At 43.1% G+C, this 65,219-nt stretch overlaps 1 protein-coding gene and 2 long non-coding RNA genes across 8 annotated transcripts; 2 read left to right on the top strand and 1 right to left on the bottom strand.

Annotated features, from left to right (window-relative positions):
* The first annotated feature begins 25,009 nt into the window (after window positions 1-25,009).
* Window positions 25,010-28,842, top strand: LOC140696483 (uncharacterized). The gene is made up of 3 exons (XR_012072913.1): window positions 25,010-25,432; window positions 26,354-26,469; window positions 28,705-28,842. It is a non-coding gene; the product is annotated as an uncharacterized lncRNA (long non-coding RNA).
* Window positions 28,482-31,056, bottom strand: LOC116280544 (uncharacterized). 3 transcript variants are annotated; one of them, XR_012072912.1, is made up of 4 exons: window positions 30,965-31,056; window positions 29,715-30,751; window positions 29,040-29,327; window positions 28,482-28,786 (listed from the first exon to the last, which is right to left on the bottom strand). It is a non-coding gene; the product is annotated as an uncharacterized lncRNA (long non-coding RNA). The 3 variants fall into 3 exon arrangements; XR_012072911.1 differs by lacking the exon at window positions 30,965-31,056 and having other exon boundaries at window positions 29,715-30,213; window positions 30,576-30,794; XR_012072910.1 differs by lacking the exon at window positions 30,965-31,056 and having other exon boundaries at window positions 29,040-29,274; window positions 29,715-30,349.
* On the top strand, window positions 30,498-48,653 carry FAM124B (family with sequence similarity 124 member B). Of its 4 annotated transcripts, none has more exons than XR_012072908.1 (3): window positions 30,498-30,585; window positions 31,002-31,164; window positions 31,810-31,942. XR_012072908.1 is itself a non-coding variant. In XM_006207938.4 (2 exons), the coding sequence occupies exons 1-2, from the start codon at window positions 33,990-33,992 to the stop codon at window positions 48,556-48,558; spliced, it is 1,386 nt and encodes a 461-aa protein (XP_006208000.2). In that variant the 5' UTR covers window positions 33,337-33,989; the 3' UTR covers window positions 48,559-48,653. The 4 variants fall into 4 exon arrangements, 1 of the variants encoding a protein (XP_006208000.2); XR_012072907.1 differs by lacking the exon at window positions 30,498-30,585 and adding an exon at window positions 47,905-47,989 and having other exon boundaries at window positions 31,012-31,164; window positions 31,810-31,899; XR_012072909.1 differs by lacking the exon at window positions 30,498-30,585 and having other exon boundaries at window positions 31,012-31,164; window positions 31,819-31,942.
* The last annotated feature ends 16,566 nt before the right edge of the window (window positions 48,654-65,219 follow it).

The following is a 65,219-nucleotide window of genomic DNA, read 5'->3' as shown; positions in this document are numbered from 1 at the left end:
GATCAGCAAGAGAAGAAATAGTGGATAAAACTAAGAGTTTGCCCTTTGGTGGGAGTGAGGGGATTAATGATAGATGCATTTTTAGCGAAACAAATTGGTTCTCAAATTTATCTGAAAGAATAAATGGAGACCACGTGTTAAAGATGACAGGTTGAGCACATACGTTTAACCTCCACTCTCTCCTGAAATCCTATAAAAATGAGAATAAAGGTGATTTTCTTTGCTTGATTTTTGCATAAATCAAGGCCAGAGAGGGCAGCAGGAAGCAATAACCAACGTTAAAATCACAAGGCAGATGGATCATGGCCACTGACTTAGCAGTTCCTAGAAAGCTGAATCCTAAACCTGGAGCAGAGAGAAATCAAGAAGCAAGCTGACTTACACGACAGACCTTTCAAAGTCGTAGGAATTGGATGTATCAAGAACCTTTGAAAGTGGATGAAGAGGTGAAGCCAAAAACTGGACAGAAAGGGTTCCCAATCTGTTTAAGAAGTTAGAATTTCAATATGCCCTCTACCATCTCCACCAAATCTTTTCACTGGCTCTCTCCCACCCCTAGAACTGGACTGGGGTTGTTTGTTTTCCTGGAGAGAGCAATGCAGAATGTACCAAAACAAGGTGAGGATGAGGATACTTTGCTGAAAATAGGAGCGGTCCATGAAGATTGACACACTGAACATGAAACTTGCAACCTTCTTCCCCGACAGAGCTCTCAGAATGCTGGTGGCCAGGCAGACACACCCCAAGCAAGATGGACTGGATTCCTCCAGGAAGGAAGATGTGCAGACTGAAGGGAGAGATGCAAAGATACTGATGTCAGGGGTGACCTAAAGAAATAGCAAGACTCTGGCTTGGCATTTGGAGCTTCCAATCTGCTTTTCAGTTTCATATTGCAACAGCAAAAGAAGAAATCATTTAATATGAGAAACCAAGACAGACAGGGAAAAGTTACTTGGAAGTCACAGAGAGACCTTCCAGGGAGAAGACAATTTCAAAAGAACTATCAACATCTTCAGGGAGCTAAAAGAGGATATGGTAGAAACAGAGTATGAACAGGATGCTCTAAGAAAAAGAGTATTGAGAGAGCAGGGAAGGACTCTTAGAAGTTAAAAATATCACAGAACTGACAGGTTCAGTAGAAGGATTGAAGGATACAGTTGAGGAGATCTGCTGGAAACCAGGGAGAAAATAGGAGAGAAAAGATGATTGTGTTAGGTAGTTAGAAAGGTGGGGGCACCGGGCAGATAAGGTGGAGGGGAAGGAGGATGGTCCGGAAGATGATGGTACGCCCGCCTTCTGCATACATGGGCTTTACTTTCTCTAAATGCTTGCCAGCAAGAAACCGGTTAGAACCTGCCAGCCAAGACTGCATGGTAGCAAAAAGGGCCTACCTGCACATGACCCAGTGCTCACTGTAATATAATTAGCATTAGGGCTTAGGCACCCCCATGAGTTTTTCTATGTGCATCACGGGTAAAGACATGCGCAAAAGGGGACGAACATGATTAAGCACTCCAGGGGCAAGAGCCGTCAATCAATCAAGAGACCACCTCTAAGCCAGGGTGTAACAGAAGGAAGCCAACGAAGACCATTGCCATCCTCCTTTGGATCAGCCCATTCTTGGAGGTGTACATTCCCTTTGCTAACAAAACCTTTACAACCTTTCGCTACACAGCACTTCCATCTCCTACCTGAATTCTTACCATTCAGATAAGACGAGAACTGGAGTCTTTTTCTTTTCCCGCTTTAGGGTAACAGTTGGAGGAATGGTCCAGGAGGTGGGGTATCTCAAATAAGAGGATCTCCAGAGTGGAAGAGCAGACACAAATACCGTCAGAGAAAACATTCCAAGACACTTTCCTAGGACCAAATGATGCAACTTTTCAGATGGAACAGGCTTACCCACTGCTCAGCGTAGATCCAACCCAAACTATATCATCATGAAATGAAACTGCAGAATGTTAGGAACAAAGAAAAGAGCCCACAAGTTTCCAGAGAGAGAAAAGGAGGAATGTTTCACACAAACATCAGAATGCATTCCGTTTCTTCACAGCAAATTGGAAGCTAGAACACAATAAGGAAGTGCATTCCAGATTCACAGATGAAAGACAATTCTCCAATAACCATGAGAAAAGCTACTCAATATAAGTAGTTAAAAGAAAAAGGAAAATTAAAACAGCAATGCCTATTTTCCATTTTTATAAAGGAAAAGTTAAAAGTATATTGATACTGTTCAGCGTTGGTAAAGATATAGGTGTCGGGAGCCACGCCACCAGACCCTGAGGCTGTACGCACAGCGAGGCCTATGAGGGGGCCACTGCACAGCAGTGGTAAGAAAAGTTGTGGCAGGGTTCTCTGCATCTTCTTAGGATTTTGCTTGATATTTGCTTTGCTGTGTGGATATATTAGGAATCATGATTCTAGGGAGTCCCCGCAGGGACGAGATGGGGAAATTCAGGGGAAGACTGGAACAAGTATGACTAAGGGGCAATTCCATATAAATGTGTCCCAAGAAATCTGTGCAGAGCTGTCTCTTTTATTAGGAGCCAGAGTAAGGGCAAAAAAGATACCTAGAGGAAATTGGGCTTGGATTGGAGGACCATCTAATGTTCCGTGGTGCTGCCATAGTTATTGTTGCGTATCTTGAAGGGAGGATTCTAACTGAATAGGTTAAGTAAAGTTTAAATCAGGCTTCAAAGAATTCTGATGTCAACCTGTTAATCAGCTATTTGAGAATGGTCTGTCTAGGTCAATATAATCTTAAAAATTCTCGGAGCCAAAAAGAATAAAGGGAAATTGGTCGGTCTGAACGTTCTGGTACAACAGAGTTAATGGAAAGAGAACACGATTAAATCAAGATTCTCATGAGCAGCAAAGCGGCCCAATGGAACAAGTAAAAGGACAACGAGGGCGCAGATTATTTGAACTGTCCCGGAAGAGCTAACCGCGGAGGCGTAACAAGGACTGAAATTGTTAGAAATGTACTTCCCCCTCTGCACTTTGAAACCGCAAGTGCTTGTAAGCATAAGTATGAATACCACAACATGAGTAAAACTGGCGGAGAACCTGCTGCCACCGAGCTGCAGAAGTGTGTCTTGTCTTTCTTCGTGCCGACGCTACTCCTCCCTCAGGTTCCTGAACCCGCTGGGGCTGGACCCCGGCATATAGGAAAACAGCTCGGGGTGTAGTTGTTTGAAATAACTAGAATACACCAGATCCACGCTCATCTACCGAAAGCACCAAAGGTCATTCTGGTGTCACCTTGTCTTATTCTGGGTCTGGTATGGGATGGGGAAATCTAAAAAACCCAGTGATCATTTAATTCATTCGTTATTCATCCATTTGATACTTTTATTATATTAGAAGCAGCATAATATAAAAAATAAGCAAACGTTTTTGGAAGGAGTGTGCACAGGCTTGTGATGACGAATGAGAGTCAATCTCACCCTCGAGGAGGTCTTGAGGTTCCTGCGAGTCTGGGCTTCACTCACTCAATCTGTAAAATGAAGGCATTGGACTTGGATGACTCAGTTTTGAAAGTGTCTTACGGCCCTATAATGTTATATTTTTCAACAGCTAAAGTATGTTAATAGACGCTATATACCCATCAAACTTTTGCATCACGACAGCATAAAGAAACCACGTTTATATTAGTCTTGCTCATAGTCAGTCGGGCTCTGTGGGGTACAGTGGAGTCCAAGTGATTCACAGCATCTCACTTCTCTACTTTTCCAGTAGAAAGTTGGCCTCGCTCAGCCCTCTGTGATTAGATGTTCTGTGAAAAGGTAAGGTTACACAGAAACTCTGACATCCATTGTTTGAGGGAAAAAGACAGTTTTCTTCCCCCCGAGGAATTCCCCTAAAGTCCATATGATACTGATCTCCTCAAGATAATGGAGCATGTCCAACTGAAATCCCAGAATCAAGGCAATTTCAGCATTTGATTATCTATTCTAAGTCCAGTAGAAATATACCAAGTTAAAAAATAGCAAACTTTTTTTTAAAACAAGTTCAGATGTATTCCTTGTTGGCATACTTTCAAAAGGTATTCTAACAGGAAACGAAAATATTTCTAAAAATTGGTTAATGGGGGAAGAAAACCTCCTAGGTATTTTAATAAATGACAAAGCTGTGCCGTAAATGAAAATTCATTTAAGAGAATTTCAAGGAGCATGTAAAATAAAATTTAAAAAAAGCAAACATTATATTTTAAATAATCCCCAAATTGGCAAGACTGAAGATTTTGAAATTTACATTTTGTATGTTCACAATTTTGGTTATAGAATAACCACGTCTTTCATAAGTACAGAAACAGGAAAGATGTTGCCTTATTTGTGACACTGGCTAAAAAAGGCCCTGCTGTTGGAACTTCCCCCTATATGACCGAATCGGAATCTCTGATGGGCAGGCCTGGGAATTTTCAAATTTAACAATACCCACAAAGTTTTCTACACACACTACCACTTGAAAATCTGGTCTTAGAAAGCGATTAAAGTTTGTTTGTAACTGTCATGGGTAGCTGGCATTTGTGCGTGTTAGAATTTGTACGTACATGTCATTTTTTAAATGGAAGAGACTTTTGAGTCATGGTCCTGTATAAAAAATTGTGGATTTTATTTTACATCTAATAATTCCTCTTTGACAATTATTTCAAGCCGTCAAAAACGTGTGTATATGTATGTGTGCATGTACTTATGTGTGTATATATGTGTGTATATTTAAGTATACACACACACACACACACACACTAACTATTCATCAAGTTTCTTCTGCTGCCATGAAGTTGTCAGGAGCTTGAGTGGCTACGAGTCAGCCTGTCTAGTAGAGAACAGGCATATTAAGGCAAGAGAGTGTGAGGGAAGGACTGGAACCAAGACCAGCATCCTGGCAGCTGTAGAAGACTGAACTGGAGATTTGCCTCGGGGATGCCACACTCTATTTTTTTCACATTCATATGAAACATGGCGAAGCCCTTCACAAGAGAGAAGCAGGTAGATTTTCTTGAATGCCAGAAATATGGTGGTTGAAACAGAGGGAACAATAGGGGCACTGGTAGTCTGAAAATAAGAAGCCACTGAAGTTTCATTTTTTTACATTGAAGTATAATCAGTTTACAATGCGTCAATTTCTGGAGTACAGCATAATGCTTCAGTCATACATATACGTACATATGTTCTTTTTCATTACAGGTTACTACAAGATATTGAATATAGTTCCCTACGCTATACAGTAGAAACTTGTTTATCTATTTTGTATATAGTCGTATCCACAAATCTCAAACTCCCAATTTATCCTTTCCCATCCCCTGTCTCCTCAGTAACCATAAGTGTGTTTTCTATGTCTGTGAGTCTGTTTCTGTTACGTAGATAAGTTCATTTGTGTCATTTTTCTTTTTTTAGATTCCACATATGAGTCATATCATATGGTATTTTTCTTTCTTCTTTCTAGTTTACTTCACTTAGAATGACAATCTCCAGGTCCATCCATGTTGCTGCAAAAGAAGCCACTGAAGTTGCAGAGTGAAACATCAGACACATCCTGGAAGAAAAATTGGATTAGTAAGTTTACATTAATTAAGGAAAAAAAAAAAGACCCTTTAACAACTGCAATTAAAATTAATCAAAATATCCTTTGCAGAAGTGATATTTGGATATTTCCAAAGCACGTGGTTCTAGTTAATCACAGCTCTTTCCACTCTTACGTGATTGACCCCTCTCCTCTCTACTTACACTCTCCAGGTAAAACTATAGCCTATTGGGACTAGTTTCTGATTTTAAACTCTTAAACTTCAAGTTACCTGCATAAAAAAAAACGTAAAAATTTAAATTTGTGTAAGTTTGAATGCTTTAAAGTAATGAATTTCTCTGTACGATGTCTCAATATATAGCATAAATGGGTTTTTTGCTTAAAGCAGAGAGATAATACATGAATTTCCTTGAAGATTAATATTTTTCTCCATTGACTCTTGTCAACAAATGTTTAATTTTAATTAACCAAAATCACTCCCTATAGCATTGTTGAGTTTTTGCTACATTTTTGGAAAATAAGAGTGAATTATGGAAAGAGCATTTGTTGTTAATTTACCAACCACGTGTTAGTGTGACCTCAAGACAGACAGAGGATTAAGCTCTCCGTTAAGCCTTGTGGATGGAAGGTTGGGCCAAACCGATGGGTCCAATCTGGCTCCCACACTGGGCCTCATCTGTGTGTCTGTTTTGTCAACTCTGAGTTCACCCTTTGGTGGAGACTGTACGCTTCAGTTCTACCAGACGTGGCATCATGACCTATTGTCACATACAGGGTCACTTGACGCATTACATAACCCATCTGGCATTTGACTCTGCAACTCCAGGAATACGATCTATTCCAACTCCAAAAACTGTAATAAACAGGCACTTGCTGAATCCACCAGGGGTCAGCACACCGAGCATCATCGCTCTAGTATCAGCATGAGTTGAACCAAGAAAAAAATGATAAAGATTAGAAAAGCCAAGTGACTCTTGAAATATGCATATATTCATAATTATTTTCCTGTCCCTTTCAGATAAGTTGCCATACTTGCTTGCTTTGTATTGTATTGATCCTCCCCTCAGAGGACCAAGAACTCAATAGCCAATAACTCTGATTTATGATCAAGATGACTGTGTAGGTTATCCTTTCAAATCGTCCCCCTTGCTCCAAACCCACAGCACTGACAGACAGGTCATAAAAAGGGAAAACAATTAAAACAGACTCTGGATCCAAAACAAAATTTATGATCAAAAGTGGATCAGAAATGCAAAGCTATGAAGAGAGCCAATGCCACGCAAAGACCGTCATTAAAATAATTATCAAAGGATATACTTCACTGAAAGAAAAACCAGCCAAGAGGAAAGATATGGAATAATTAAAAAAAAAAAAAAAGACGGGGGTAGCACAGACATTGGTAAAGTGTAAGCAAATGTTTATAAACTATTAACTTAAAAAAAAAACAACTTTGTTTTGTTTCAGAAGTGCAAAACTAAAACACCACATAACAATAAATTGAAGAGGTAATGTCAATGGGCAGATAAAATGTGCTAAAGGCTTTCTTGCTATCGTTCAGGACAAAAATAAAATTACTGAGCATTTTCAATTATTTAGAAAAATGTATGATCTAATATGCCTGTTTAAAATCTAAAGGCAAACAGTCCAAAAATAAAAACACTATCAACAGGTTCCTAACCATAAAGGAGGGAAATATAGAAATTTACAGTTCGATAGAATTCAGGAAAGGGGGAAGAAAAGAAACAAAGACAAATGAAGGTAAACAGGAAAATCAAACTAAGAGAGTAGAAATAATTTTTATATTGATCAATAATACAAAAAAGTGAAAATGGAGCAAACTCATTAAAAAAAGAGGAGATTATATGATTAAATTAAAATTTAAAAACTAGGTACAGTATTCTTATAAGAGATACACATAAAATGAAACCACTCAGATAAGTGGAAACTAAAGGGATAAAAAAATTTGTCCTATACAAATAATAAAAAGAATAACCCTAAGAACAGCAGTATCAATTTCAGATAAAATACAATTTATGACAAAAACATTATATGGATAAAGAAAGAAAGAACTTAGTACTAAGAGGACTACATAGTACTCATGAACTTGTATGCACCAAAAAAAAAAAAAGCCTTAAAATCTAGAAGACAAAAATTAAGCTATATAAAGAAAATAGACAACCCTATAATCATACTGGGAGATTTTAACACATCTCTATGAGAAACTGATTGGTTACATAATTTTACAAAGGGCGAGGATATGGAAATAAAAATAAAATTAAAATTTACAAGTTTGATGTAATGGATAATTTTCAAAAATATCTTGAAAACCTGACAACACAGTAATAAAGTCTAAACAAATTTAAAAATATACAGGACACGGATCACATTCATTCTCTGGCTATACTGTAATTAGATGAGAACTCAAGAATGAAAAATAGCAAAATAAATAAATAATAAAAGTACTAAGGAAATAATAAATAATATACACACTTTTGGAAATTCTTCAATGCATTCCTGAATAATTTGTGAATAAATTTAAAGATAGATCACCAATGGAAACTGCAGCATATTTAAGACTAGGATGATAATAAATTTGTTACATTCCAAAATTTGTGAGATGCAGCAAAAATAATTAGAATCACATTTTGTAGACTTAAACTAACATTTTGAAAAAATTTTGAAAACAAATGAATAAAGCATTTAAAAACTATCAAAAGAACAAAGTAAATATAATGAGAGTAGAAGGAAGAAATTTTAACGAATAGGAGCAGAAAGTAAAGTATAAAAAGAAACTGTGACTATCAACAAAGTCAAAAGCTAGTTTTTTTGGCTAAAATAAGAAAATAGAAAACAATTAGAGTAAAAGCAAATACACACAAACAATATTAGGAATAAAAAAGAAACATCTGTAGAACTAGTGGAAAAATTTTTAATTACATGAAGATTAAAAACTTTGATAAACTAAAAAAATACAAACTTTGATAAAATAATTATTTTTCTACAAATGTATACGATTTTCAGAAACTGACCATGAAGACAAAGACGTTCTGAATAAACCAACAGCCATGACAGAAATTTAATTTGTAATCAAAACGTTCTCTTGGCGTTGTCCTCCACACCCCTTCAAACACCACCAGGCCAGCTGATTTTACCCAGGAAGGGGGGTTGGTCTTACCAACTTTCAAGGAGCGTTTATTCTATCTTAAACGATTTCTAACAAAGAGAAGGAAATTATCCAGCTAATTTTATGAGGCTAATATAACCTTGGCACTAAGGCAGGACAAGAACAGAGCAAGAAAAGAAAGGCACTGGCAAATTACACGTGTGATTTAAATGCAAAAATTCTATTTAAAATATCAGCAAATTGAATCCAGAATTAGATATATCTTAGAGGCCAAAGTGGAAACTTAACGATGCCTTTTTTGACCTGGCCTCAGAAGTCACACCCCAGTTTTCTCCTGGTCATGCTCACCTGCCCTGATTCTACCCTACACCACGGGCATTATAGCAGGAGGCAAGGGCTGCTGGGGGCCCCCTCGGGGCTGGCTACCACAACCAAGTGCCCCGTTAGAAATTAGAGAACTGCATTACCGTATTAGTTTCTCTAAGAAGTAAAGTGTAAAGTGCTTGTTTTTTTTTTTAGTCCGGTATTTGTTTAAGCAGTATATGCTTGACATGGTATGCTTTTATCCACCTGTAAGACCTACAGATTCCTACACAGGGCACTTCAGAAAATTCTTTCAGCTGTTTAGTTGAAGGGAGTCTTAAACAATCCAGAAATCGTACAAGCTTTTGCAAAATATCTTCCTTTTGAACTTTTCGAGTGTTTGGTATGCAATAGAACATCTGATTCGTTTCTTGAGGCTCAGCAGTGACAGCCCGATCTTAAGGGGTCCGGCTTCCCTTTCTGTTCAGGTGTTGGTGGCTCATCTCTTTAAAGTCAAGGTTGGATAAGGTTCTCTAGCCTCCAAGTCTAAGCACAGGTCTGGAGGGAGCGCTGGGGGAAGACCTCCCGGGGGCTTCTGGGACTCGGTGGAAGGTAAAGTCAGAAACTCTGAAGTCCCTTTCAACTCCTAAGATTCCATGTTCCAACTTCGGTTGAAGACTTTGGCTTCTCCCTTCCCACTCCCGGCCTCCTGCACCATCTTCAAAATCTATCAGCACTTTGAAAGACTCGCTGGGTGGTCCTTCCTTTACCGCATGATGTCACTCTAAGAAAATTAGTAACCCCCACTGAGCCAGGCCGCCGGTTTTACATGTGGACGAGTCCCAAGACTTATCCTCATGAAACAGGTTGTTTTAAAGCAGAGGAAGGTCACAGCCAAAGTGGCATGAGAAGGGGAAGGGGTGCTGTGTGCGGGTCAGTCAGAAAATAATCATCACTAAAAGGGGAAAGGCGGGCCAAGACTAAGCTCCCTCTAAAGGGAGGAAGGGCCTCATCCTTCCGCCTCGCGCCGCCAGGAAGCCTTCCGGAATAGTGCAGCCTCCCCGCAGCCCCACCTGGGCCCGGATGGAACAAGTCCCCGCCGGCCTCCGCGCGGTGTGGCCTGGCTCTCGGTTTCACTTTGAGCAAGGGCGCAGGCCGAGGAGGCTTGGTGCCCGCGGCCGGGCTTGGGGTCCCGAGAGCCGCAGGCACCTGGGCGCAGCGGGCGGCACCAGTTCCAGTCCGGAGGGGACCGCGCGAAAGCTCCGCGAGGACCCAGGAAAGCGCAGAGCGCCGCGGGGGCTACCCCAGCGCATCCGGCCCAGGGGCGCATCCCGCCAGCCCTTTTGTCCCCGGGGTTCAGGGGCGGCTCCACGTGGCCCGCGCGGGCGGGGCGGGGCCTTGGAGGGGCGGGGCCTGTGCCCGGCGGGAAGCCGAAGTCCTTGTTCCGTCTGCAGTGAGACTCGCCCGGGCACCGATGGGACACCAATCCCGGACTCGGCCCGCGGGAGAGGCGGGCTGAAGTGCAGTTGGCGGATCCTGGCCTGACTTCGCCTTGGACCGCGTCCTGCGAGACGCCCGGGGCGTCAGTTCCTTTTCCCTTCCTCTCTGTGGTTGGCTGTGGGTCTGGGGTCCCTGGCTTTGTCTCATCACCCAGTTATTATGGTTCCTGAATCCTGACTTAGTGCCCTTTCTTTGGCTTCCCATTTTGAATCCTCCATATCCCCCGAACTCAGCCCCCATCCCCACCCGCAACCCATCTTTAACAGCACGGAGTGGTCGCGTTGTGCCTGACACAGACCCAAAGTCCCACTCAGGACCCCCCACCCCACCCCGCCCTCCCACGTCCATCATGAACAGATCCAGAAGCAGGGTTAGGTCAGGTCCTCTAAGTGGGTTCTCATACTAGGCCCATCCATCTCCTTTGGATGGGGGTTTGTGGAAATCCACCATCTCTACTTTTTCCCCTTGTGCTTTTGACTGTTTTCTCCTGGATACTGAAAAGCTGTTTCCTTATTTCTTCCCTTTGTATTAAATGGCGAGTGGTGATACCAGCATTATTGTTAGAGGAACAGTTAGAGGGCCTCGAGGGTGGATGGCTGGGATGGAGACGGCGAGGATATGAACGGAAGGCCAGCGCGCAGGTGCACTACCTGGGCTGAACAGAACACGCGACCTCGAGTAACCGCAATGTCCAGGATCCTGAGGCTCCGCTCCCCTTTCTAACTGGTTGATCAGGTTTTGTTAAATAAACAACACCTTGTTACCGATTCCTTATACAATGCTGAACCAATGGAAAGAAAAATTCAAAAAGTGACTTTGGCAACTGCTTGCCAGATTCATACCTTAGAGAATAAAGGCTCAGGTTAGAGGGGTTGCTGTCCCCAGATACCTTCAGTAACCTTGTGTGGGGGGATAGGAGGTAAACTGTGGGAGGGAGAAACAGCTTATCCGTTTGAATCTCCACACTAATCAACAAGATTTGAATGAGTGGGTTAAGTAGCTACGAGAAATCAATAGAGCAGGCCCCGGACAAGCAAGCAAAATGCACAAGGGTCATTATGTCACAGCTGTAAGCTGGAGAGGATTGGGCAAAAGAAAAAGAAGGGGAAAAAACCCCAGAGCATCAAGAGTTGAACCTATTCAACCATAAAAACCGACAACATAACGCCATTTGCAGCAACATGGATGTCCTTGGAGAATGTCATTCTGAGTGAAGTAAGCCAGAAAGAGAAAGAAAAATACCATACGAGATCGCTTATATGTGGAATCTGAAAAAAAAGAACATAAATACAAAACAGAAACGGACTCATAGACATAGAACACAAACTTGTGGTTGCCAAGGGGGAGGGGGTGGGAAGGGATAGACTGGGAGTTCAAAATTTGTGTGAGATTGTGTAAGAATTAGGTGAGTGCCTCTGTACACCTAATAACTGCTATTAACAAATATAATTGTCATTACTAAAATTACTATTCATTATAATAAACTATTTTTGTTTGTAGAAATCATCCCTTGGCTTTAATAGACACTCAGGACATATTTTTGAAGAATAAATAAATGCCTCTGATTCATAAGTAATACTGTCTATGTCTGTGTTTATTCATAGACTTCCTGTTTTATCCTGAAGGCAATATTACACAAACTAAACTATTGGCATTGACTTAGTTTTGATTTGTTCTGTTTAAGAACAATAGAAAAATGTACAGACTGTGGTATAAAGAAGCTGGTACAACTCTTTAATCAAACTCATGATCGATTAAACAAAACGAAAGGATGAGAAAGGGGGACCTTAGGACTGCATGGAGTCACAGCTTGTCAGCCCAAACCCATATTAATTTCGGGCGTTTCCCAAGTTGTCTCCGTCATTCTCAAGGTCAATATCTAGCTTTCCCAGGGTGCAAAGGCAGTTTGGAATGTCAGTGGAAGGTGTTCTTTCTGCCGCTGGAATCCTTACATCCCAGGGGCTGTGGGAGAGAGGGAAGAATAATTAAACAATAAGTAAATATTACCATCATTCTGCTGGCAGGGGCCCTACAGTAGGATTTACATTACAAAGGAAGAATTTACATTATAAAGAAGACTCTTAGGGTATTTTATCACTAATAGGCAGAGACTGGTAAAGACTTGCCTTGACTAACTAAAGGGTCTTTATAAAGCATCCCAATTTCCCATAGAACTAAGCGAACAGTGATATGATAAATGCTTTTTGGAGTAAATCTCCAAGGGTTTGTTAGATGGGAGGGCGTGGCAGTGGGGGCGGGTGCAGCCGGTTGGGGTGTAAGAACAAAAGCCTTTTACACGAGGTGTGACAATGGAGAAGGCTGTGCTGTGTTTGAGTCTCTCTATCTGGTGACGGTCACTCCAAGTGCTGGTGCAGAGGTGGGAGAAAGGAGAATTTGCTCTGGGGATAGGAATTCGCTCACAAATGAAAAGGGAGCAGCAGGGGCAAGGAATGAGCTGCTGCGACTAAAGGTTACAGCCCCGGACAGGAACTTCATCGTGATGCCAGAGCACTTAGGAAAAAGAAGAGCAAAGCTCAAAAAGAAATCGGTGTGTCTTCGGTGGCAGCTCCAGAATTTCCAGTGTAGGAGGTGAACTGGGGCAGCCGCCTCCTTCAGGACACTTGGGAGTGTTTGCAAGCTCTCTGCAGGGCAAACCCTGATTTTACTTAGACTGCGTGTTTATTCCGACCGGGTCGCCAGAGGTTAAAAAGATAGGAGCGACTGAAGCTCTACCCCTCCCAACCATCACCTGCAATATTTAGATTGTTTTGATTGCAGGAAAAAAAGGGGGTAATTACAACAAATGAGGTTTTATTATAAAGATATTAAGGAAATTAGAGCCCTAGTCACCGCCCGCCGAGACTCAGCAGCCCTCATGGAGACATCAAAGGATCGTGGTTGGGGCAGAGCATGGAAGGACCAGGACCCTGGCTCCTGCAGGAGTCCTCTGTGATGGCCCCTGATGACTTGGGGTTTTTGTACTCTCCCCATCGCTGCTGCTCCAAGGTGATCTGACTTCCCTCCAGAGTCTCTCTGACATTGACTGTCTGTCTCTTTGTTGCCCAGGCTCTCCTCCCTGGAAAGAACACCCAGCTGGTCCAGTTGGGTCTCCATGAGGCCACGAGGGGCGCTTTGCCCCTCAAAGGTTGCAGTGTGTTGGAGGTACCTTGGTAGAAGGGGCTGGGGCCTCCCCAAGAACTCCACTGCTCTCCCCTCGGAGAGTGTGCTCAGATCAGGAGCATGAGGGCTGGAGGACGGCCCAGGTTACTTTTGTCTCAGCACATACTGAACATGTGGCCCTTTTAAAGAACAATCTCTCTTTACACCATTGCTGGTGAATCTTCAGCCTCTTGTGGAAAATGACAAAAGACCAGGCAAGGACAGCCTGCTTTGACGGGGAGTCCCTACCTGTGGGAAGAGGTGCAGCGCAGAGCACTTTCCTGGCTCTTAGCATCACACGTGTTCCCGCCACCTCACCAGTGTGGTGAGGTAAGCACTTCTGATACAACTGGCCACACTTTACAGATGAATCAGCTATTTCTATAGAACAAACCACCCCAAAACTAAGTGGACTTAATTACTGTTTTATGTGTTCAGGTTTGGGGCTGGTCAGAGATTCAGTAGGGCTCAGCAGATAGCACTTCTCTGCTCTATGATGTTAGGGCGCTCAACTGGGCTGGCTGGTATGGCTGAGACTGGCTGGGACTGGTAGGGACTGGCTGGGAATCTCTTTTTTTATGATATTGGGACCACTAAGCTGGGGCTGGAAAATCCTCTCTCTCTGTGGACCTGTCTCCCATAAAGTGGGGACACTCGTCCCACCGAATGATTATTTTTCTTCTGATCGCCCACCCTTTCAGATGTGCCTCATTCCAATGATTGATCTTTTTTCTACCTGGATTCGGTTCATGAACTATCATCCAGAAAAGACTTTTTATAGAGTTCTGCCTTTATCAGTTTTGAAAAATATACACTGCGTCCTGAGAAACTCTCTGGCCGAGCTTGAGCCATCAGAATGCAGAGCAGGGGGCTGGCTCCTGGATCTTGTGTTTTTTTGGTTAATGCCTAGTGAGCGCTCGTCATTTCAGCTCCTGTTGGGAAATCATCGAAATGTATTCATTTAATTTACTGCCTTTGCAACCATAGTACATGAAACACATCTGCGTTCTGGCTCCCGAGTGAACATCCCTGGGTTTTGTTATGAACATTTTTTTTTTTCTGATTTAGTGTAGCAAGACCAAGTGCGTGAGCTAAATACGGAATTCCCAGTGACTTGACTGACAAAGTTTGATAGTCTTAGTAGAACTCTCCTCTTCCTGCTAAAATTAAAAGCAGCTCCTCTTTTCAAAGAATGCTACCTACTTGGAGATTTTCCTATAAACGTAAACAGATACTTACAACTGAATGACGGGAAACACTTTGTCGTTAAATCATGGAGAATTTTACTCTTGTTTCATCTGACTCTTCAAGAGGAAATCAGTCATTAGTATGGGATTGGTTTGCACCAACATGGAATCCCACTCCTTCCTAAAAGGAAGGCCTGAACAATAGGGGATGTGAACTTTTATTGGACTATGATTCTAATACATAGGCATGCCTGTCCAGACACATTCTTTTTTTGCACTTTATTTCTGTTCAACCTTTTATGTAACACGTTTTACCGTCAGACTCTTGATACCCTCTGCAAGATAAGATTTGCATTTAAAACTGTAACAATTGTTTCAGGGCTGGGTGACATTTGTATGTGATTGGATAAAGTTTAACTTTGAAGAAGAGTTAATTTGACTTTTATTTGAAAAAGAAGACCCTCCCACTACAGTGATATTATTTGTCTAATCAAGTATGGTTTAAGGATGAATAACCAGGAAGGTGGGATAAGTAGAGATATTCTGCAATTATGAAGGTAGAATTCTTTCTGTAGTTAATCTATCTATCTATCTATCTATCTATCTATCTATCTATCTATCTATCTATCTATCTATATATCTATATATATATATAAAATGACTGTTACATCAAATCATTGTTCATAGCTGCGCAGTTGTTTCCTTTGGGTTTGCCCTTCACAAGGTCCTTTATCTGTTGAGTGATTCATGTATTTATTCACCAAGATTTGAAAAACCCAGTATATGTTGGGCACCGGGGATCTAAAAATGAACAGAGCTGTAGTCCTTCCCCTCTGGAGACAGACATTTAAGGGGAGTTGTAGCAACGTACCAAGTACTGTCATATGGGTATGAACTCAGGGAGGTCTGGGGAAGTCAGGGAGGGCTTCTTGGAAGAAGGCCTAATGCTGAAACTGTAACAAAAAGCAGCAATTCACCAGGTACAAAGTGGAGGTGAAGTTTGAAGAAGGGCATTTTAGATGGCATTACCTGTGAAGAGGCAGAAAGAATGCGGTTTGTTGAGGAAGATATAAACAGCTAAGCCCCTCACAGAAACCTTTGAAGTGGGTACAGGCATCATCCATGCTTCCCCAATGAAGACACAGTCTTAAAGGGATGACAGTACTTGCCCGCGGTCACATGTTAGTAAATGGCCATGAAGGCTGTGGAGACCCCTGGCGTGTCTGCCTCCTGGGGTGCAGCTGTCACGAGCATGTGGCTCAAGGTTTCATCAGGAAACAGACTGTATCTTCAACTGGGGAATTGGAGGTGCGTTTAGTAAAAGGACTATTTCTAAAGGTGTGGGCAGGGTTTAGGGAAACCACAAAGAACAGTGCAGGACCTCCAGGCAAGGAGTCAGGAGACCTGGAGTGGAGAGGGCAGTGGGGGCTGTGGGGGCGGGGCATCTTAGCAGGGGCGGGAGACAGGAGCTGTGATCTTCAGAGGTGGCCTGAAGATGACCCTGCAGGGAGCCAGGGGGATAATATTCTGCCCTGCGGCACTCAGACCCCGCCATTGGCAAAGACTCCAGATGCTAAGGGCAGGAGGTCAGTCTCAGAACACAGCAGGATGGAAGAGGGCGGAAAGTGGAGCAGGAGGAACAATGGAAGCTTCCAGCACAGTCAGGCCAAGGCAGCTGGACTGAGAGCAGCTGAGCAGCAAGGCCCAGCAGGGCTCGCAGTCCGGCCAGCCTGGTGCTATCACCAGGGGTGACCAGCACGTCCACCAAACTGTCCTGCTCTCATCCAGCAGAAGAGGACCACGTTAGGGGAGGGACAGGGATGGGGCGCTGACGAGAAACGTGCTGTGTGGGCCCTTTGCTCAGGAGGGCAGGCTGGACGTGCTGCGAAATGAGTATGGAGATAATGGCTGGGATTCCAGATTCATCACGGACCCTCACAATAGTGGCCATGGCAATCTTTGGGTCAGAGACATTTTTGGTGCCCTTTGTGTAATTTTATGATGCCTGCTCCCTGCTGCCCTGGAGCACCTGGAAACAGGTGATATTTTCAAATTCTGCATTGGGTAGATCTGAGCTCCATTCATTCATTCATTTGTGAAAATTAATAGGAGAAGAATTTTCATGTCTTACAATGAACAGGATGCTAAATTAAATGGAAGTGGGAAATAGTCACTGCAGACGTCTTTTGTAGGGGGTGGGGTTTGTGGTGAACAGTTTTCATTTGCTGACCGCCAGCCATGTCCTTGCTGACCTGCACAGGTCACCAGGGGCACCTGTGTCCCCAGATTGGTCCTGAGATGGTACACTGTGTTTCCAGTTGCCTTGAGTTTTGCTCAATCCCTATGTTAATTCTTCCCCCAGGAATGTGTTTCTTCCTTTTCATGATTTTGGTTTCTCCTCTTACTCCAATGTTGTCATCATTTCAGATTATGCCTTATATAGTAAGGACACTCCAAACCTGTGTGGATGAGAGTGGGGGGTAAATAAATGCAAATAGAAGAGAACAGGGAATTTAATCTGAACTGTAAATAACACACTGATTTTTTTTTCTCCAAATCAGGCTTGGTTGCTCTAATACATTACCAGTCAAATACTGTCATAAAACGAAATCAACACAAATTACTTATCAAGAATCATTGCAGCAGGTCGTGATCCCCATGACTTTCTCTGGCTCCCTCATCAAACTGGTTTAGTGTTGGATCCCACTGAGCAGGGGTTATGCTTGGACTCTGGTCTTTAGCACCATCATAACTGTACTGTTTCTTTTCTGCATTCAGATTTCATTCCTGAATTCCTTCATAAGATATATTTTGTTTATTTTCTGAGTGCCTCACTGGACTGGGGGAAAGAGGAGAAGATTTTCTGCTTTATTTTGTTTCGGGTTTTTACATCCATGTTGCCATCACCTAGAACAATGCTCGGCACAGAGCAGGAGCCCAATTCACGGTGACTGTAGAAGGAGCCCAGTGAAGAGGCACTAAATGAATGAACGACGGTGTGGATTTTTAAGTTAAGAAGAAAGAAGCAAATGCCATTAGAGATATTTTGAAAAGGGAAAAAAATTTCTGAAATTTCTGAAGAGTGAGAATTTCCTCAGCAGCAAAAGTTTTGGCAGGCTCATAGCAAAAGGCCTTCGCACCATCCTCACACCTCCTTGCTGGGTATTGAGTTTTGAGCTAGCCACCCAGCTGTGCACATGGTCATGATGACAGATGACAGACCAAAGGGTATCATGTGGAATACACCCTGTGTGTTTTCTGATATGTTAGTTGATTTCTCACCATGGTCGTACTTGAACCCCACATACTAGAAACTGTTTCGATGGCAATTGAGACATTCGATTAATGTACAAGCTGTCCCATTATCCTTTTGGAATTTAGTCTAGCTAAATAACCTGTATTTAATAGTTTCCAAAATTTCTCCAAAGTATTTCATAAGCAATTTTTACTTTGACATATGATAATTCAAGGCAATTCATATCCTTTTAAAAAAATTGTTAGAGGGGGCTGATGCCAGTCTTGAGAAGAAAAACACGAACCTTTGTTTTAAATCGGCATCTCTTTTGTACAGTCACATCAGTTACTATTCGAGGGAAAAATGTCCTAAGGCTTCCATTCATTTCGCTGTTTTAATATAGGTGGGACTTGAGAGTGACTGTCGACTCAGTTAAGCGGTGTTCTTGGTCTCCTGTTCATCACCTTACCAGGCAGACTGGTAGTGGTTAGTCAATGTTTACTGAACAGAACCAAATTTAGTTTTTTTTTTAATTTTTAAATTGTTCGCATTTTTTGTGGGGGGGAGGTCATTAGGTCTATTTATTTGTTATTATTTTAATATATTATATATATATTTAAATATATATATTTAAATATATTTTTTAAATGGGATTGAACCCAGAACCATGTGCATGCTAAACATGTGCTCTACCATTTGAGCTACACCGTCCCCCTAGAACCAAACTTGTTGCGCAGTCCTCTGTGAGCACAGCCATGCAAGGCATTGTGCGGAGAACAGCAGGCTGGTAAGGCAGCGTCTCTGTGCTGCGGGTTTACAGTCTCTCTAAGGAGATGATACTACCAGTGAAATGACCGCGAAATGATTGCGTAGAATGAACACGTGACAACCACTTACGGCACTGAGTTGCTTAGTTCTCTGCTCCAGACCATCTCTCTATGCTCACTGCCTTGGTGCTCTCATGAGGGCTTCTTCTTTTATGTAAAATTAGTTTATTTTATTATAACAAGTAAAATTACATTGTACGGTGTTATGGTTTAAAAAAAGTAGTCAAATGTCACATAGGGCTTTTAATGGTTTTATTTTATTTTACTTCATTTATTTTTAAATTTTTTGTTTTGCTTATTTCTACCTTTTAAACTGGCAGTTTTTATTTATTTGTTGGAGGGTAATTAGGCTTATTTATTTATTTTTAACAGCGGTGCTGGGGATTGAACCCAGGATCTTGTGCACGCTAAGCAAGTACTCTACCACGGAGCCATACCTTTTTCTCCCTTTTAATGGTTTTAAATACCGTTGTTGTGCTCAAATGTGGGTCCTTCCACCCCAAGTCCTCTTGCTTGCATCTCAAACTCACAGCCCTGACCCAACCTGCTTCTTAACCAGGCTCCATCCTCCTGGAAATGACATCACTATGCACCTGCTGTTCAAGCCGGAAACCTGGAGTGCTTCCATTTCTCCCTTTCCTTCATCCTCCATATCCAGTTCATTCCAGGCCTTGTTGGCTCCACCTCTTCTACCTCCTGAACAATTCCATGGATGTATGTGTATATACAATTAAGATTCTATCTTCAAAATATAAATGTGTATTATTGACAAGTACAATTCCATTTTGCGTTTCATCTGCTGTGAGATTTTGTATCTGTTTTAAAACCAATTGCAGGAACTACTGCAACGTCTGATATTTAAAATCTCCCCCCAAAACGTTTGACTTGAACTCATTTTACTTGATATTTTTATGCAGGATAAAGGAGGGAGGTGATCCATTTAAGTTACTTTATTGAAATATATATATATATATATTTTCTTACTAAAGTTCTACATGCACATTTCAGATAATTTGGAAACCACAGAAAGATAAAAATGGAAAAAAAAAATCACAGTTATCCCATTGTCCAGAGCTCACCACTGTTCACACTTGGATTTTCTTACTGTTCTTTCTATGAATATTTCTTCACCAAGATTAGAAATGTACTACATATGAAATATTATACCCTGGCTTTCAAATGTTAACGTTCACATGAACAGTTTTACATCAGTAGATACTTTCTGAAAAAAGCTTTTCAAATGATAATGCCATGCTTTACTTCATTTTGCTCCTATTGTGTTGTGTGCTACGATATATTATTATCCAATTCAAAATTTAGGCTGTTTTCTTCCCACGTTCACCGATTTTCAATGTGATGAATATCTCTGTCCACAAAAGTCCATCTGAGTTTCTAATATTTGCTTAGAATAGCTTGTTAGAAGGAGGATAACTGAGTCAAAAGTATTCACATTTTTAAAGCTCTCGATAATATGTGACCCAATTGTTTTTCAAAAAAACCCAAAAAACTGCATTTCTGTGGCTATTACTTTATTACAGAACCGCGGTGGCATTTCACTTAATTCTAGACCAAGACTGATAATACCCAGGCCCAAGTTGGATCACCTCCAAGAGATGCGAATTACTAAGGTATCAGAAGGCTGCACTCTGGGGCGGCCTTGCATAAGAAATGGTCTCAATGCATGGATACCCAAAGCCGGTATTATCCCGAGCCTCCTGCACATTTACTTCCTCATTATTCGAAGGAGAAATGTTAGTATTCGGGTCTGGTTTTCTGAGCTTTAAGTTGGAGAGAAAAGTAGAGAAAGTGGGTTAGTTTAAATTCCCAGAGCATTCCTTTGCATCAGTGAAAAGTTACAGTGTTTGAATAGATACCTGTATTTCAGCCGTCCCCGGGTGCCTGAAGAATTTAGGGCATGATTAAAAGAGTTGAAAGGAAGCAGTGTCAAAAGACCTAGAAAATCTAGTGTGTGGAGAATGAAAACAGGATTTCAAGCCTTTGAATTCCACCAGCCCATTCACAGCTGCGTATTCTGTCAGATTTGGGCCACTGGGTAAACATCTTTGGAAGAGAACATTTGACTTTTAAGAGAAAACTTTTTTTTTTGAACCTGAGGGAAAATGAGCAGTTGCAATGACACTAGGTTGACAAGTTTTCTGGAAATTAGTTTTTTTCTTCTTAATGAGGTAGCATGTGACTGCTCCGTGCATTAAATGAGTATTTTTGGTTCTTCCATCTGTGTCTCTGGGACTTAGTTTCAAAATTGTGTTGAATGAACATAGAGAGGATTTTTTTTTCAGTTTTGATTGTGGAGATTACTAACAAGTAAAAAAAAAAACAACAAATGTGTGTGTGTGTGTGTGTACACAGAGAGAGAGAGCACTGATGTAGAATTAAATATTTTGTAGATCAGGAAATTCAACATATCCAGGCAGGTTGGAAGTTTCTGCTTTGACCTCTTCAGAGCCTAATGAGGGGTCCCAGAAAGTCCAGAACAACTGAGCTTGGCGTAAACATTCCTGTCTTCAAAGCAGCAGTTCTGATGAAGCTAAATTCCTTGAACTCTGTATTTCCTGTTGATCCAGAGCTTACACTGCTAACAGAGATGCGAATTACTGTGCTAGTGTGTCATGCTTTCCTTTGAAGGAGTGCTAGGGTGTTAATTACTCGGCAAATGGACAATTATTTCTAAGAGGTTTTTTTTAAAGCATGTTTGTTGATACTGTGATTAGGCTATTTATAGTAATCTTTTCAAGCAGTTTCTAAGTCTCTCTCTGTAAAAGCAAAGAGATAAAATTAAAAGAGATGGTACGGGGAGGGGTGCAGTGATGTTATTAGCTCTTTTGGTAAGGATGTGGTGCTAATAAGGGAGTGATCCCCTGAAGATCAGAAAAATAATTCCATTGGTGCCAAAAGAGAATTCTCACGGTCCCTGGCTGTCTCCACTTGGGGCTTTTCATCATGAGAAGAACTGGGAACAGGAGAGGATGGTGCAGGACAAACTTTTCATCACCTGTGGTTCTCCTCCTGGCGACCAGTTGTCTTCACCACCATTGCAGAACCTGATGACTTTCTTTTTAGTTAACAGAGTTGAAAATACGCCTCATGGTGTGTCCCTGGCTTTTCCTTGCAAATGCCAGGCATCAACTGCCAGAGCTAATACTTCGGGGAGAGCATGCATCATAGCTGTGCTCACAGGAGGGAGGGAGTCTGCAGGAAGCCCTGGTGGTGCCCATTTCAAATACATCGCCCATCCAACAGCAGGGGCTGATTCTGGGCGTGGCTCTCACTACAGCACAAGCACTCAGTAAATATTCACTGATAAGATCAAGAAAGATCGAAGCCCACCCTTTTGAAACCACATTAGACCATTTTCCACACTTTCTGTCCCACTTGTTGGATATCCTTTAGCTGGCCTAAACAAACTATAAGTGCAGTAAAGGATGCTAACATTTCTGATCATGTCTTTAACACTTAAAAAAAAAAACTTTCTAATTTATCAGGGGATAAATTAGCTTTCTTCCATCCCCCCTTTTTGCTGCTTAGAACTCCACTGCCCCAGAGCATCACACAGCCAAAACCAAGGGCTGTTAAAGACATTTTTATAATTAAAAACAATATCATAAAATTATATCTTTATAAAATTAGTAATCTTCCCCTTACAGAGGATCCTAATACCCAAATGTAAAATGTTTCATTTCTTTTAAGGAATATAAAAGAAATACAGCTTCCATGGTAGTAGACGGAACCAGATGGACATGATAAACCAGGTCAAGGGCTGCCTAAAGGCTGGCCATTCTTTCTCCTATGGGAATCTCAAGGTCTCTTTGCTTTGGGTGGCCAGTAATTATAGTAGAATCTAGTTAATTTATATCATCTATTACTTTTTACTTAATTATTTTAAAGTTCTAATAATGTCATGACATTTCTCTTTTAAATACGGACTATGCTTCTCTAAAAGTTAAGGCCATTTCCCTACCTAACCACAATACCTAACAAAATTAATAGTATTTCCTCAGTTGTATCTAATACTCATCTTTTTCCCCCCAAATTTGCCCAAGTGTCCCTAAATGCCATTTAGAGTTGTTTATTTGGATCAGTCAAGGTCCACACATTGCATTTGGCTATGTGTCTTAAGTCTCTTTTAACCTAGAACAGTCCCTTCCTGCTCCCCTCACTTTGTTGACTTAATGAAGAAATAGCCAGCTATTTCCTAACAGTGAGTCTCATTTTATTAATTGCTAAACCAGAAGGCAACCACAATGGGCAAGTTAGTCTTGCAACTTAATACAACCAGGTTCTTCCTTCCATGACTGAGATTTTTCAACTGGAGTTTGCTGATAGTCAACTTCAGGAGCACAGAAGAAGCAAAACAAAATGAAAACAAACCCTGACTCTGACTGGAATTTGACAAGTAGTTCCACAGCAGAATCCCTGTGATTCGGTTCCGTGAATCTGAGACCATGGCTGTTTGTCACGGATTTGGTGCCCAGTTACCGTGAACGCCCACTGAGGTTTCCTTCTACCCTTCAGGATTCGCAGGTTAGTTTTCAGACAGCCAATATCCTTTACCTGCGGGCTGCCTTTCGGAAGGTATGCAATCCCCTACCAGCTCCATAAACTATCTCCCTGGTAAGGAGAACTGTATTAAGTGGAAAGATGCTTACTGATTTTTTTTTCCCCTCTCACCTAGTTACATCTTACATTCTTTTCTACCTTTTGTCACATGGAAGAGAAAGCCCCATGACAGAATGGCATTTAGTACTAGTATCCCCTCCAGTAACTGGTAACCTTCAATCTTCCAGCACACATGTATTAGGGATGTGGGGAAAGGGCCCTTTATTCACAATGAAAGGACATTGTCACTTAAAACACATGGCTCCTCCAAGACCTACATAGAAAGTGGTACCTGGTCTTTTACTTGTATCGGTTTAAGGTTGTCCTTGCCCCTGTGGACCGAAGCCCATCCGTCAGACTGTGTTCTAGTTCCCGCTGAGCCATGTTGAACTAGGTGACCAAGGCAACCCACCCACCTTCCTTAGCATCAGATTCTCAATCTAAAAAGTCAGACCAGATGAGGCTTCTAAGGTCCCACCCAGCTGTTGAGTTTGATGACTTCATCATGTTAATAATAACTTTAATTTTCCCATTTTGCCTCTTCCCTCCTCCCATAAATAACCTCTTCCGACAGGCACTTGCCTTTGGGTGCGTTGGGAGCCTCTCTAATGGTTTGGGAGCCATGAGTCAAGAGGTCCCAGTTCTTACTCTTTTTTTTTTTTTTTTTACGTTTTTTATTGATTCCCCAGTTCTTACTCTTGAAGTATGACTTTGCTAAACAGGTCATTTCTTGCCTAGTTTTATGTGCTGTAGGTTTCCCACATAAGGAAACGACACACCTTTTTAATTAAGACCAGTAAATCCAAATATGACTTACATTAAAAGGTGTGTTATCATGGGTGGCCTAGAATGGGTTGGATTAAAAAACCACATGGACCAAGCATGTATGCAGCTACTGAACAGTACCCACTGAAAAGGCAGTGAACGCAGTGTCTGCACTAAAAACAAAAAAATGCATTATTGCCAGGCACATGCAGGCTTATCTTCTGATCCCCACAGTGACCAAGGATAGAGCCCACCCATTCTGGGAATCAGCAAAGAAACTTAATTTTGAACGTAATAGAGCAAAGATTCCAACCTAAGTCTTCCCCATCTTCAGAACAATTCTCTTCCCCAACTTGCAGCTCAACGTTTAAAGTTGTAGATTCGAGCAATATTGTGGTTTGTACATGGATTGTGTGTAATTTCAGAGCTGGCCTCATTTTTTCTCATGTGTTATGCTACAGAATAGATACCACAGACAAATTTAGAAACCTTCTCAGAATGATTCATATTGGGGGAAAAAAAATCCAGCCGCAAAATACTTGTATCAGGCAGCCATAGAAAGCGTGACTTCAATTTGTGTCTTATAAAAGTTCTTTCGTGAAGTTGAATAGTCCAAAATTGCTGCTTTGTGGTTTAGAAACCGATTGGTTCATAATGTGATGGTTATTCCCCCCCATTCTATTTTTGCTGCCTGGTTGGCACAGCCATGCGCTTTTGCAGCAGCTGGGATATAAATATAAAGCGGGAATGAAGGCGCATTGGGGAGGGAAGAGCAGCTGACAGGGCACAGCCAAGCCCCAGGCTCCGCGGGGCCGCCCCACAGGCCCGGGCACGTTGGTTTCGGTCGGACTGACTTGTCAGCTTTATGCTGAGCGAGCCTTTAATGGTTTAAAGGTTGGCATGGGGAGCGATGTTTCTTGCATGAGACTATGCATCTCTAGTTATAATCTACATGGTAACTAAGGCCAGACTTTTTGGAGGAGCACCATCTTTGGCAGAATTTGAGGCGTGGTGTTGCATTATGTGGCCATTTCTAGCCTATTTTTAAGGGGGCACATTCTGTGTTAGTGAAATGTTTGAAAACTGTTTATGGTTCAAAGTCGGTTGGCATCATCCTTCCTAACTTATAGACATGTCACTTCATGAACGTTAAGTCCTCACGTTGGAAAGTTACCCATCTAAATCGCAGGTGAGTTTATGACAGCATTTATGATCCCTTTTCCCAGACGGGCAGGGATTTTTTTGTTGTTATTACTGTTGTTTTGCTTTGTTTTGTTTCTTTTGGGTCATTTCTTAAACTTCTAATGAGGAAAGTTTGCTATTATTTATTAATTATAGTTCACCTGTAATTCAAATTGTTGACAAATAGCTAACGTTTTTCCACCAGGGGAAGAGAAATCATGTGTGCATATCAAGTAGAAAATTTGCCGTGTATCTTCAGCTAACAGGTCACAGCTTTCTGGAGCAAATGTTTTTGATGTCCCCACAGGTACCAGGCATTGTGACAATAACACAATGGAAGGTTGTATAGATATGACTAAAACGTCTATGCTCTAATGTCTTTCCATCTGCTTCTCAGTTTTCTCATCTGTAAAATGGGCATAAAGGTAGTATCTACCTAATAAGATTGTTGTAAGGATTAAACTAGTTCATACATTCAGTGTTTAGAACAGTGCCTGGCTCATAGTAAGTGCTCAATAAGTATGAGTTATTATCATTTGTCCAATGATTTTCTGGATTTTCTCCTTTCCTGGGTTGCTAGGAGCACTGTGAATTTTATGACATTTTTCTGGAGCTCATATATCAAAACCTCCCAGCCACACCCCAGCTAAACCTGCTCTTCCTGTAGAATTTCTTGTCTTAGCACATGACACCACCAGCTCTAGGAGCCCTTCCTTCATTCTGCTGTGCTCCTGCCTGCCACAGGGTCTTTGCACGTACTGTTTCTTGTCTTAGTATATCTTTCCCACTTCTCCCAGGTAACTTATCCTTTTTAAAAATCACAGCTTCCTTCTGCTGAGATGGCTTGTTTGACCTCCCTGAGTAGAGTGAATATTCTGCACCACTTGTCTGTAACATTTAATGCTGGTACCATTTTACATATCACCAGGTGATGATTTGATTGTCTGTCTCTGATCAGAATACAAGGTCCATGAGAACCAGGGCAGTATTCATTGTTATTAATGATGGTATCCCCAGCATCTAGCCCAGAGTCTGAATTACATGGTAAGTGCTTAGTAAACATTTGTTGAAAGAATGGGTTAGAAGTGTGTAGTTCATGTATTACTTGAATTCATGCACGTATTGTTTATTTTTTAATTCCAAAGATAATACATGGTGTTTGTAATAAACACGAGTGATAGAGGAATATATGAAGTAAGAAGTGAAATAAGCAAAGAAAGTCTCCTTTACCTTTTAATCCCAACTCACCGAAGTGTCCTCTACTTACGCTCTCATACAAACTGCTAGACTAATTTTTTCCTGTGTTTACCAATCACACACACACACACACACACACTCACACACACACACACACAGTTCTTATATGAAAACAGAATCTTATGCTAACATGTCTTTTGTTTGGTTTAACACTATACTGCAGCTATCTTTCTAGGTCGGTACATAATAGATCTCCCTCATTAAAATGATTATGAAATACTTCAGAAAGGTCTAAAAATAATACAATGAGAACACATGTACCTACCACCCAGCTTAATAAATAAAAATTACCAGAACATTGAACACATCCCCCCAGTAGCTGAATCAAACATGATCTTGAATTTGGTGTTTCTAATTCTCATGCATTTCTTATTCATTGCCTACCTAGGTTTTTATCTATAACCACTGGAGAGTCTTTGCATATTTCCAGATTTTATATAAATGGTATAATTCTATACACATTGTCTGCAACTTCCTTTTGTCACTCACATTTATGTCTGTGAGATTCATTCAGACTGAAGTGGGTGGTTCACATTCATTCATTTCCCTCGATGTAGTGTATTCTACTGAAAGAATGTGATATAAATATTCTTCTATTGGTATGCAAACAAAAATAGAGTTACCAAATGATCCAGCAATCCCACTCCTGGGCATATATATTCAGAGGAAACGCTAACTTGAAAAGACACATGCACCCACAACGTTCACAGCAGCACTATTCACAACAGCCAAGACATGGAAGCAACCTAAATGTTCACTGACAGATGACTGGATAAAGAAGATGTGGTGTATATATATGTATATATTTACATATATATACAATGGAATATTACTCAGCCATAAAAAGAATGAAATAATGCCATTTGCTGCAACATGAATGGATCTAAAGATTATCATACTAAGTGAAGTAAGCCAGACAGAGAAAGACAAATATCATATGATATCATTTATATGTGGAATCTAAAAAAAAATTATACAAATAAACTTATTTACAAACCAGAAATAGACTTACAGATATAGAAAACAAACCATGAGTACCAAAGAGGAAAGGGGGTAAGAATAGGGATAAAGTAGGAGTTTGGGATTAACATATACACACTCCTATATATAAAATAGATAAACAGCAAGGACCTACCGTATAGCACAGGGTATGTACAATATTTGGTATCTTCTAGTAACCTATAATGGAAAAGAATCTGAAAAAGAATATATATATGTACGTGAATGTATAACTGAGCCACTTTGCTGTACCCCTGAAACTAACACAACATTGTAAATCAACTATACTTCAGTAAAAAGAAAAAAGAAGAAAAAAAACTGAAGTAGGTGGTTCAGATTCATTCATTCCCCTTAATGTAGTGTATTCTACTGCAAGAATGTGATATAAATCATTGTTCTTCTATTAGTGTGCATTTAGGTGGTTCCCTCTCCCCTACTTTTTTCCTATTTCAGTCAATGCAATTATAAAACATTCTTGATTTTGCCTTCCTTTGTGCATATGTGAGAGGATTTCTCCAGAGATTATATCTGGGGTGGGGGGATGCTGAAGTGCAGGATATACTGTCTGAAACCTTACTAGGTAGTGCTAATCTACTTCTCCAAAGTTCTTTCATTGTTTTTGACTGCTGCATAGTATTCCACGAAAATAACACACATGAATGTATTTATCTATTCCTTTTGCTGCGTATCCACTTGCAATATCCAATAACACTCATTTGTTGGATATTATTTGGGAGTTAAAACAGTATTACATATACAGTCTTTCATGTGGGGAGGACCATGCTTACAGAGCCCTTGAGCGCTTGGAAGGCCCTCTGGGGTCTTTAGTTCATTTTATTTACTCTGTGAAGGGAGTCAGGTCAATTATTACCATTGAGGCTTTTCATCTTCAGTGGATTATGAAGCCAAACCTGAGGAATCAGGAGTCTCAGGTGCCTGCTGGGGGAGCAGCAGAGCCCGGTGGAGTGGCTCATATCCCTGCTCACAGCTTGTCCCATTCTCCTTCTCCGCCTTCTTATGCAGTGCAAAGAAAAAACGTTGCCTGCCATTCTGGTTCTGCAAGGACCAAGCCGTCAGCCACCGCAGTCCCCACCAACAGTGCTCCCTGAGGGGAATTCAGGATGGAGAGAAACGGCAGCATTCTGTGCTCTGGAATTACTGGTCCCGAAATAGTTAAAATGCATATTGAAGGAAAAATTTCAATGACCCCAGATTCTTGTGTGTTTCCATACATAGAAAAGCACTAAAATCACCAACTTGAGATGTCTGTTCTTTGTGACTAGCAATTATCTTTTTATGCTTGACTACATGTTTTTCCCAGCAAAAAAAGTTCATATATATCCTGGCTCCTCCCTTACCTCTTGGGAACAGTTCCTCAGAGCTATCTGAGAGGCTGAGTCCCCAGGCTCTATCCTCAGTAAGGTCCTGAATAAAACTTCACCGATGACTTTTACGTCGTGTGATTTTAGCTCAGTTGAAAATAGCTCCTGAGGGGTTCAGCCGAGAGCGATAACAGGTCAGAGCACGGGGAACGATGTCACAGCAGACGACCGCCACAAAGATGGAGGAGGAAACACGCCTCCTGTGCGGCACCTGTGAAAACGCAGGGTATCAGCTCACAGACTCTGCTCCCGGGCTGCACTGTCCTGGGAAAGGGGAAACAGATGGCAAGTTAATAGGAAGCTGATAGCATTGTTTAGGGTCGAGCAGGGGGTGTCCTCTGGGGAACCAGAAGAGAAGCTTTCAGCTGAGAGCCACAGCAGCCTGGAGAAGGCGTTTGCTGTGGCCACTTCCTCCCTCCCACCTCTGCCAGAGGAGGAGCCCAGAGAGGGCAGGAGTCATAGGTTTTCATTGTTTGCCTGCTGCTTTTTCTTCCAGAACCCCCTGGAGAAGCCAGAAATTATGCCCTAAGGATGGGGAAACACATTAACCAGACGTGTCTAGGACACGGGACACAAACGATGCCCACCCCTCGTATCTTCCTTTTTCCTTTCTATGTGCTGGCGTGTGTCCTGAACTTGAATGGCTCTGACCTGAATGGAGGCAGGTGCTGCACACGGCTTCTCTGGCGGTGGGGAAGCATGATTGAAAAACCAGAAATCCAGGCTCTGCCACTCATCAGCCACATGATTCTGGGAAAGTCCCTTCACTTCCCTGGGATTATCCTCTAGGAGATGCCAAGATCCCTTCTTCGCTGCAGATCCGTCTCGAGCCTGCCCTGCAGGGGGACGGCTGCAGGCTGCCGTCGGGGGGTTAAAAGTAAGCCTGACCTGATCCCTTCCCAGCACCTTTTCTCCAGCTATTGCCTCAAATTCTGTAATGTCTAGCGCCTGGTTAGCACCTAAAGTATCAGACAAAGATTCAGAGTTAAGATTGTTTGGGGAACCAGGAAAACAGGCTTGAATGGCTCTGAGGGCTGCTTGGGGCTTCTTTTGAGTTTGCTCAGTTGAGAAGGTAGTGAGTCACAAATGTTATTCTGATACGCGGAGTGACGTCTGCCCAGCCAGTGCCAAGTCCTGAAATCTTCGTGACCTAAGACACAAACACCCACGCTGGGTTCGGGCGACACACCCACCCTTCACTTCTCTCCGGATGCCACTTGTGCCATGTCCCTTAACCTGGGTCCTCCAGGGTCCTATCCCTTCCTCACCTTTCCTATCTTTGTTGTGAATGCTCTACCTGGATCAACACATGAGCTCCCCTGGTCACATAACGACCAACTGTTCCCCAACCCAGATTCTCCTCTCTAAGTTCCATGTTAAACGGCCACCAGACACCTCGACTCGGAGGTCCCACAGGCATTCACACTCGCCAAGTCTAAACTGCAAGCCTTCGCCTCACTCCCGGCTGCCTCCTTTCTCCCGTGTTCCCTACTGGATGACTGGTAGCCTCACCTTGGCACCTGTAAGTGACACACTGGCAGACCCCCTGGTCCTGTCACTGCAGGCTTCTGCCCTCCTCCAACAGGCTACCACGCCTGTCCGTGAGCTTTGACTTTCCGTATCTCACTCCTGTCCACATTTTCCTCCAAGCATAACTTCCTTTTTCGAGCCAGCTCTTCTGTGGTTCCCTTTAGAAGAAAACCCAAAGCCTCTAGGGTAACCTTTGCAGCCTCACACGCCCTTCTTTGTCCTCACCCCACAGCCATGGTGACTTCTGCCCGTGGGTCACAGCTCCTGCCCTCTTCCCGGGGTGGAGCTCGTCCCTGTCAACTTCCTCTGTCTGGAGTCCCTCCCCCTCCCCCACACCCAGTCTCCTCCCTGCCTGGCTCCTTCCTCCTCACTCTTCAGAACTTCAAGTAGCACCTCCTCCTCCTCCAGGCTTCCCTGGCCCTCCAGTCTAGGTTGGTGGTGCCTCCTAGGGGTTTCCATGGCATCCTGCAGTGACCTTTGTCACTGATGACGTAACTGAAGGTGCTGCTCCCAGGTGGGACATGGCGGTGATCCAGTTGCTGCCCCTGGCCCAGTGGCTGGCTCTCAACAGGTGGGATAAAGAAGCTCATTTCAAAAGTAAAGAGAGAAAGAAACTCTTCCTCAAAATTTTCTTGGGACGGAGGGTGGGCTCTCAGGATTTGAAGGTATCCCAGGGTGTTTATGAGACTTGCCGCAGGGACAAATCCCAAAGGACACGGACAGGTTCCAACAGAGCCTCCTAACTAGCTGATTTCTTAGATTTCCTGATACTGCCTGTCACCAGCTTCCCCACTTTGCTGTAAGGGGTTGACCGCCTGGCGGCCGTCCAGGAGCTGGTGACTGACAGACACCTGGGCACCTCTGTCAATTTTAAGAAAAATAAGGTAGAGAATAGAGTGTCAGCTGTCCAGGTACTGAGAGTCAAAGCTGATGGCTTCCCCTGATATTTTCATCCGTGCTTTCAACAGAAGCAGTGTGCAAAAATGAACAGAACGTGGAGCCCAGCTGAGAATCGGGCCATTGTGGTGGGTGGAAGGAGGTGTGAGGAGTGGGGCCAGTTACTCGGTGGGGGGAGGGTCAATCGTTCAGGTTGTCCCTGGAGAAATAATTGCGGAGACAGCCCATCAGATAGGAGACTGGTGGTACCCTGTCTCCTCCCCCCACCCCCCTGTTTCTTGGCACTCAAGTGGCCATCAGATTAACCAAATCTTTTCAGTCTTGACAGAAATGACAACCTCACAAAGGAAAAAGAATGTTTTCGCACTGGAAAGAAGATTAAAACATCAAGGAGCAAAGTGTTTTCTATGTAAGGGTTTAAATGCTTGCCTTGCACAAATGTTGTGAATTAACATCTTTGTCTCAGGGGTATAATTTTTCTCCTCGAATCTTTAGAGTTATTTCCAGAATAGCAAAGAGTGTTTCAAAAACCGTGTCTGAAGTCCAAGATGCTCAAGTCAGCTCTGTGAGGGAAGGACAGGAGGAGGGAGAGGGAAGTCTTAGCGAGGGATGAGAAAGTTACTGCCCGCAAATGTCAGTGTGTAACATACATTAACAGCTTCAGAACGATAATGCCTTAAAAAAAAAAAAACTACTAATGACTTTTGGAAAGTTGAAATAAAATGAACTTAATTACTGAATCACTGATGGTAATTAAAAAATAATTTATCTGTTATAAACTATACGTATAGATTTTTTCCAGTGCAAAATGTAGAGGACTTCTGAAACTCAAATGGTGAGAAGCATAGGTTAGATTTAGAAAGGAAATCTGAGTAGAAATGGTTCCCTTCCACAGATACCAATATTTGATGTTAAATTTGGTTCTTATACTATCAAAGCCATCAACCTATATGCCAAGGGGGCGGAGGGTAGGAAGGGATAGATGGGATTTCAAAAATTGTAGAATAGATAAACAAGATTATACTGTATAGCACAAGATCTTATGGTAGCTCACAGAGAAAAAAATGTGACAATGAATATATATATGTTTATGTATAACTGAAAAAATTGTGCTTTACACCGGAATTTGACACAACATTGTAAAATGATTATAAATCAATAAAACTGTTAAAAAAAAAGCCATCAACCTATATAAAATAAAGTTAGGGTAAGTTATGTTTTTCATCACAAAAGTGCTTTTTACTTTATAAAAAATCAAGTCACACCATGTTCCTTTATAAGCATTAATCAGCCGCTTATTTTAAGAATTACACTTAGAAATACGTGCTTGCCCACACCTTTTTAGGAGCACAGCTATTGGAATATGTTTAGAGCTTGGATATTCTTACTGAAGGTTATTCAGTTTAAAGTACAACAGCACACAGTCTCTGGGAAATTTATGTCCCCAACTAGAACTGGCTTTGGCACCCTTTCCTTAAAATTAGAAAGAAAATCCAGTCTGGGACATCTGGGTCCCTGAGAGGCACCTCCTAACTGGTTCACAGGGAGACCATTCAGTTTCTGGGTTCAAATCTTCCCTCAGCCACTTCTTGGCTGCAAGATCTTGGGCAAATGATTTGGCTTTTGTGTGACTCAGTTTCTTCCTCAGTAGCTTGGGGACAATTGTCTCTTCTTCAGAGGTTTACTGGAGGATTAAACCAATTAATGTAAAGCTCTAGCACAGTTTCTGACGTCAATAGACGTGAACAATGATTATTACTGACGTTGGAAAACACTCACTATTTCTAAAGAATGGGCACGAATAATGGTCTTTGAAGTATCCTCTGACTTGGCAGCTGAGCAAACCATTATCCGTAAGCAGTCAAAATTATTTCAATAAAATATCTTCTCTTCCATGCCCTGGCATCAATTGTTCAAAGATAAAACAAAAAGACAAAGGGGAAAGAAAATCCTGGCAAAGGGACAAGTTCTGAGAATTGTTTGAAAGCAGTCATTGTGTTCAGGTGGCCTGGCGGCTACTGTAAACCAGAGGGAAGTAGGGAGGAAATCAGAACCCACTGTGGTCCATAAAATGGATGTCTTTTCAACTAAACAGATCGTTATCAGCCTCGCAGAGCCGACTCCTGTTCCTTTTCGCCCGGTCATTTCCTTTCCTGAGTGTCTGTAAGAACCACCCACTCGGGTGTTTCTCAGGATTATAGGCTTTTAGATCAAACAGAAACCCCGGGAGCGCCTGAAACAGCCCTGCACGCACAGTCACATCGTGCCCCAGCCGGGGACCTCGCCCCCGCGCCCGCCGCGCGTCGTGGAGGCTGATGTGCGCACTGAGGGAGGCTCTCTCACCGTGTGGCCGGCGACCGCCAGCAGCAGCCGTGGAGGCCTTGGCTCTGAAGTCGCTGAAGGCTGCGCTCGGGAACTGCCCGCCCCTCCCGTCATTTCAGAAGCTTGACCAGCGAGCCCTCCCGGCTTGCACCCTCTGCGGTCCTCAGCATCCGCAAGATGGGCGGGACCCAGGAGACGCTGGCCATGACTGTCCACCTCCTGGCCAACTCTGGGCATGGCTCACTTCTGCAGCAAACTCTGGACCAGCTCCTGGACTGCATCTGCCCGGAGGTCCGTCTCTTTCTGGTGTCCGAGCGGGTCAGCCCGGTGAAATACTGCACCAAGTGCCACTCCAAGCGGTCACGCTTCCCCGGGATGTCTGTCCTGCTCTTCCTGCACGAAAGCCTCGGAGAGGAGCGGCTCCTTCGCGTGCTTGACTCCCTGCAGCGCTGGCCGTGGCAGTGCTACTCCGCCCAGAGCGCGCAGGGAAGGCCGTGCCCCTACCTTCTTGCCGACCAGCAGTTCTACAGCCTGGACAGCCAGATGCCCGTGTGGGGTGTGAGGCAGGTGCACGGGGGCACCGAGGTCCTGAGAGTGACGCTCTACTGCAGCTTTGACAACTACGAGGACGCCGTCAGGCTCTATGAGATGATCCTGCAGAGGGAAGCCACCTCGCAGAAGAGCAACGTCTGTTTCTTTGTGCTCTACGCCACCGAGAGCTTTGCTCTGCAGCTCGCCCTGAAGCAGCTGCCCCTGGGGACGTCGGTGGACCCGAAAGAGGCTTCGGTGTTGCAGTTCAAGGTTCAAGAGATCGGCCAGTTAGTGCCCCTCCTACCCCATCCGTGCGTCCCCATCAGCCGCTCCCGGTGGCAAACGCAGGACTACGATGGCAACACGATTCTGCTTCAGGTATTTCCTTTTGGCCTCTGTGAGCTTTAGATGCACGTGGGCCTGCGTAGTTTTACGTCTGGGAGATGATTTAAGGCAGTGGTTTTCAACCTTGGTTGCCTATCAGAATCTCTGGGGGAGTTTTCAAAACTTCTTATGCCGCGGCTGCATCCCAGGGCAGTAGATTAGATTCTTTGGCGGCACCCAGGTTTGGATATTTTTTAAAAGCTCCTTGGATGATTCTAATATGTAGCTTGTACTGCGCTTGAGAGTCCCTGATTTAATAAAATCCTCTCATCTGACAGATCAGGAACTTCAGACTCTGTGAGCTGGTAGCTCACACAAGTTGTCTGCAGCAGAATCAGACAACACCTCATTTCTCAGATTTTCCTTTACCCATGCTCCAGCTGGACGCAAATACTTTGCCCACCCTTTGGGTTCGGAAATATCATTAGTTCTTTCCATCTTTCCTTCCTAAGAAAATTGAAGCTGTAATGAATGGTTGGGGATGTTAAGTTTGTGGTCCTGTTGACTTAATTTTTAAGCATCTTGCATCATTGTCATACTTTACCCCAAACCAAGTTAGATATCTGGTTAGACCCCTTCCAAAGAAAATCTTGGCGTGAAAGCCTTCTTTTATAAGCACCTATTGAAAACAAACACAATCACGATCGCTACCACATGTTATTTTTTATGACGTATGCGGCACCCGAGCCTTGCTCTTTAGTACCTCTGTGATTTTGAGCCTCAGTTTCTTCATTAACACGGTGAGGGGAATCTTAGCATCTTCGTAGACTACAGGTTGTTATCTCCACTAGATCACCTAACACTTGCAAAGTGCTTCAGACAGTGCCGAGAAGGCAGTTTTAGCTGTTATTGTTCATAGTATGTCCTAGATTAAGAATTTCACATTGATTACTTCATTTAGTCCTTCTTACAACCTGGACAGTTTTGCAGAAGGGAGAACTGAGGGGTAGGGGTATCAGCTACTTGCCCAAGATGCAAGAGGAAGTGTCCACCTGTCTCCAAAGCCATGTTGTTAACTCCTGCAGTCCAGTGCTGTGTGTGTGTGTGTATGTGTGTTTGTCTGTGTGTGTGTGAAGTGTGTGTAGGCAGGAGGTGTACGTGATATTCACAGCAAAATTTCGATGGCTTCTGTCCTTAAGAAATTGTCAGAAACCCCTTTAAGGCCTATTGGATGAACTAAAAACAAGCTAGAAGATGAATTACCTTTCCTTTGATTAATTCTGTTGTCATCAGCTTTGAGTTATTAATAAAATATGAGTCCTATTGATTCTATATCAAATGATCTCTAAATTATTTACTTTCTTATTCACATAAGGTGGACGAGCACTGTTCCTGTTAGTTATCCATTGTGTAACTCACTAATTTCCAAGGCATCTAAATTTTTCCCTTCAGCTTTAGTTAATCTCCAGAATTTAAACCTCGCTGTCAAGCAAAAATTTAATATGTGTGTGCAGCAGGGGACACAGTTTTAATCATTTTGGTTTTAAAGGCTAACTGACATTTCAATTCTGAATCATGGCTTATACAGCTTAATGATTTTGGAAAGTGAAGTCAAATTTGGGGTGTGCAGAACAGTGTTTTGGAGAAAAATGTCAATGTGTCTAGGCTTTTGCAAACCAAATGGGGGGTTATCTTCTGGAAACTTCTGTCTCTGGTGTCATATAAAAGTCCCTGAAGGAAGCATAGCAAGGCTTGGCTACAATTCACATGAAGGACAGCACATTGTAGCCACTTCCCTCCTATAGTGGGGTGAATTTGTCAGGAAGGAAAACCCAGCCTATCTCCCTTGGGGCGGAGAGGGAGGGGCGTTTATAATTGCATTGACTTTTGTAAGTAAGTAGCCTGGGTCCTAAGCAGTGCAGTTAGGATCCTACTCGTGGCTCTGCCACTTCCTCAGACAGGTCCCTGAGGTCACCGGCTGGCTGCTCGCAGCTCTGAGGACCACATCCTTGTGAGCTCCTCACCCTATGATGGTCCAACAAACTGGACTTCACTTCAGTTGGACCACCTTGGGTCAGATTCTCCTCTAAACCAATAACAGCATTCAGGGCAATGGGCTTGTGTGGATGAGCTTAGTTGTGAAGTAAATTCTTTACTACGCTGTGCCCCTAGATTTTTTGTGGACTCAGACTCTCCTGGTGAAGGCAGGGGTCCCCAGGGAAGGGGGGACAAGTACTGGGTGGCACAAATGACTGATGTCCACCAGAGAAAGGAAATAATGTCTATTGAAAGGAGAGCTATAACCACAAGTTAGCCTCTCCACATGGAGCCCTTTCTCAAGGCTGGGAGGGATATGTGTGCGCGGGCTAGGGGAGGGAGGTTGCCAGACCCGGTGAGGGTGGTGGGCAGAGCTGCCCGAGGAGTGATGCCGGCACCTGCTTGAGCTAGATGGCCCAGAAGGAAGTAGCCAGGAGAAGGGAAGAAGATATTCCAAAAAGAGGCGGTGGTGGGTAACAATGTATGATGTAGCATTTCCCTAGCAGGCATGTTCAGAAAACTGCCTGTGGTCCCATGTGGCTGGAGGGGAGGAAGGGGGTCGGAGGAAATGGGTGGGCAGGTGGGCAAAGGCCACATCATCAGGGATGTGGTCAGCCAGTGGAAGGTAAGCACCATGAGGACAGGGTCCTTTTTTGATCCACCTATATACTCCCAGTACCTAGAACAGCATCTGACACATGGTAGGCAAAGTCATTTGTGTGTGAGCGAGCAAAAGCCTTGCCAAGTAGCTTCTATTTTATCTTGACTGTAGTCAGCAATCACTGGTGGAGCCTCTGAATGGTACTGACATGTACAATTTGCATTATGAGAATCAAAAGAGAGAATATACGTGGAGGTGCTTTGTAAAGTAGAAACCGCAGAGGTCGTGCAGAGCTGTGCAATTGTCGTCTGCGCGTGTCACTGTCTTGCTGCACCTTTTCCCGTGCACCTTCTTGTCAGTGCGGGCTGTCTGATGCTTCTCAGAGCCTAGGATGTGTAGTTTTGATGAGAGTGATCTTAAGGTACGTAGTAGATATTCAATAAATGACTGTATGGATACACGATCATGTCATGTTTATTAATTCACTAAGGATTTGTCGAGTGCTTACCTTGGGCTACCCTGTCTCCATTTGGCTTTTTTCATCCTTCAGTCTCACTCCTTGGTGGATGCATCTTGGTGTCTGACTTGAATTGGGGGAAATTCTCAGTCATTATGATTTCAGATGTTTTTTCTCTTCCTTTCTCTTTCTTCTTCTGGTATTCCCATTCTGTGTGTACTGTCCCACAGTCATTGGAGAGTCTGTTCTGTTTTTTGGGTTTTTTTTTTTTTTGGTCTTTTTTTTTCCTCTTTGCTTTTTCATTTTCAAGGATTCTATTGATATGTTCTCTGGCTCAGCGATCTTTTCTTAGCTGTGTTTTGTCTACCAAGAAACCCATCCAAGGCATCCTTTATTTCTGTTATTATTGTTATTATTTTTATCTTTTCGGTTCTTTTTCTAGGATTACCATCTCTCTTTTCACATTGCCATCTCTTCTTGCATGCTGTCCACTTTATCTATTAGAGGCTTCAGCATATTAATCGGAGTTGTTTCAAATGACTGTTCAGATAATCCCAACATCCCTGCCGCGTCTGGCACTGATGCTGGCTGTCTTACCAAATTGTGTTTTTCACCTTTTGCAATGCCTTGTGATTTTTTCTTGATAGCCAGGTAAAAGGTAGCAGGCAAAGGAATCGCTATAAATAAGCCTTTACCAATGTGATGGTAAGGAGCTGGGGGAGGGGAAGCATCCCATAATTAGGTCTCAGTCTTAGTGAGTCTATACCTTGAACTGTGAACGTCACGAGTGTTTACAGAATGGCTGGAGGGGGCTGGAATTGAGTACTTCCCTTCTCTCACGTGGAAGGCTGGAGTTAGGTATTTCTCATCCCCCAGGTCAGTTAGGCTCTGATGATACCCCAGCAGGTTAGGCTCTGGTTAATCAAGTTTCCCAGGAGAGCAGGGCTTTTCAGAACAGAGTGCTTTGGCGTATTTAAAAATGGTCCTTTTTCACCTAGAGATTATCATGCTAGGTGAATTAAGTCAGACAGAGAAGGACAAATATCATATGATATCACTTATATGTGGAACCTAAGAAAATGATACAAATGAACTTATTTACAAAACAGAAACAGGTTTACAGACATGAAAAACAATTTATGGTTACCAAAGGGAAAAGGGGAGGAATGATAAATTAGGAGTTTGGGATTAACAGAGACACAGTATTATGTATAAAATAGATAAACAACAAGGACGTACTGTATGGCACAGGAAACTATATTTAATATCTTGTAATAACCTATAATGGAAAAGAATCTGAAAAAGAATACACACACACACGTATACATGTATATATACGTATCTGAATCACTATGCTGCACACCAGAAACTAATACAACATTGTAAATTAACTAAACTTCAATTAAAACAATTGTCCCTTTCTTCTTCCCCTTCCAGAAGCACAAGGGGGTGCATCTCTGATATTTATTATGAGAATCTGTTCTATCTCCTAGAGGTGAATCTCACAAAACTGTGGGGCTCCCTCATGACTGGGTCCCCTGGAGTTTTTGACTCTCTGGTTGTTCACACGAAGCCTCCATCCATTTGTCAGTTACAGTCTGTGTCTCCCTGGCCCCATGCTGGTTCCTGCAGTGGTTTCCACTCCTGAGTCTCTGCTCTGGGAAGCCGTGACTCCCTGTATCCATCCATCTGTCTCTCCCGTCTTGGGTGCTGCTGTTTGCCCTGTGTCCTCACTTGTCATACAGCTGCTAGGAGACTGGTTGCTCTCTCTAAGTCCACTGGTGTCTGAGGTCAGGGTCAGCAGTGTTGATAAATGCTGACCACTCCTGCCTTGAAAGTTTCTCTTCAGTGGGCTTCAATAACTCAGTTCATTTAATTAAGGGGTTTATTCTATCTCTCTATCATTTTGCCAATTTTTTTTCAAAGATTCAACTCTTCTTGCCCTTAAATCCGGTTTTCTCCACCTCGGCACTATTGACATTTCGGACTAGGTGATGCTTTGCTGTGGGGGAGATGTCCTGTACACTGTAGGATATTTAGCACATTCCTGACTCCAGCGTTCGATGCTAGTAGCACCAACCCCACCTCCCTGCAGCTGTGACAACCAAAAATGTCTCCAGACATTACCAAATGCTCTGTAGAGGGGTGAAATTTCCCCCAGTTGAGGACCACTGTCCTAACCTAACGGTCTCCCTAAGATTAAGAAATAAAGTCCACCCTGGGGATTTAGTTATCATCTTTGTTCAGCTTACTCCTGCATTGCATCTCCCCTGTCTTTTGAGCTTGGGGCTTTTTGAACTCCCTGTAAGACCATTTAAACCCAATGTCTCACCCTCATCTCAAATTCAATCCAAACAAAACCAAAGCCATTATCCACAGCCCTGCCCGCATCTCCTCTAGCCCTGGGCATCCCCCTACTGCACAGGTTTTGAAACATTGGTCATTCTCGCCTCTCTTTTCAGAAGCCCCACATTCAGTCAGCACCCACTGTCCTTGCTCTCCTTTGGAATCATTTCTTTTTTCCCCTTTCCTTCTGTAAACCCACATCACTTCAAATGTGCATTATTATTACAACATTCCACCTCTTCATTCTGGCTCCAGGCTTCTGCTTTTTCTGCACAGCACCGTTGAAAGCATTTTTAAACGATGGCCGGATTTACGTTCCTTGTCAGCTCAGTAGCAAAAGTTAGCAAATAAAATTAAAACTCACTTGTCTGAATATCGAGGTGCCTTCACAATTGGGTCCCACCTCTTAGCTTCCTTTGCTGCCTCATTCTTTGGTTATCCCAACCTTCTTTTCAGAACTCTAAGCTCACTCTTGCACTCAGGTACTTTTTTTTTTTATTGTCATAAAATATACGTAACGTAAAATTGATCACTTTAACCATTTTAAGTGTAGAATTCAGTGCCATTAAGGACATTTGCACTTGTGCCATCATCACCACTATCCATTTCCAGAAATGTTTATTACCCGAAACAGGACCTGTACCCATTAAACAATAGCTCCCCATTCTGCCCTCCCCTCAGTCCCTGGTAACCTCTATGCTGTAAAGTTGTCTTTTCAGGGACCTCAAATAAGTGACATCATATAATATTTGTCCTTCTGTGTCTGACTTATTTCATTCCGCATATTACTTTCAAGGTTCATCCGTAGCATGTGTCAGAATTTTATTATTTTACAGGTTGAATAATATTCCACTTTACAGATATCTGCCTCGGTGTATGGGCTGAGCTGTCCCTTGTCCGGTGACATCTTTCCCTTCCCCTTCACTTGTCCATCCTCTGAGGCTTTGCTCCAACAGCACCTCCTCTGTGAAACTTGCCGCAAGCTCATTCCTAACTAGGACATTTTACACCTAAATTTTGTAACACATAAGTTTTGACATAATTCCTCATTCTTGCACCATGTAATTTGGGAGTATGTGACTCACCCTATCTTTTCAGTATTTTATCGTAGCTGTTTATTTCCAGCAGAGCACCAGACAGACAGCTGCTTCTGAAATGTTTGTTGATTGATTGACTGCTCGCTGTCAGGAAATAAGCTGTCTCTTCAGAGAAGTAAATATTCCAGAAGCTAGTTGGGCATAGGCAAACATATATATCTTTTCTTTTTATCAACAGACCTTTAGCTGAGTTCTCTTGATATTCTTTTTTTTTTTAACATTTTTTATTGATTTATAATCATTTTACAATGTTGTGTCAAATTCCAGTGTTCAGCACAATTTTTCAGTCATTCATGGACATATACACACTCATTGTCACATTTTTTTCTCTGTGATTTATCATAACATTTTGTGTGTATTTCCCTGTGCTATACAGTGTAATCTTGTTTATCTATTCTACAATTTTGAAATCCCAGTCTATCCCTTCCCACCCTCCACCCCCCTGGTAACCACAAGTCTGTATTCTCTGTCCATGAGTCTATTTCTGTCCTGTATTTATGCTTTGTTTTTGTTTGTTTGTTTTTTAGATTCCACATATGAGCGATCTCATATGGTATTTTTCTTTCTCTTTCTGGCTTACTTCACTTAGAATGACATTCTCTAGGAGCATCCATGTTGCTGCAAATGGCATTATGTTGTCGGTTTTTATGGCTGAGTAGTATTCCATTGTATAAATATACCACCTCTTCTTTATCCAGTCACCTGTTGATGGACATTTAGGCTGTTTCCATGTTTTGGCTATTGTAAATAGTGCTGCTATGAACATTGGGGTGCAGGTGTCATCCTGAAGTAGATTTCCTTCTGGATACAAGCCCAGGAGTGGGATTCCTGGGTCATATGGTAAGTCTATTCCTAGTCTTTTGAGGAATCTCCACACTGTTTTCCATAGTGGCTGCACCAAACTGCATTCCCACCGGCAGTGTAGGAGGGTTCCCCTTTCTCCACAGCCTCTCCAGCATTTGTCATTTGTGGATTTTTGAATGATGGCCATTCTGACTGGTGTGAGGTGATACCTCATTGTAGTTTTGATTTGCATTTCTCTGATAATTAGTGATATTGAGCATTTTTTCATGTGCTTTTTGATCATTTGTATGTCTTCCTTGGAGAATTGCTTGTTTAGGTCTTCTGCCCATTTTTGGATTGGGTTGTTTATTTTTTTCTTATTGAGTCGTATGAGCTGCTTATATATTTTGGAGATCAAGCCTTTGTTGGTTTCACTTGCAAAAATTTTCTCCCATTCCGTAGGTTTTCTTCTTGTTTTACTTCTTGTTTCCTTTACTCTGCAGAAGCTTGTAAGTTTCATTAGGTCCCATTTGTTTATTCTTGCTTTTATTTCTTCTAGGAGAAAATTTTTGAAATGTATGTCAGATAATGTTTTGCCTATGTTTTTCTCTAGGAGGTTTATTGTATCTTGTCTTATGTTTAAGTCTTTAATCCATTTTGAGTTGATTTTTGTATATGGTGTAAGGGAGTGTTCTAGCTTCATTGTTTTACATGCTGCTGTCCAGTTTTCCCAACACCATTTGCTGAAGAGACTGTCTTTATTCCATTGTATATTCTTGCCTCCTTTGTCAAAGATGAGTTGACCAAAAGTTTGTGGGTTCATTTCTGGGCTCTCTATTCTGTTCCATTGGTCCATATGTCTGTTTTGGTACCAATACCATGCTGTCTTGATGACTGTAGCTCTATGTATTGTCTGAAGTCTGGGAGAGTTATTCCTCCAGCCTCTTTCTTTCTCTTCAGTAATGCTTTGGCAATTCTAGGTCTTTGATGGTTCCATATAACTTTTATTATGATTTCTTCTAGTTCTGTGAAATATGTCCTGGGTAATTGGATAGGGATTGCATTAAATCTGTAGATTGCCTTGGGCAGTGTGACCATTTTTGATATTCTTTATTAGCCATTTAAAAACAGAAGAAGGTAGTCTCTCATGAAGCAAGTAACTCATGCGCTTCTTCTGAGCCATTTCTTGAGGGCTCCTTTCTCATTTCTGAGTCTCTCAGCTGTACTCACTCCGAATGTATTACTCTCTCTCTGTTCCTTATTTCCTCCCCATTTTCCATACCCTGCACACACACTCACACACACACACACTCTTCCATCCCTACACTGTCGCTCTCACTCAATACTTGGGTTTATGCCGCCCTTTATTGCTAAGGTTGCTGCTGCTATAAATAGCAGGTTAATATCATTTGTTTTGGCTAATCAAATACAATAAGTACCTTTCAGAAGATCAATTAATTGGAAGAGATTAGATTCAATTCTTAAGGAAGCAAGTTTGGCATTGTTTTTGGTTTTCTTATCGTCTATATAATTTGCTCCCCTGCAATCTTTTTCCCCCCAGTGTAGGAGAAACCTTCTCTTGCTGTCTCTTGGAATCCCTTTTAGTAAGGGACAATGTTATTTTCCCTTCATGCTGTCAGTCTGCTCCTTAATAGCTTGATTATTTTTTAACGATGTATGTTCTCTTGTTTCTCAAGTGTTTAGACTCAGATGAATGACAAGTGGTCTTCCTGTTCATCGAGAGATAGTTGCCAATGTTCCCTGAAGCTTGGAAACAGCTAGCTCTCAACTTGTAACATTTTACAAATATTACTTAGAAAGATGGGCTCTGAACGATCAGAATTCCTACAAATGCATTTCAATTGATTTTTTTGGCCAGAGGAGCTTTATCCTCTCTCAAGAGATTTATCTCAATCACTCAGCATTATGTTTCTCCTGGAAATCCTTTACTCCAACTGCACACATCTGAATTTCTACATTAATAATCTTGCACTCGCTTTTGCCATAAGATCTAATGATCTTAGACGTCTCTTAAAAAAAAGAAAAGTTGATATTCTCTCTCTTCAAAAAGATTGCAGAAATGGCCATCCATATGATGCCATTTGTCAGTTTCTTGATAAGACTTTGCATTTACCTAATGTCCAATAATTAGGGGCCTAATTTATAGAGTCTACTTATTCATACATGTCTACATGCAAACAACTTATATGTTGTTAGGCATTAAGCTTTATCTATGTATCCAGCAAACATCCAATGATTACTTACTGTGTGTTAGGCACTGTGCTAGGTGCTGGGGGTACAATGATGGAGAAGGTGTATGCAACCCCTGTTCTTCCAGCTGCCAAAGTCTAGAGAAGATACAGAGAATCTGAGCAAACAAGTGCAAAAGAGGGTGGTAGCTACTATGATGTGGCAAGTGCAGGTTGCTAGGAGAGCCGGGAGTAACATCGATGATGGTGATAATAGCCAACTATGTTTAACACTTCTATGTCCTAACAACTCTATGACCTTGGTACTTATTATTACCTCCTTTTATCGATGAGGAAACTGAGGCACAGAAAAATTAGGTAACTTGTCTACAGTCCCCACAACTAATAAGTGGCAGAGCCAATATTTAGGGGCACCTGACTCTGATTCAGTGACACGGAGAAGGCTCCTGAGAGGAAATGGTGTGTAAGTGTGGAGGTAACAATAGGTAGGCATTTTTAGGGAAAAGGGTTAGAAATGACAGAGCCCAGACAGAGGAAATAATAGATACAAATCCTGGTATTAGGGAAGAGCTGATGATGCCCAAGGCACGGAAGGAAGTTTGATTTTGGTAAGTGGAGGTTGAACGGGAAGTGGTGAGTTACCAGGATGGAGTAGGGGCCAGACTGAGTGGGATGCTAGTCCCTGTCAAAGGGCTTAGAATTCACCCTAAGATGGGTAGGAAGCCATCTGAAGCAGGAGGGTGACTTGATCAAAACTGTTTTCAAAGCTTCTCTGGTAGTGGAGTGGAGAACTGATTCACAGGAGTCCCGTCAGATGGCTGTTGCAGTAATTCAGACTAGAGATGACAGCGGCCTGCCCTCGGATTAATGGCCGTGGACATGGAGAAACAGGGAGACCTGAGAGATCTTTGGGAAGCAGAGTCCAAGAGAATGGATGACATGGGGGCTGGAGAAGAGAAACTGGTACTCTTGCTTGGTGAACATGTGGCTATTGATACCAGAGTAAGGGAGTGAGTGGAACAGATTTTGGGCATGTTAAGTTTTAGGAGCTTGTGCTTGGAAGACAGTAGGCATTGGCGGGGGGAGGGTATAGCTCAGTATAGAGTGCATGCTTAGCATGCAGGAGGTCCTGGGTTCAATCCCAGGTACCTCCATTAAAGAAACAAATAAACCTAATTACCCCCCTCAAAATAAAATAGAATAAAACACTCATGACTGAACAGAATTTTGGAGAGAGGACATGGCTCAAGTGGTAGAGCACATGCTCAGCATGCACAAGGTCCTAGGTTCAATCCCCAGTACCTCCTCTATAAATAAATAAATAAATAAATAAATCTAATTACCCCCCACCCCCCCCAAAAAGGAGACAGTAGAATAGGTAGGCATGATGCTTAAGAAACAGATCTGAACTGTAACTATACTTTCAGAAGCTGTCATCACTTAGATAATAATTGAAGGCATGGGCTTCGATAAGATTGCTCTGGGAGAATGCGTAGAGTCAGAAGGGAAGATGGCCCAGGCTAGCACTGAACTGTGAACTATAATGAACTGAAGTGGGGAGAGGCTCCTTCAGTGGAAACTGAGAGAGGGTGGCTGGAAAGGAAGGAGACAATTGAAAAAAAAAAAGTGCTGACATAGAAGTTTAAGGAGAAGGCTTCAAACGTAAAGGGGAAAGGTCAGCTTGTAAAATTCTACTGGAGTTCAAGTAGAAAGTAATGACAAGGAGGCTGATTGCAAGTGATCTTGGCAAAAGCAATTTTAGTGGAGCGGCAGGAGGCAAAGTCAACGTCGTGCGTACAGGAAGTAAGGGAAGGTTAGTAGGAAGGTGAGTGTGGACAAATTCTGTAAAGAGGTTTGCCTGTGAAAGAGGAGAGAGAGCTGGAGGGGCAGAGGGGAATATGTTTTTCAATGTAGACTTAAGCAGGTGTAATTGCTGATAGAAAAGAGTAGAGGGGGAAAGAGAGAGAGAGAGATTGAAGAAATGAGGTAATAAAGTGGGAGAAAATCTATAACTGATAGGGTGAGGTCCCCAGGAAGGCAGAAGGTGGTGGAATTCACAGTCTTGATGGAGACTGGTCACTTTTGTTGTGGAGAGAATGTTTGAAGTTGCGGGTAAGTTTGGTGATAGGACACCGAGAGAGCTGCTATCCAGTAATGGCTTTTGTTTTCTCTGTAATGTCACTGGTGGGGCCATCTGATGAGAGATCGAAGGAGAATTTGTGCCACTGAAGCGTTGAGGACAGTTCAGAAAGGTCTGAGACGCCTGTCGTGGTGAATGGAGAGAGATGACTAAGGAAGCAGGAGGGCCGCAGGTAGCCTCGCGAAGTGGGAAACCACACCGTCATGGTGGTGCCAATCCCAGCAGTCGTGTGCTTTCTTCGGCAGCCTGGGCATGAGTTCAGGAAACATGCATAGGTAGGTGGACCCAGGGTTGGGAGATTTTTGAGGGAGGCGGTGATAGAATGGGGATAGTACAGGGGAGCTGGAGCTATTGGAGGTATAAGGAGATGGTGGAAGTGATGGTCTTTGGACTCAAGACCGTGACTGTGGAAGGCAGTGAAGACAGAGGGGGCTGACGAGGAGAAAGCAGGGAAGGAGGTGTTGATGCTGAAGAACAGATGTAGTGAGAGAACTGACTGCTGGCGCTGGAAGGAGTGGGTGGGGGCCCGAGAGGGCTTGATTTAAATGCCCTTGGTTTCAGAGATGGCGCGCTGTAAGGGGACGTGGCCCAGTGGAGGGGCCCTGGGACTGGGTGAGTGGAGTTGAGTCGAGGGGGGCTCTGGGCTGGCTCAGCAGGGCCCAGTGACTATAGACCTGGCTCGTGAAGGCACCTCCTGACCGCCCTGAGACGTCTCGACTCTGGCTGTGGCTTTGGGACCAATTTTGTTCAGATCTGAGACAGCTTTAAGGGGTGAGGAGAATCTATTCTGGCTTCTCTTTCCATTCATGGTTGCTAGAAAATTAAATAAGGGCCCCAGGATTCCAACTTACGGATTTCCCCATTTTTACTTCTGAAAAATAAAAACAAAAAAATGAGAGGACTGAGTAGTTTTTCTTTATATGTCTCGAACATAGTTATTGCTTTGTTGTTGAAAATTAGGTCTCAGAAGTTCATGGGTTTTTAATGTTTCATACCATACATTTAAGTATAATTAACAAGAAAATGAACCTTAAAAATCAGCCATCAACACCAAATGCTGGTGAAGATACAGAGCAACAGGGACTCACTCATTGCAGGCCAGAATGCAAAATGGTCCAGCCACTTTAGGAGACAGTTCGGCACTTCCGTACAAAAGTAAACATACCCTTACCATAAGATCTAGCCATTGTGCGTGTTGGTATTTACCCAAAGGAATTAAGAAAAAAAACTTACAGGTTTCCTCCTCCATATTGGATAGTCTCATATCCACCCTGAGCGATTTCTAAACATAGAAATCATCATGCCAGTTTCCATTTCCAGAAGAAAAAGACTCCATTGGTTCAAATACAAAAGGTAGAATGTAATGTCAAATGATTCTCCAGGAAGCAAGATGGAAGCTCATCCCTTTGAAGACTGTACTTATAATTTCCATTCAATTCAACTGACTTTAGTGAAAGTCTGCTTTGGGCACTGCCTGGCAGAGGGTGAATAGGACGTGGTCTGTTCTTGGCTCTTAGTAAATGGAGAATATTGGCTACATTTGATCCTCTTTTCCTTGTCCCATAGGTCCCATTGAATCCAGGACTTGGTGTAAAGAATGGCGAGCGTTCCTTTCTGAGTGGCACCTCGGAAGCAGACACGCTCGCCCAGGGCTCCAGGCTGACCCCTGTCAATGCAGTTGGGACCCTTGAGCTGAGAAGCCGAAGGAGCCGGGGTAGGAGGTTGAAGGTGGGCTCTGTGGATCTCCCTGAGCCTGGTGGGAGGCCAGCATCTGACAGCTCCAGAGGCACGTCGTGGAAAAACCCTGGCTGTTCATCCCCACCCAGCAGCCCAGCCACGGACTCCCAGCTGCACCTGCCTCCTCCCCACCTTGACTCCGCGGCCAGAATGAAGGTCGTCAGCTGGGAGAACAGCTTTGAGAACCTGGAGGCAGAGACAAATGTTGATACAGGATTCACCGTGGTCAGTTCTGAACCCAGGCGATCTTTTCTGGGTAGATTTCCCAGGCATCTGCAGACCCGCCCACCACCGACCTGCCCGTCAGCCCCTTCCTCAGGGGCAGCTGCTTCCAAAACCAGCAGAATCTTTAAGGAAAGGATCCATCCTTTGTCACTTGCTGGCCAGAGGGATCTTGGTGCAGGGAAGATAATCTCAAAATGTGCCCTTCCTCTGCCAGTCCAGGGTGAAGACAAAGCTGCAGAAGAAGAATTCTTTATATAGCGTAAAACAGCAGTGGTTTTCAAAACACAGGCTCAAATATAATGTTCTGGAGAACTGACCCAGAATGGAGCTAGAAATGGAGCTCTGACTCAGAATCAGCCTGTTTCTTGTTCATCAAAGAGGGCCCGAATGCTAGCCACACACAGATCTAGATCATTTTTATTTCCAGTGTTCAAAGTCTAGCGAGCTGGTGATGAGTTGTTTATTTGTCATCATGGTCGTGAGGGAACACAGCCAACGCACAGGGGGAAAGCCCAGCGCCTCACGTCCTTGGAGGCACACTAACCCAGCTGGGTGTGTTGAGTTCAGCACCTCTCAGGATAATTGCATTGTATGCAATTGAGTGGGGTGCATTATGCAATGCTGATTGGTGTCTGTAATTTGGTTTTAATTTTTTCTTGGGTTGCGTAGCTCATCCCTCCAGACAGCATGGGCTGTTTAGTGTTTTTTAATTTTTATGTGACCTCATTTGGTAACTAGGTCTTGTTCACCACCTACCCTCTAGTGACTTTCGCCTTAAAAGTTGTTTGCATCTGGAATGAGTTAACATGCAAAGTGTTTTGAAAATTACAACCCCCCCTTTTTTTTTTCCTGTTTAATGAGCAGCAACTCTGGAGCCGAAAAATCAGGTTAAAAATGAAAGCTGGGCTCTAGGGTTTTCTTGCTCCTCATTTTTCATTTGTTTCTGCTCTACTCCGGTGGGGCCAGTGGTTCATGTAATTAAGCAGAGAGGAGTGGACGATTCAAGATCTCCACTGAGTGTGGCAGGAAGAGTGCACTGGTTGGGTCCCTGGAGCAGGACTTGGGTTTTTCTGGCCATGTTCGAATTCTTAAATTGCTTTGCAATGCTCATTCATTCACTCATTTATACATTCATTCATGCAACACATTGTACTGAACATCTGTGTTTGAATAAGACATTGACATATGGTATATACATTCTGTGGTCATCAAACTCCAAATTTGTTTATGGTTTTACTGTATGACAAATCCATTCTATCAACTCTCAAGAACATGTTGAAGTTCAAACTTACACCTCTGGGAAACTTTTCCACCAGTGATTCCCACACTTGACGTACAAGGCTGCAGTAAGAATTCACAACCTGTGGATGGAGACTGGGCATATTATGAATTACAATTATAATCATAATGGACAAATTCTCAGTTGCTCATATGACATATTGTCTGATTGGATCTATACATACATTTAAAAAAAAATCTGTGGTCTGTGTGTTTCAGCTAATTTGTAAGATTATTTGACTTCACAAACTTCACTTTCCAGAACAGCTGTTACATGATTATAAATGCTGGGTTAGCTGAAAATTTTTGAGACCCCCAATACTTAATTCATCCAGTTGGAGAGAAGAATGAGTTCAGGCTTAAGGATGAATCTTAAATGGCAGGTAGACTGGGCTGAGTTTGGGTGCTCTGTCCCCCTAAAAGAATAAAAATGGAGAAGAGCTACAAATGGACAAAGGCGTGAGTTCTCAGTGGATTGCTTGTGTCCTTACATCATCAATATATTCTTACCCTCATTTGCTTTCTTTCCCTCAGATTAAAGTTAGATCTTAGAAACCAGGCTGAAGAACTTACTTTTGGTATGGTTCCTGTAATAAGAGTTTTTTTTTTTTAAAAAATGAAAATCTTATGTAAGTTGAACTATTGAGCTGCCTTGAAAAGCACAGCAAGAAGTCCTGAAATTTCTTTCCCAATTTTTTGAGGTTATCTAAATTTCTGTAACGTAATACATGGGTAAGAATATAAGTACGTGGAAATCGCAAAGACTATTGAGGAATTTGAATGAGTAACTTACAAAAATGACTTATATTCTTAAAATGTCACCTCCTCTATCCTACTCACTAGAGGAATCCAATTTACAAAGTGGTGGGATGGATGGAAATATCAGTGGGCTAGGTGGCAGAAGCCCTGATTTTGGTCTCAGTTTTAAAATTTACTATTTATATGTGACTTTGAACTCTTTGATCTGTTACTTTATCTTCTGTACCATGGTTGTCTGGAAAATCAAGATTATGTATATGAAGGGGTTTGGATGTTGTTAAGCACCGTAAATATGTTAGCTATTCTAATTACAAATGGCCCTTCATACCCACATTTTTAAAACGTCTTGACAACAAAGGCCTTTTTTTGAAACAACCTTTAATAAAAACAATGATACCATTAAAAAAAAAAAAAAAGAAACCCAATCCTAAGATTTTTACTGTGTGTCATTTATGTTTATATATTTAGGAGGAAAATTATGGATAGAAAGGATCAGATACATCCTAAAGTTCAAAAGAGATTATATATAATGAATAAACTATGAACTAGTTTAATCCAATTTATCAAATTATCCAGACTCTTAATTATACTGAAATGTAAAATGTATCACAAAGGACTCCCAATGATCAGATAATTTTATATGTTTATAGATATATTAAAAACGTTGCATTTCAGTTGTTTGGCTATTTTTTTTTCTGTTAACATGTCATAGGTTTATAAATGTTTTAAAATGTGTTTTTTAATTGAAGTACCATTAGTTACAATGTGTCAATTTCTGGTGTACAGCACAACATCCCAGTCATGCATCTACATACATTTATTTGTTTTCATATTTTTTTCATTAAAGGTTATTGCAAAATACTGAACATAGTTCCCTGTGCTATACAGCAGAAAGTTTTTTTAAAGCTGTTTTTAACCTTAATAGTATTTCACATTTTTTTTGCAAGCATTATTTAGATATTGCTAAACTTTAATAGAAATGGTAACATTTGGAAACTTGCAAATGTGTTTAAGTGAAGTAGATCAGGGGATTTGCGGGGTTTGTGGAGACAGGGAAGCAGAGGGACACACTGTGATTTACGAAGGGAGGTGGAGCAGGTGCCTCCACTGCACCCCATCTGTCCTCGGATGTGGCGGTGTTACCGAGTCCCAGCTGGTACTGCTCGCCGCACAACAGGCCAATAAATCGAGAGATGAGTTGTTGGGGCAAGGAATAGCCACTTTATTAAAAAAGCCAGCAGACCAAGACAATGGTGGACTGGTGTCCCAAAGAACCATCTTGCCCGAGTTTTGGATACTAGTTTCTTTTATAGAACAAAAAGGGGGAGGTGAAGAGATAAACTAAAAAAGCAACGTCATTGCAAATATTTCCTGGTGGTGGCCGGACTCCGGAGGGGATGTGTTAATTCCTTCTTTCCTGCAGCCATTCACTGAAGGCCTGGTTAAGATGTTTTCTGTGGGCTAAACAGAAAGAAGTATTTGTAGCAAAAGCAATGAAATGCAAAGGCTAAAGTAAAAGAAACAGATCCAATATGGAGTCAGATTTGTTCTTCTCTATTACAATGGGTTCTTCCCTATGACAGTGGGACTTTGTGGAGGTGACCCTGCTCCTTCCACCACTTTGCCAACAAACCGGTTTCACACAGCAGGTGCTGACTGCACAGAGAGGGATGGAAGAAAGAGTGGGAGGAGGTGAAAACGCCTTCCTTCCCTCCCAGAGAAAGATGGAGAGAGAATGGGGCCACAAGTACACACCCATTTTCTCTTTGGAAACTCTTAAATTTCATCTCCACGTTACAAAACCTAGTCAGAAATTCCTGGAATAACTTAACACCAGCTGCCTTTCTCCTGTCTCCTCTAAGCCAGAATGTTTGGGGTTTTCTCTCCCTTTTCCTTTCTCTTCCTTCTCCCTTTTCCTCGTGTGTGTGTGTGTGTGTGTGTGTGTGTGTGTGTGTATGATTTTGAACCCCTCTTCATTCTTTACTTTGTTAAAAACACATTGTCTTTGCAGCATCTCCCAAGATTCCTCAAGGGTTTGACCCATCTCTGCAACTTCTAATGAGCCCCCTGGCTAAGCTCTGAGAGCATCAGAAAGATCCGCTCCTTCTCTGAGGAAAGTCTTCCTACTTTCCAATTCATCCTTGGGATTCCACTCTGGGCCAATGAACCCCACATCACTTAGAAACAAGCTGGTCTTTCCACCTACAGCACTCTCCTTTCACTCTGCTGCAACCTTTCTCTGAAGTTTTCAAGCATTTCACACAATAAGCAATGGAAGATATTGTCTGTAATCTGTGACAGGAAAACAAAAGGCGCTTATGGCCCCAGGGAGCAGATAATTAGGATTGATGTCATGAAGAACCCGATCCCGCCAAACTGTGTTTCCGATCTATCATTTCAAAAGTTGAGTTATTCCAGAGAATCTATCTGAGCTACTGAAGACACAACAAGGTCTCTGCTTAGCATGAGCTGTGTATTGTATTTGCAAATTCCACTTACGCTGCAGATGTTTTTGAGGTGTTTCTTTTAAGAACAATAGTTCTAAAAAGGTACAGTAAATACTAAATCCAAACTGATGATGGTTGACCCGAGAACTTCCTCTCCAGGAGGTTCACACTTTAGGATTTCCATCTTTACACCAATCCTGCAGAGGCAGGAGCTACAATGATCCCCATAATACAGGGGAGAAAACCAAGGCACAGAGAGGTCAAGAGCCTAATCTGAAATGGAGCAATGACTAAGTGGCTGGATTGGGATTCGAATTCTGGTTGTCAGGAGGGAGTCTGCACCCCTGTTGCTGGTGATTAGGTTCTTGTTGCAGAAAGAATTCAGAGAAGAGACACAGAGGTCCAGAAAGTAAGTGAGGAATTATTAAGGGACGGCTAGTGCATTCTCAGGGGGAGAGCGGGCAGGCTCGGGTGAGCAGCTGTGCTGAGTTTCTCTGGCAAGTTGATTACACAGGATGTAAACATGAATGGGCGGAATAGTCATGGCGGAGGGAAGGGCTTGGGGTCATTGTCCCTGATTTTCATCCCGGCTCCACCTTCCCAAAGGGAAGGGGGATGTTTGCCCTTATTTAGTCTGTTTCAGGTGTCATGATGTCAGTGCATCATGGGTACTTCTAATCTGCAAGGTTAATTTCATTGAAATGAGGGCATAATGAGCAAAAGGTTACACTCAGACACTGGAGATTCCTGCCTTTTCCCACATTTTTTGCCTGCCTCCAGGACACCTGTCACCCGAAAACGTGTGATGTCATATCAGTCCTGAGGTTCCTGCTTTCCTCTGTCTGGTCCAAGGACCCCTGTTGTTCAACAGATGTATGGTTTCCTGCCACTTGGCCCACGCCCCGCCTTTCTCTGCTCATATCTAGCAATCCGCCTGCTCTAACATAACTATGTTACTGTCCTGACCCTCAAAAGGGGGTGCAAGAAGAAGGGAGATCTCCACTTCTTTGCAGCACCACTAGACTCCACACTGCGTGCCCCGACCTGGCTTCCCTGCTGCTCCTCAAGCACAGCCCGGACCTGCCCTGCTGGGCTCCATCTTGCCCTTTAGATCTCAGATTAAATCCCTTGTTAAGAGGGACCTGACCAGAGGGCACCAGCCCCTGTGGCTGTGCCAGGACCAGAGTAGATGCTGTTACATGTATTTTCAGCGAATGCACAGCAAGAGGTGGGAACACAGATCAGGCTTCCATTCTCTAGAAGCCAGAGATAAGAGATTGTCTCAGTCATCTGGGGCTGCCATCACAAAATACCACACCTTGGGGGGCTTAAACAACACACATTTATTTCCCACAGCTCTGGAGTCTGGGAAACCCGAGCTCAAGCTGCCAGCTTGGCTGGGTTCTGATGTGAGCTCTTGTCCAGTCTTGTAGCAGGACACTTTCTTGCTGTGTCCTCACGTGGCAGAGAGAAAGAGAGAGAGAGAACTCTCTCATATCCCTGATTTTTTTAAAAAATTGAGGTATAACGACATATAACACTATATTAGTTTCAGGCGTGCAACATAATGATTCCCTATTTGTATGTATTGCAAAATGATCACCACAATAAGTCTAGTTAACATTTGTCACCATACATGATGACAAAATTTTTTCTTGGGATGAAGATTTTTAAGATGTGCTCTCAGCAACTTTCAAACATGCAATCGAGTATTATTAAGCGTAGTCACCACGCTGTGCAAAAACACCCCTCCACTTACACTTCCTCATCTCTTATGAGGGCACTAACCCCATCCACGAGGACTGCGCCCTCATGACCTAATTACCTGCTGAAGTTCCCGCCTCCAGCTCCCACCACGCCGGGGTTAGGGCTTCCACATTTGAATATAGCATTTGCATCTTGGCATTTTCTCTTGCTTTGCGCCGTGGTCTAAATCACGAAATTAAGCATGGCAGTTTCAGCAGGACTTTGTAGTGGGCTGTGTAAATGCATACTTTGTTTTTCAGCCTATTGTCAATGTGTCACTAGAGGGCACTGTTGTGACATAATCGACTCACTATGGGGCCACCTCCAAGCTTTTCCCCGTTGCTTCAACCCATGAACACAAAGTAGATATTGTTCAATTATGTCCAGAAAATTTCCTCATAGGAGTCTCGGTGGAAGGCAGAGCCCACTGGAAATACCTTCCATCCCCGTGTCCCCCTGACGTGGTCACAAGGCCTAGACTTCACCAATCATATGTCCTCCCCTGGAGTTTTGATGCGGGAAAACTTCTTTAGGGTCGGGGATGCGGGCTGCCCTCCCAGGGACAAGTGAAGTCAGTCTTCGGCTTCGGAGCCCTCAGCCCACTCGGGTGCAGGGGCCTGGTGTCGGCGGTGAGTCATCCTCCTTTTGTTCTTTGGCATTTTCTGAGCCAGTTTTCCAGCCTTCTGATAAATTCATTCTCAACTTGAATCAGCTACAATCAATTCTATTTTTGCACCAAATAACCGAGATTGATACAGTGTGAAACACTGATAGAGGTTAGGGCCAAGTACAAAATTGGGGCACATTGTTAGGGAATTGCATTTTCAAAGGGGTAAACAAAGATGTTGAAAATCAGTCATTTGAGGATTCAATATCTCTTTGAAGTTCTTTTGGCTTTGATTCTTTTGACTCTTCCTTTTCATTGCTTCTTTCTTCTCCCTCACAGTAGTCAGGAGACCTACCCCCGCCCCTTTAGTCGGCTGAGGAGGCAGGATGGCACTCACAGAGCGGGGGCAGGGTCCCTTCTGAGAAGCAGGGCTGCCTCTAGACTCTTGTCCAGGGAAGACAAAAGAACCTTCTGTGCTACACATGGTCTGGTTTAGTCATCAGGACAGAATTGGTTAGAGCCCTTTCATTGATAAGCAAGAGAGACTGAGAACTAGCTTACACAGAAAGAGGAAAGAAGGAAAGCTACTGAGTCATTTCAATAAAGGCCAGCTTCAGGAAACCACCGTCTCAGTATCGCATCCCACCAGTGTAGCCCCCTAGTGGAGAGAGGGAGTATCTTCTCAGAGTTTCAGAGGAAAATTCCCAGACAGGGCTCTGATTGGCCTGGCCTGGGTCACATGACCCTTCCTGGGCCAATCACTGTGTCTGGATGGTGGGGTTCTCTGACAGGTGAGGCTGTGGATCTGTGTCTATTTATGTGAATGAGATTTGGTGGGACACCTGGGCAGAGTCAGCCACATGAGCAACATGTGGGTCCACAGAGGAAAGGGATTATTTTATTAATCAGAAGAAGTGAGAAGAGATATTAGTAGGCGACAAAAGCAGATGTCCACTTATGGCCAAAATTGTAGCTGGTAACCAAGGAAGAACACCTCTGCATGGTCCCTGTGAGCATGCCCCTGGATCCTGATCACCTCTTCCTTGCAAAGAGCAGGTCTTTTAACACGTGAGATCTTCCAGCATGGCCACCATCTGCCCCTTTTGTTTTCTTTAAAACCTGTATTAGTTTCCTAAAGCTGTTGGAACAAATGACAGTAAACACCATGATGTAACGTAACATAAAGTTATTCTCTCAAGCTATTCTTTGGATGCAAAACTCGAATCTCTGCCTTCATCTTCACATCACCTTCTTCTCCACTTCTCTGTCTCTTATGGTGACACTTGATATTGGATTTAGGCTCTCCCCTGCCTCCCCAATATTTCAGGAAGATGTCATCTCAAGATATTTAACTTGATCACATCAGCAAAGACCCTTTTTCTAAATGAGGTCACATTCACAGGGTTTGGAAGTTAGGATATGGACATGGCGGACCACCATTCAATCCACCCCAGAGCCCTTCTAATCATATGGTTTGTAATTTTCTGGTTTAGTTATTTATTTCTATTGCTTGTCACTCTCCTTTGGCCCACCCTACTCCTTCCCTCTCCCTGCCCCCATCTCTTAGACACACACACACACACACACATAATCTCCATCAGAGTTAGGACCTGTCTGTTATCTTTATAACTGTATTCATAAGGCCTAACACTGTGCCTGAACCACAGTAGACACTCAGTGAGTATAAGCTGATTGAAGAAAAGAATGAAAGAGTTAATTTTCTTGGATCGTGTCCCATTAGCACTTCATCAATGTATTAGTGAGCTCCTAGCCCACTGTATCAGTGTTGGGTGTGTATGTAAATCTGTTCCCTATTTTAATACGTTCTCGCTGAGGCCTGTTTTTCGTAATTCTGGGCAATCGCTTTTGCCCTTGAATCCACAGTAATGAAGTTTATGTGCCAACTAATGTGCTACGTGTTGCCCTAAGAATTAATAGTAGATAAAGGCACATAAAATACATATTGCATAGGTTTAGTTTTATTATAATTGCCTGTCCAGCTGAAAATAATTTTGGCTTCCCCCTTCTCCCAATATTTGTCTCATCTCAAATTACAGATTAATTTAGCAGTCATGGACCATGTGTGCCTAGAGCCTTTAAGTTTTTTGGCTTTTTTTGTTTGTTTGTTTTTGGTCTAACTCTCCTTTTTCAAATCAGTCACCATCTTCAATTTTTATTTCCTTAACTTGGCCATGAGCAGTTGAGGCATGAAAGGGGGGCTTCAGATGGACTCTGAACTGGTTCCAATAGGTTGAAAAGTAGGAGGTCAGTCTTGTTTCTGACTTACATATGATTTTTTTAGAAAATTAAAATTAACATGTTCTGCCACCTAAGTCAGCCCGAAACCCCTACTGGACAGAAATTTTCATGGAGTGATTTCTATTGAGATGCTTCACAGACACAGAGATGATGAAGTGGTAGTCACAGTGCCCAAGCTCTCAGGTTGGCGTGTGACCACCATGTGTACCCGGAGGGTTTCCAACCCAGCAGTTCTTTCTTGAGCACCTCCCACCAAGCAGCCCAGGGCTAGATACTGAGGAAATATTTGCCTGGTTTGGGACCGGAGAGATTTAAGGGATTTCTTGCAGTTTTCTCCTTGAGAGAGAAGTTCTCACATTTTTGAGGAAAGCAGCCAGCGTACAGCAGAGAACCGGGTTTCAGTTCCTTTGCACGTTGCCGGGTTAGTGAGCGCGCTTTAAAGGGCCTTGCAGACACCGCAAAAATGTTCCGCAAGTGGAGAAGCATAAAAACCTAACAGTCTTGCTGCACGTGGTGACCCATGTAACACAGGCCCCCTGCGGAAAGAAAAGCAGACTGAGAGCAGATCCCGGAGACTCATACTTAGCGAGCCGACCACCTCCTTACACGGCTTCGCACTGGGTTTTACCGCACTGATGGCGGCCGGAGTTTGCTTTCAGTCACACCCATGCAAGTCTCGGCGAGGCTGAGTAATTCAGTGTGAAATTTGACTTTGGGACAATTTGCAAGTTGTCTATGAAAACGAGGTATTCCAATGAAGCAGCTGAAGTTTATAGGAAACTTTTCCCCCCTTCTTGTTTCCTGTTTCTTTTTGTTTCCTTTTGCATAGTTTAGAAAAGTGGCAAAGGTCTAGCTGTGCCCTGGGAATCCCTTATGAGGTCTGAAAAATGCCCCCCCCCCATCTCTTGAATTTAATATGTTGGTCATCATTCAGTTAGACTACAGACTGGCCTGGTCTGTGCTGTATTGTGCTGAAATGAGGAAGATCAATGTCAGGTTTCGTAAGGTCACTTTTGCAGAAAGCCTGCAGAGCTGGATGAAAACGGAAAGGAACGGAGTGAAATAAACCAATATCCTTTTGGCTGTCACTTGTGGTGGTGACCAGGGGGCCGAGGACCCTTGCTCAAGTGGGGTGAGGAGAGGGGCACTTGGGAATAAGCGATGAGGAGAGAGGTTTTTAAATGTGTTAAGAAGTGCCAGAACCTCGGAAGTTTTACACAAAGGCAAAGGCTTTTTTGCTTCTTTGAGTCAATAGCTCTGTGGGTTCTGCTTAATTATCCCTGGGTCACGTCACACAAAGATCCAGTGAGGTCAGCTTTCTCGGGAGGCGTGAGCGACTCCAGGAGCCGGCAGGGATTGTGGGTCCGGTTCTGCCCCGAGGGAGACAGAAGGAAGCAGGGAGTGTTGTGTCCCTGGTGGGAGATTTTAGTATCAGACAAGAGGCAGCCAGAGAAGGAAGGAATGAACCTACTGGGCCGGAAGCCAAACACAGGAGCACGAGCGGGGGTGGGAATCAGGCCAAGATCTCACTCTCAGTTGCCCACGGCCGGGGCAGCAGGAACTTTTGTTTAATGTGACGAGAGCTGAACCAAGTTCCCCGACGCTCTGTGGATGCGTTGCCATGGGGAGAAGTGAGGGACCCTGAGCATCTTAGATATGGTGCCTTAGCCGGTGTGGGCTCAGAGCCAGAGCCCACTGGCTTCGAGCCCGGAACTAAGGTGAGGCTCTGAAGGCAAGAGAAAGTGATGCTGGTGTGTGTGTGTCAGTCTGCCTGCCTGCCCGCCTGCCAAGAGGACACACAGACAGGTGTTTAGTAGGATATGTTCGAGGCCGTGTTCTAAGACATTTTTGGTGTACAAGTCCTAAGATTTTTTACATATATTAACTCACTTAATCCTCACAACTCTGCAAGGGAGGTACCATTACCATCCTCATTCAACAAATGAGGAAACTGAGGCAAACAGAGTGTGAGTAGCTTGTACAACTAGTAGGTGGAGCCCAGGCTGTCTGGCCCAGAATTCCTGACTCCTCATTATCTCAATCTATGTGAAATACATGGCAGAATAATGACCCCCAAAGATACCCAGCTCCCAGTCCCTGGAATCTGTGAATGTTGCATGATGTGGTGAAGGAGACTTTGCAGATGTGATTAAGGTAAGATTTACAGAGGGCACCTTATGGGCGACCAGGACCCTTGAGAGCATCTGCACGGGCTCAGCAGGGAGAGGGTCAGTGGGTGGAAAGCCATGTCCTACCCAGGCTATTTTGACCTCAAACAGGTGGAAGCAGCAACTGGAAAAAGGCAGGAGAGACACTTGCCACTAGGGTAATCTTCATCAAGGAGTCTTAGTGGGCTGACCCAGAAACCATATACTAAAAATCTCTAGTGAAGAGGGAGGGGCAAGATGGAGGTGGAGGATTAAGAGGCACAAAATATCAGGTATAAAAGGAGCTACAAGGATGTATTGTACAACATGGGGACTACAGCCAATATATTATAAACTAAAAATTGTGAATTACTATATTGTATACCCGTAACCTATAATATTGTACAGCATCTGTACTTCAATTTAAAAAAATATGATATTGTAAAATAAATACATAAATAAAAAAATCTCTGCAGTACTTTTATGTAAGAAGTACGATGCTTAGTTAATATTCATGTTAAAGAGATCTTTATATTTGTATTATTTTTTATTCATCATAAAAATTAACCTTAGGTTAAAAAAATGATGACTCACAGAGGCAGTCAAATTATATAATAAAAGGGTTAAAAACATCTCAAAATACTTTTTGCTTATTTTCATTGCTCAGTAAACCGTCTGCCAAGTGAACCTACTAGGTCGTCACTAGGCCAGGTTAGTTGGACACCAAATACAAGTTGTCCACCTAGATAAGTGAGGTTTCCAAGCGTAGACAACTTTTGCCACTTCATTTCCGTCTCTGAAGTAATTGTGGGTAGTAAAGATTCATAACGTGCTTTATAGGAGCATAAACTCTTGTCAGGTGGCAATGGTCTACTTGAATTAATCAAGAGAGTACTAGTTTTTTTTTTTTTTAAAGTGACTTTTAAGTCTTTATCAATCTCCACCTTGACAATGAGAAGGTAAAGGGTCACTGAGCACTTGTTTTGCCCTTGGACTTGTGCCACATGCTTTGCACGCGTGATCTCAGAACCTTCTGAGTTGGTGCTGTGTTGGCTAGGATAGGTAACTGGCCTGAGGGCATTCTGCTGGTAAACTTCTAAATTTGGATTACCAGCCGAGACAGGTTGGCTCCTGAAAATCACAAAGGGGCTCAGTACTTTCTGATGGCGGTGACATGGAGCAGTTCAAAGAACACAGCAGCGGCAGAGAATGAACTTGGTGGGAAGGTGAATGCAGAATGGACTGTTTCTTCTCAGTGGGAAGAAGAATGAAGGATTATGTTTTGAATGAATAAAAAATGCCTACATGCGAAATTTCATCAAACTAAAAGAAACACATACTCTTCATGGTACTCTAGTCTGGTATTTGTTCAAAGGGACTCGAGTCCCTTGCCTTATATTAGGATGCACGTCTTAAAGAAAAATGGTATTAAGGCTTGGCTTCAGCAAGTGGTTGGGCTTCCAGTAGGCTGGCATTGCCAGTGTCCCCATCCAGTGAGTAGGCTGGGAGCAGAAAGAGCCAGCCCAGGGACAGAGCATGGCTGATGGTAAGGGACATGGATAGGGACTGGCAGTCCCAAACCAGGTCTCAAAGTGTCACAGACACGTGCAAGTCAGGGAAGTCACCACTGCCGAAGGGACAGGGTAGGGGCTGTGTGGAGGTGGTGTGACGGTGGGAGGTCAGGTTGAAGCCAGACCCCCTGTGAGAACAGAAGAGAATAAAGCTGGCTTTGAAGAACCCCTGCTACTTGGGGTAATGTAGTGCAAAGAGCCAATTTTAGACTTCTCATCAGGAAAGCTTCCAAAACCATGCCTTACTGGAGCTCTCCAAGCCAGTATGACCCCAGACGATGCCAAGGATGCACTCAAGTTTCCATCTTGCTCTGGAAGCCTAGACTATGTGTTGAAGTAATCCTGGAAGGTCTGTATTGAAACCAGGACTCTTTGGACTTCTCTCAGAGCAGCACTCAGTAAATAGTCATACAATTCAATTGCACTGAAAAAAAATCTGAACAGGGAAAAGGTGTCACACGTCTGCAGCGTACACTCTCGCCGTTTTAATGAGTATGCACAAATTCTCAGAGCATTGATGGCATCTGTATTACATGAGTAGGGCACTGTTGCCACCTTGTGATCAGAGATAGAAGTGTTTTTATTCTGGGAGTTGATTGTGTAATACTTCATTTCAATATGAATTAACTTCCCTCATCTGCTTCTGATCAACTCTTTCTTTCTTCTTGTTTTGTTGTTTTACATATATTTACAAGAATTTGTACTAAAAACAAAACAAAACAAAACTCTTCATTAAAATGGGGGGAAAACCCCACCCCAAGCCATTAGAAGCAAGGAAGGGGCCAATGGCACTGTGTCTCTTGCTGACACCTGTTCTCAGTAGAGCTGAATCTGCTAGCTTTGGGGCCAAATAGCAAGATACCTGTTAGATTAAATCCTAGGTACTCTAAACTGTTTTAGACATCCCTTTAGGTAAATATTAAAAAGCTCTCTGCGTTTAATTGTCAAAGATGATTGGAGCTGCCTCCGAGTTTCATTTAGCACAAGTTTTGTGGGGGTGGTGGTGAGGGAATTATTACAAAATCCGGCTAAACCTTATCCAGAGAGAGTATTCCTTACCACTGAAAATTAAAATAAGCAAAATATGACCAGCAGGAAAAACTTCACATTGATTCTAAACTAATGTAAACCTTTTGTTTTTTAATTCACAAACTGGCTCCCCCACCCCTGGTATGGGAAGATCCTGGATTTTAAATGTCATCTGCCTCCTGAAAATGCAGCTTTTCACCCATTGCTTTCTCATCAGTTGCCTTTGTAATTTGCCTGCTTCTCCAAGGCCACCCGTGGTTTGGCTACGACACTATTGTCATGAGAAGTTGTCCTTACAATACTTCTTCCTGACCTTTCATTATTTCTAACTGGACCCCTCTCATCACTCCCTGACCCCTCCATCTCAGGATCCCACCTTTTTTGTTGTTGTCATCTAACACTGAGCATGATAGGAGTATGTGTTTGCAGGGGGCAAATGCAGGTCTTTTTTGTTTCTATTGGTTTAAAATAAGAATCTAGGCCTTGCTCAGATATGTTCAGCAACAGCTCAGATAAGTAAGGAACAAATTAGGATCCTAAAATATGGAAGCTACCTGGTACTGAAAGCCAGGCGTTGCCTGATCAAATGAGGATGCCTGAATTGTTAGTGCGAAATGCCTCCTGGACAGCTACAGGGTTCTAATCTTCCAGGAAAAAAACAAGAGGGGACAGGAAGGAAGGGGCTAGGGCACAGCCATTCAAGGAATGACACAGCGATTCATACCAAGATGGCAGAAAATCCAACTCCCAACGGACCTTGGGGCCCAAGATGGGGGATGATGTGACTTCCAGCAGACCTTGAGCTTCATTGCACACTCGCTGTGACACCTTGACATGGTAAATGGCACTCCCACAAGCACCAAGGCGCTTCCGAGGCTGACCTCAAAAGGTCAAAAAGTGGATGGAGCCCAGTTCCTGGGAATCCCCATCCCTTCCCCAAAGTAGTTGGAGTAACTCTCCCACTTGTTAGCATATGAAGTTACTGAGCCCATAAAAATGAACAGCCCCTCACCTGGCGGCCTTTCTCTCGTCTGCTGAAACCGCCTGCACTCTGTCTGTGAAGTATGCATCTCTCTGAATAAATCTGCTTTCACTTACCTGTGGCTCGCTGTTGAGTCCTTTCCCGCTCGAAGCCAAGGACCCACACTTGGTGGGGCACGTCCCAGGGGCTCAGCTGAGACCTGGGACACGGCCATTCTCTCACCCCGACGTGCTCCTGTATCAAGTCAAGAATGACGACGGTCTGAGACTAAAGTTAAAACCACTCCTTGTTTCACTGCGGCTCCTTGGCCCCTGCATGGAGGTAGGCCTGGGAAGATGGGACCCCTTAGCTGCGCTGGGATAACACTCGGATAACAGATGCATCAGGGTTTCCTGAGAACTTGACATCCACGGTCCTGTTCATCCCGCATACCTTTCCGTCAGAGAGAGTTTGATTTCTTGGGGATAAGTATTGAGTTCTGGGCCAGTGCCAAGACATCATGTCTGAAGCCCTTCCTAAACTCATCCCCTCTTAGACCTGATAATTACAGCATTCCTTTTAGCTTCCAGCTCTGCAAAAATGCTAGCAATTGAGTGCTCAAGGGGGCAGGATTCTGGTACCATTAAAAGGCTCCATTACCACCTGGACCTGTGACCTTTCTTACTGACTGTTGAACCTTCCTGGAGCTCTGGACTGAGTTTCTGCCTGATTAGGAAGTGGTGAGAGGACAGATCTCTCCGGACTATCCAAGGAGGCTCCAGCTGCCCTAAGATGTAAGCATCACTGCTCCCGTTTCATACTCTGCACAGGTGCGTGTGCTGCTTTGCAGCTTTTCATGTAGTTCTTATTCTCCTAAATAAGTTAGAAGCTCTTTCAGGGGCAGGGAACCTATCAACTGCCTTTAGCTCTCAAGGAGGCCCTGGAAATTTGTAGGAACTCAGTAGTGTTTCCAGTTGATAATCAGATAGATAATAAAGAACGAGGAGGAGGAAGAGCAGGAGGAAAAGCAGGCAATGGACAGATGTCAACATATCCAAGGGAATCCGAAGGATGACATGAAGCCCAAGGTTCAAAAACCTGTATTCAAGCGGGACGGTCACACCTAGTGCAGTCCGGGGGGGACGATGGCTTTGTTGGCATCTTGTTATTTTATGCTTGGAGTCTGGGGTTATCCAGCAGGAGACAACGAAGAGTGAGGCAGGTTGTTCACAGATGAGGGGAAAAGTCAAGGAAACTGGCCAGTAGAGGGGAGTAGAGGCACTTCTCTCCATCTCCTGTTCTCACCCTGGTTCCCGCCCTCAGGAGCTCCTGCAGCCTGAGGTCTATCTCCCCCCACCCCGACAGAACCAGGGAGAAGCCACTGTTAGGCAGAGTTGACTCTTGCTGGTGGAAAAGTTCCCAAAGCTATCTTTCTAGAAGTTGTATCTCTTTCAATTTCAAGTTGTGATCATGATGATTTTTTAGATGCATAGAACTGAGCTGATCATATGCCTAATTACATAGCCTACAAACACTATAGTTCTCTGTTTCAACCTCTCTGTCACTATTTTATTTTAATTCTATTCTATTCTATTCTCTCTTTGCTCCTGGTCCCCGGTCTTATCCCCCTCCTGTGTCTGGTGTATTTACTATACGTCTTTCCAAATGTCTTTGTAACTTTCTTTGTGTGTGTGTTCATGAGAAACAGAGAGCATTGCTTTCTGTTTTAGAAAACGTACTTAAGCGGCATTGTGCCCTCAATCAGTTCTGTTCCTTCTTCTCTTTTTTCAATCAACATAGGGTTTGGAGATGTGCTCATGTTGCTCTATGTACTGCTTGCTCCTTCCTATCCGCCCCTTTCCCTCTGTGCAACAATCTATGCATACATGTGGAGCACATTTTGCTGATCTGTCCCCACGCTGTTGGGCAACTTCATGGTCTCTAACTCCTGGAAGCCCCAGCGCTGTACTCTACCCACTAACACTTGGTCTCTTGAGCATCTGTGAGAGAATTTTTTCAGGGAAATAAACTTAGAAATAGAGAGCTGTGTCTGAGGAAATAGGTTTCCTGATGTCACAAAATCCTGACAGATTTCTCTCCTAATGAACACACAAG

This window comes from Vicugna pacos, chromosome 5 (genome assembly GCF_048564905.1).
Source record: "Vicugna pacos chromosome 5, VicPac4, whole genome shotgun sequence".
Taxonomy (NCBI): Eukaryota; Metazoa; Chordata; class Mammalia; order Artiodactyla; family Camelidae; genus Vicugna; species Vicugna pacos.
The sequence above is the reverse complement of the archived record's forward strand: the minus strand, read 5'-3'. Positions and strand labels throughout refer to the sequence as shown.

Coding starts and splice junctions, on each gene's coding strand:
- FAM124B (XM_006207938.4), top strand. CDS start 33,990: ATGGGCGGGACCCAGGAGACGCTGGCCATGACTGTCCACCTCCTGGCC. Junction 34,722..47,904: donor GCAACACGATTCTGCTTCAG/GTATTTCCTTTT, acceptor CTTGTCCCATAG/GTCCCATTGAATCCAGGACT.